Consider the following 72,089-nt stretch of genomic DNA (forward strand, 5'->3'; position numbering starts at 1 on the left):
ATAGATAGACAGACAGACAGACAGACAGACAGACAGACAGACAGACAGACAGACAGACAGATACTTTATTTATCCCAAGGATCTGGGAATTCCTACATCCCCATGTCTGAGATTTGCTCAGTTCATCGTGTACACATGTGCCCTATTGTTCTTCTTGAAGTAATTACATGTACAAGTACCCCAATTTGTTTTTGGCTAAGTAGGTTTCCATGCCTTGTTTATTCTCATCCACCCAGCGTTACACAAGGACATGAAACATTTGGACATTACATCTAAAGGTTAAATGCTAAAATAGTGCATACAGTCTGTAGAACAGTCCTGAAGTCCTCACTTACTGTTTTTGATTTGTTTGTACTGTTTATTTTTTTGCACTTTAAACATGTTCTGTGTTAAACTGAATAATTATCCTGGTTCCTGTGTTGCATAAATGATGTGTGTTTTTGCACTGTGTTAGCAGTTATATATAGCACTTATATAAGGAGCACTCGTGTTTATTTTCAACTGCCTGAATGTGTGAATCGCTGCTTTGTGTTGGCTAATAATACGTTTTTAATCATTTTGATGTTGATTTACTTGTGTTTTGAGTTGTTTTGTGGCATTATTTAAATTCTATTAAGGTTTAGATGATATACTACAGCTCCTCTGTAAAATCTCTTGATGCAGTTGTGAAGTAATGTTCTTGATTGCTTGATCGAAAGCTTTACAGGCTTCAGGGCAGCAAACCAGCCCCAAACTATCATGCTCCCACTACCATGTTTTAATAGGGTTCTATTTCCAAGGTTCTCAGACGTATACGGTATTTTTATAAGCATGTTTAAAAAAATAGATGGGATAAGCTCCAGCACCCATACAGTCCAGTGAAAAGCACTGCCAGTGGTCTGTAATTTAAAATGAGTTCACCAGAGGGACAATATGAAACAAATTAGAAATGTTAACATTTATATTAATTAAAATATTAAAGCTGATGAAATGTGGGAAGTGAATGTCTGAGAATATAGGAACTCATTGATTCAGCTCTGAGAATCATTGAATGATAAAAATGAATCGATTAATTACTTTCAACACACGCGAGACAGATGGTTTTAGTTCAGTTGTATGGTACTATTAAATATCAGTAATGGAGTAAAGCAGGTTTCATATAAAATTAACGTTAATAATATTACAGCTCTGTGCGAGTGCTGTATGTTAATGTGATTAAGGCCTCAGCATTGCAAAGAAATCGAAAAACCACGGACGTCGCGCAGATGCTTCGCTTGCCTTTTCACGCACATGGATGCTGGGCGAACTCCGCGACAACTGCCTCTAAGCATTGCTGTGTCTGGTCCACTCATACCAGCACAACACACACTAACACACCACCACCATGTCAGTGTCACTGCAGTGCTGAGAATGATCCACCACCTAAATAATACCTGCTCTGTGGGGGTCCTGTGGGGGTCCTGACCATTGAAGAACAGCATGAAAGGGGGCTAAGGAGGTAGTTTTAATGTTATGGTTGATCGGTGTTCATGATATACATGTCCCCCCCCCCCCCTACTATTTATAAACATATTCCACTTAATGGCTTTGCATAATGTCAGGATCCCTCATTGTTTCCATCAGTTGTTGATATGGCAGTTAGGAACCCCCCGTAGATTTGCCCCCGTTCAACTCATAGCTATGACCTTGTACTGATAGGTAGTGTGGTGTGGGTAAAATAATTGAAAGATGCAAGGGTTCGTCTGAGAACACATCTACTACATGATTACAATAAGAAGGGGTCGGTGGACTGCACACACGTCAGAAGCACATATACCCTCATCGGATGCAAACAGGGTCCCCAGCAGCAGAAAACTAATTGACTGTGTTAAATTGGGAGATAAATGGAGAGAATCCATGAATAAAATAGTAAAAATACTGCATTTTAATCATGTATTCACAGAATAAACACAGTACGTACGAGATCAGAGTGAAACGCTCTGTATAAAATGAAGAGCGTGGGTGTTTTGATCGTGACCTTTTGTTCTTGTGTGGATGTGATGGTGTGCGCAATATGCTGTGATGTCTGCGGTACGAGGTGTTAGAGGATTAGTGCAGTAGACGACGCGTCCACGATCTCACGTCGCCGTCGTTGCCAACAGATGGAGCCGAGCTCTCCACGCCAGCAGCGGGACGCGCGGTGAAACATGATCATGCTGTTCACATTACTCACTGTTTCTCTGTGTCGCTGGCAGAGCCGAATCACAGCGTGTCACTAAGCGAGGAAGATTACAGCGCAAATTGCTGATTCCATTTTTCCTGCTCCATCTTTGCAATTTTTCTGTCTCTATCCGTCTCCTTCTCTTTGTCTCGTTCTTAACAAGACACTGCTCTTTTGTCTGCCTGTTGCTTTTGATAATGAGGCTGGTGGCTGCTGATGCCCTTGACTTGTGGCCTTTCGGCAAGAGTCATTTTTATAGGATGGGAGAATTATTTTAGAACTACGTGTGTGTGTGTATGTGTGTGTGTGTGTGTGTGTGGTGGGTCTTAATACGGATGAGAGAAACAATACTGGGTCTTGTGGGAACAGACCCAAATTACCACACCGTATGCTCTTATTAACACACAGGCAGACCAGCACTGTTATAATTGAATAATAATAATTATTATAATATCTTATAGTAATCAGCCCTCCTTTTTACACTGACCCAATTTATTCGGCTGTTCCCGTATTTAGGGGTCGCCGCAGCAGATCTGGTCTGTTTTTACAGTGGCGCAGTGGGATATTCCGCTAGCACACCAGCGCTCGGTGTTGCCACCGGTTGGCTGGGCGCCATCTAGCGGGCATAATTGGCAGTGCCTGCAGAGAAGGATGATTGGAATATGTGGGCGGGGTTCTCAAATGCTGTGTCAGGCAGAGATGTTCACAAGTCACAAAATACGAGTCCGAGTCAAGTCACGAGTCTTTAGGCTAGAGTCCGAGTCAAGTCACGAGTCTTTAGGCTAGAGTCCGAGTCAAGTCACGAGTCTTTAGGCTAGAGTCCGAGTCAAGTCACCAGTCTTTAGGCTAGAGTCCGAGTCAAGTCACCAGTCTTTAGGCTAGAGTCCGAGTCAAGTCACCAGTCTTTAGGCTAGAGTCCGAGTCAAGTCACGAGTCTTTAGGCTAGAGTCCGAGTCAAGTCTCAAGTCAGTATAATATATCAAGTCTGAAGTCGCCGTGTGTGCGACTTACGTGCAGCCTCGAGTCCCCATCTCTGGTGTAAGAACCCTGTTTAGCGGATAGTGCCGCCTGTGCAGAGTGCATTGGTGGAAAAGAGTTCCGTTAAGGGCTGCACTTGGGTTCGGAGGAGGCGTGAGCAGCAATATACCCACCTCGACTGCAAAAAATCTTGGATCCCCCAGCAGAGGAAGACAAAATGACTACGCTAAATTGGGAGAAAATGGGACAAAATCCATAATATATACAGTGTATCACAAAAGTGAGTACACCCCTCACATTTCTGCAGATATTTAAGTATATCTTTTCATGGGACAACACTGACAAAATGACACTTTGACACAATGAAAAGTAGTCTGTGTGCAGCTTATATAACAGTGTAAATTTATTCTTCCCTCAAAATAACTCAATATACAGCCATTAATGTCTAAACCACTGGCAACAAAAGTGAGTACACCCCTAAGAGACTACACCCCTAAATGTCCAAATTGAGCACTGCTTGTCATTTTCCCTCCAAAATGTCATGTGATTTGTTAGTGTTACTAGGTCTCAGGTGTGCATAGGGAGCAGGTGTGTTCAATTTAGTAGTACAGCTCTCACACTCTCTCATACTGGTCACTGAAAGTTCCAACATGGCACCTCATGGCAAAGAACTCTCTGAGGATCTTAAAAGACGAATTGTTGCGCTACATGAAGATGGCCAAGGCTACAAGAAGATTGCCAACACCCTGAAACTGAGCTGCAGCACAGTGGCCAAGATCATCCAGCGTTTTAAAAGAGCAGGGTCCACTCAGAACAGACCTCGCGTTGGTCGTCCAAAGAAGCTGAGTGCACGTGCTCAGCGTCACATCCAACTGCTGTCTTTGAAAGATAGGCGCAGGAGTGCTGTCAGCATTGCTGCAGAGATTGAAAAGGTGGGGGGTCAGCCTGTCAGTGCTCAGACCATACGCCGCACACTACATCAAATTGGTCTGCATGGCTGTCACCCCAGAAGGAAGCCTCTTCTGAAGTCTCTACACAAGAAAGCCCGCAAACAGTTTGCTGAAGACATGTCAACAAAGGACATGGATTACTGGAACCATGTCCTATGGTCTGATGAGACCAAGATTAATTTGTTTGGTTCAGATGGTCTCAAGCATGTGTGGCGGCAATCAGGTGAGGAGTACAAAGATAAGTGTGTCATGCCTACAGTCAAGCATGGTGGTGGGAATGCCATGGTCTGGGGCTGCATGAGTGCAGCAGGTGTTGGGGAGTTACATTTCATTGAGGGACACATGAACTCCAATATGTACTGTGAAATACTGAAGCAGAGCATGATCCCCTCCCTCCGGAAACTGGGTCGCAGGGCAGTGTTCCAGCATGATAATGACCCCAAACACACCTCTGAGACGACCACTGCTTTATTGAAGAGGCTGAGGGTAAAGGTGATGGACTGGCCAAGCATGTCTTTAGACCTAAACCCAATAGAACATCTTTGGGGCATCCTCAAGCGGAAGGTGGAGGAGCGCAAAGTCTCGAATATCCGCCAGCTCCGTGATGTCGTCATGGAGGAGTGGAAAAGCATTCCAGTGGCAACCTGTGAAGCTCTGGTAAACTCCATGCCCAGGAGAGTTAAGGCAGTTCTGGGAAATAATGGTGGCCACACAAAATATTGACACTTCAGGAACTTTCACTAAGGGGTGTACTCACTTTTGTTGCCGGTGGTTTAGACATTAATGGCTGTATATTGAGTTATTTTAAGGGAAGAATAAATTTACACTGTTATATAAGCTGCACACAGACTACTTTTCATTGTGTCAAAGTGTCATTTTGTCAGTGTTGTCCCATGAAAAGATATACTTAAATATCTGCAGAAATGTGAGGGGTGTACTCACTTTTGTGATACATTGTATATATATATATATAAACCCAATATTTCTATCTGGGCTTGGGAGCAGCATTGACAAGTGCACCTCTCAATGGCTAGGCTATTTTGGCCATCCCCCTGGAAACCATCCAATCACATCCATGCAGACGCCAGACCTGCCATATATTAACAGTAGTGGGCTAGCACACTTTACCGCTGTGCCATCGAGCACCACCCTCCTCAGCCTGACTGTGTGGCACGGTGGCTAACTGGGTAGCACTGTCGCCTCACAGCGAGAAGGTCCTGGGTTCGATCCCCAGGTGGGACGGTCCGGTCCGGGTCCTTTCTGTGTGGAGTTTGCATGTTCTCCCCGTGTCCGCGTGGGTTTCCTCCCACAGTCCAAATACGTGCAAGTGAGGTGAATTGGAGATGAACTGATGAATCTTATGTAATGAGTAAGTACCGTTTCTGTCATGAACGTAACCAAGAGTGTAAAACATGACGTTAAAATCATAATAAATAAATAAATCTATAAACTCTCTCAGAAATGAGCTAAATCAAACGGTTATTTTTTTAGAAGAAACATCTAAATAAGGGCTGAACTTGGTTGTTAAGACCCAAAGATCAGAGACGTTACCTTTAAATGAACACGAACACAAATCATACTGATAAAATATCTGGCAGGGGTATCAATCAGACATTCTCTGTGTCTCATTGCCCAGTTGGGGCGCAACATCTGAGCGATGGAGAAATGATGCTGATGAAGTTCAGTCGGTACTCTATCACACAGCACAGTCAGTTTTCTCATTAGCCGAGCAGAACTGTAATTTCATTTATGAGACGCAACACCAGTCATTCTCCACCGCGGGAGACAAATGAGATAAATATCTCCTCACAGACACACATATATTTACAAAATGAAAATAGGCGCGACAGGACATTTGCATTATCCATCAGTCTGAGCGCTGCCAGTGCATGCGAATGTGTTTAAAAACAGGGCTTGAATGTGAGCTGGGTAATTATGAAGCATTTAGACGTTACAATTCTGAAAACGTTCCACATTCGACAGTAAGTTGTTGCTTTGGACGTGTAATCATGTTAGATTTGAAATAAAGGAATTAATATGGAATTGTAGAGCAGACAAAAATAATAAGGGCAGATATTGGTCATGGATTATTTATATGAATAAATAAATAAATAAATAATATATTAAGATTTGCTTGTTTGTATTTAATTATTGATTTAAAGTCCAGTTAGTTCAGCTGTTTTTGGATCATTTTTCTGACCCCCCTTCCTACTGTAAAAAGTCGTGATCAACAAGAACCTTAAGAAGCGTGAACATCGTCATAACAGTCAACATTGCACATGGTTCTGTTTTATTTGCACAGCTTATAATTGCACACATAATGTCTATAAACTGCACCTTTTCGGGTTACCCCTTTTTAGTTTTATGTTCTGTTAGATGTTCTTATATTCTTATTTTTGTATTATTATATTTTTAAGATTTTTATATGTTATTGTTGCACTTTTAAACTTGTCTTACAGCTCGAGGTTCTGAGAAATTGTGAGAATCAGAATGTACTAAAGTTTCCCTAGGTGTGTGTGTGTGTGAGTGTGTGTGTGTGTGTGTGTGTGTGTGTGTGTGTGTGTTTGCCCTGTGATGGATTGGTGACCTATCCAGAGTGTTTCCCGCTTTTTGCTCAGTAAATCTGACCCAGATAAAGCAGAGGTAAAACAGACAATAAATAAGTGAACAGAAGCGGCGCACCAGGTTGAGGGTTGATAAATAAACGATGTGTTCCATCTTTTGTTCTGTCTTTTGTTTCTTAAGAATGAAGGAGCTGAACGCTGTTCTAGGACTCAAGGTATGTTTGTCTAGTCCAGGGGTGTCAAACTCATTCTTACTGAAGGCCACATCTGCATTATGGTGGTCCTCAAAAGGCTGATTGTAACGTATCCTGCTGTGATTGCAGTCTGCCTTTTAAGTGTTGGACAATCTGTTGTTTTTCTTGGAGGCTAAATTCTGTTTTTGGTGCCAAAATGCCAAATTTATACTGTATATTTATAATCTATATCTATTTCCTCGGCTTAGGGGTCGTGATCCGCATTATTGAAATGGCACAGTTTTTTTTACGCCGGATGCGCTTCCTGACACCAGCCTCCCTATTTATCCGGGCTTGGGACTGGCACTACAATGCACTGGTTTATTCATCCTAGTTTATAATCTATATCTACATTCACCTACATTATTCTATATTCTATATCTGATACACAGTCTATAGTCATATTCTATTATATATATACTGTATATATATATATATATATATATACAGTATATATATATATATATATATATATATATATATATATATATATATTGTATATATTTATAACTATAGCAATATCCTTATTTCTATATTTATTCTTATATATCTGTATATATTGTTTATAAGAATAGATACACTACTGCTTCTATTACATGTACCAGATTTACAATTTGCACATACTGTTTTTCTGTTGCATACCATATGCTGTATATATGCACCTTATTTACTTACTTACTTACTTTATTTGTATTTGTATTAGTTTCTCTTTTTTTGCTTGTTAAACTACTGGAGACCAATAATTTCCTTCGGGATAAATAAAGTATCTATCTATCTATCTATCTATCTATCTATCTATCTATCTATCTATCTATCTATCTATCTATCTATCTATCTATCTATATTGTTCTCCTTTACCACAGACACGGCCTCATAACACAAGAGACGCACCAGTTTCTCTTCTTAAAGCACAAACTTGTTTTCACTTTCTCATCTTTCATTAAATTTCCTCCTTCTGCTTCAATTGTCTCTTCTTGTACATTTTGGGATTATTTGTAAATATTTCTCAGCATCAGTTGTTGGAAAACCGCCTCAGTTAAACACTGATGTAGAAACACTGCCATCTAGTGGCGGGATGTGGTCACTTTGCGGGTCACAAAGTCAGCATGCAATGTGGGGGATGCAGTTTATGTGTGATTTTACAGTGTATTTTAAGACGATCATACGTCTTTTAAGCTCCTGAGTGTGACACACGTGGTTTAAATGAATTTATGATGTTTTAAACTGCTATTTTCTGTAACCATTTTAATAAAGAAGGGTTAAACTTCTCATCCCAAAAGTTTTTATTTATTTTTCTTGCTGTTATTCATGTGTACGATGTTTTAAGAGTCTTTAAATCCTCACATATCAAAGTATTAAAGAGAGCCGGAGCACTAAATAAACTTTAATCAAATTCTCCTCTTTCTCACACATGACTGCATAAATCCATTCAATGCACAGCACTCATGATCTCTATTAACAGAACACCTTCCTAACCAATTTAATAACGTCCGCTCTCTTCATTCATGCATCTATTCATTCCTCTTATCCAGCACATTTTATTTCAGCGCTCAGTGAGGGAGCAGTCAGGCTGACATTAAACCCACATGCGAAGAGGTCTGAGCTCTCCGCCACATCACTTATCTTTTAATTAACACCCACATATCCAAAATTCATTACGCTCCATTTTTAACATTAATTTAAGGCAAATAAGTGGGAAATGATTACAATGCTGTGGCATGTTGCAATTTTAATCAACGTAATGAAGCTAATAAAGCTTCTATTAAATATAGTAAGTGCTCAGGATTAGTGCTGAGGGAGACGCCGTATTTCCCACTGACTGAAAAGCAAAGCATCTGATAAAAGACACAACGACCCACTTGTAAGAAACATACACTGATCAGCCATAACATTAAAACCACCTCCTTGTTTCTACACTGACTGTCCATTTTATCAGCTCCACTTACCATATAGAAGCACTTTGTAGTTCTACAATTACTGACTGTAGTCCATCTGTTTCTCTGCATGCTTTGTCAGCCCCCTTTCACCCTGTTCTTCAATGGTCAGGACCCCCACAGGACCACTACAGAGCAGGTGTTATTTAGGTGGTGGATGATTCTCAGCACTGCAGTGACACTGACATGGTGGTGGTGTGTTAGTGTGTGTTGTGCTGGTATGAGTGGATCAGACACAGCAGCGCTGCTGGAGTTTTTAAACACCTCACTGTCACTGCTGGACTGAGAATAGTCCACCAACCAAAAATATCCAGCCAACAGCGCCCCGTGGGCAGCATCCTGTGACCTTTGATGAAGGTCTAGAAGATGACCGAATCAAACAGCAGCAATAGATGAGCGATCGTCTCTGACGTTACATCTACAAGGTGGACCAACTAGGTAGGAGTGTCTAATAGAGTGGACAGTGAGTGGACACAGTATTTAAAAACTCCAGCAGTACTGCTGTGTCTGACCCACTCATACCAGCACAACACACACTAACACATCACCACCATGTCAGTGTCACTGCAGTGCTGAGAATGATCCACCACCTAAATAATACCTGTTCTGTGGTGGTCCTGTGGGGGTCCTGACCATTGAAGAACAGGGTGAAAGGAAAGGAGGCTAACAAAGCATGCAGAAAAACAGATGGACTACAGTCAGTAATTGTAGAACTACAAAGTGCTTCTCTATGGTAAGTGGAGCTGATAAAATGGACAGTGAGTGTAGAAACAAGGAGTTGGTTTTAATGTTATGCCTGATCAGTGCACGGGGCACAGACTGGGAGTGGCCATTGGGTTCAGTGCCACTAATGCCAGGCCATAGAAGCAGGACATGTCAAAGTTTATCTGGGTGTGTAAGGTTACATTTGTGACCAAAGTCATGAGGTGCTCTTGTGTTTCTGGCTGGCACCCATGCCGCTCGTGGCATACTGCCATTGTTTTATTAATTGTATTTATAATTGGTAGGATGCACGAACCAAAAACGTGGAATTACACCTCCATCTGTTTTAAGGCGACAGGTATTTAGAAAATGTGTCCATGGACCAAAGATGGCAATGCCCGGGATGCCCTTTAGTTGTTCTGTGTGCCACTGAACAAACTTAATTAAAATAAATACATGCAAATGCCAGCCACATTCCTATGTTTTTACAATACCTTAATAACAATAAATCGCAATTTGAATGTCTGTATTATCTGTAAATCCTTGGTGAAATTAAATTGCACACATTGCCGTTCTGCTGTCACCCGCAAAAATTCCTCATCTTCATTTAAATTCCACATTTTACTCAGACAAGCAAATCCATGCTCTTACCCTTGAGGAACTCAACCTGACTGATCATTATTCACAAGCCTTAGTTGCAGAAAATCATTACTTAGACAGCGGGACTGTGGGATTTTAATTTATACCTCAGACAGGGCGGCGTTTTTACTTTATTTGTCTTTATATTAAATGTGCTGCTCTGTCTGTGCTGTAAATGAACTGCATTTCTATTCCTTGGTTGATTAAGGATTAGTGGAATAATGGAGTTAAATTATAAGTTTTTAGTTTTACATTAGGGCGGCATGGTGGGTAATGCCACGTTCACACTACACGACTTTCCAAGTGGTCAGGTCGCTGTACAGTTCACACTACACGACTGGATCTCTTGTAATCGGGAGTCTTTCAAATTGGTGTGGCTTTCACACTACACGACTGACCGGCGATCCTACAGACCTGTTTTTGGTGGTTCTTGGCGAAGAAGGTAAAGAAGGTCTAACATATCTGAGAATTCAACCTGCAGTTTAGCTACCTCTGCCCTTTGAGATGGACAAAAGATGGTCCTTAAAGGGAATATAAGCGGTATTGGCAGTGTTTGGGCACTCCTCTGACCACCTCTGTCGTCTTTGTCCGCTCCGTCTCTAAATGCACCACCTCACAGTGGTACGTCTTCATGTTACTGTGTTATCTCTGCTGTTTGGCATAGATTTTTGAGGTAGATGTGGGAAGTAATAGGGCGGCACGGGGACTAAGTGAGTAGCACTGTCGCCTCACAGCAAGAAGGTCCTGGGTTCGATCCCCAGGTGATTTCCCAGGGGGTTTCACACTACACCATCTATCACCAACTGAAATCGCAGGCGAGCTTCTCTGGTCTCCCAAACTACGTTCTGTCACGAAAACAAACGTGAGAAGTGACGAGGGGTTTAATGATACCACGTCCAAAAATGCACGTCAACAAGTAGCGAGCGAGCAAAGTTTGTGTGCTGATGTGCAGCGTAAAAGTGAAGAGAAAAATAAATGGCAACACGACCAATGGCAACACGACCAACAGGGATTGTTCTATTCTGTAGCAAGTCGAAGGTTAATAAATATTTTATTTATAAATATATATTTTATAAAAATGTTTTTTGTAATGCAGTGTGGGTATTATGGTTTGGCGCGGACGATAAGTTCACAAATATTGTACAGCTTGTGTGTGCCGATGTATTCTGATAGAAACTATATTATCCCCCTCACCGCACTCATTGCCAGTCGCAACCGACTCAGATCCAGATATTCAACATGCTAGATATCTCCCTTCAGTCGCCGAGTGCTTGGCGAGCCGCTCGGATCGAGTTGTTGAACAGTTCACACGTAGCGATTGAGAGCCGGGTTTAGATCGCAGAGTGAACGCTGAGTTGCTCCTGAGCTGCCACATCTAGTGGCGACCAGTCGGCGAGCGAAAATCAGGGCAAAAATCAGGTAGTGTGAACTAGGCATAAGTGGGTAGCACTGTCGCCTCACAACAAGAAGGTCCTGGGTTCAATCCTCAGGTCGGCATGGGTTTCCTCTGGGAGCTCCGGTTTCCTCCCACAGTCCAAAAACAATCAGTCAGGTTAATTGGAGACACTGAATTACCTTAGAGGTGAATGGTGTGTATGTGTGTCTGCCCTGCAATGGACTTGTGCCCCGTTCAGGGTGTTACTGTGTGCCTTGCGCCCATTGAAAAGCTGGGATAGGCTCCAGCACTAGTCTTGCTCGACTTGATCCTGCACCCAGGACTCCAGGAAGACAAGCATCAAGACTCTTCTCTATAATGGCACCCATGTGGTGGAACGAGCTTCCTCTGTCTGTCCGAACATCTGAGTCTCTTGCTGTCTTTAGAAGACAATTAAAAACCTTCATCACCTCTTTACTAAGCACTAAGCTGACATGTACTTACATTACTAACACTCATTTTCTGCAAAAAAAACAAAACAAAAAAAAAGTAATGTAAATGCAAAAGGGGGACCAACACAATATTAGAAAGGGGGTCATAATGTTATGCCTGATCGGTGTATGTTTTGCATAGCTGTAAACTGATTCTGACCCACTTGTCTACACAGAATCGCTTTAATTAAGCCACGTTAAAGGGCATCCAGAATAAACTGTCTTCCGAGACACTGCGGCAAACAACCAGGCCTCTTCTGAAGCTGTTTTCTGGGTTGTTTAAAGGTGCCTCACACCACCACAGTTCCACCACAATGCTCGAGTGTTGACTGTGCAATGCTTTTAGCTTCACGCGAAATGTAGCGGGACCCATTATCCTAAAAGCCTTGTGTGTCATCACTGTGTTTTTAGCAAATTCCAGGTCAGCCTTTATGCTCCTTTTGGTGGGCAGAGCTTTCAACCCTGCAATTTTCCCATGGAGACCATTTTTACCCAGGTTCTTTCTAATGGTATATTTATGTACGCCGACCGTAGAAGAGTAAAGCTTCCTGGAGAAGTCTTTAATGTTCTGGTAAAGGAAGTGTAGTAGGTTAAACACTTGTGGGATAATTTACTACAGATCCAAGTTCTCTCAGTTTGGAGATAATGACTCTCACTCTGGTTCAATGGAGTTTCAGTGGATTAGAAATGGCTTTGTAACCATTTACAGATTCACGCATTCATACATCGTCTGTTTCACCACCGCTTTATCCTATTCAGGGTCGTGGTGGGTCCATGAACACCCTGGACAGGTCACCAGTCCATCACACACACACACACACACACACACACACACAGGGCAATTTGGTATCTTCAATTAACCTGAATGCACGTCTTTGGACTGTGGAAGGAAACCAGAGCTCCCACACAGACACAAAGAGAACATGCAAACTCCCCACAGAAATTCCCAGTCCACTCCACCTGGGAATCAAACCCAGGGGTTTTTAAACACCTCACTGTCACTGCTGGACTGAGAATAGTCCACCAACCAAAAATATCCAGCCAACAGCGCCCCGTGGGCAGCGTCCTGTGACCACTGATGAAGGTCTAGAAGATGACCAACTCAAACAGCAGCAATAGATGAGCGATCGTCTCGTAGACTTTAGACTTTACATCTACAAGGTGGACCAACTAGGTAAGAGTGTCTAATAGAGTGGACAGTGAGTGGACACAGCAGAACACACACTAACACACCACCACCATGTCAGTGTCACTGCAGTACTGAGAATGATCCACCACCCAAATAATACCTGAACTGTGGTGGTCTTGTGGGGTCCTTTGGATTACTAGTCCAGTACCTTAACCGCTAGGCTACATCTGTCCCTTAAATGCAGCAAATAAATTCAACACACCGCTGCTCAGATTTTAAACATCTTAAAAGCAATCAGCAAAGTTAAAGACACCATTTTCTCAAATACGGTGAATTAAACCTCACTTCTTTTTCTTCACACGATTCCGTTTTGTTTGAGATAATGAATAAAGCAGAAGTGCAGATGAAAGTAGCTGACTCCTGACAAAACTCAGTGTGCTGTTAATGGAGCATGAAGCTAATCGGAGAGTGCTCTCCATTCCCTATTAAGCAGGATGCGGTGGGGGCATAATGCATTTAAATGACAATGTGGGATGAAAGCTTTTAAACTTGTATGGTCGCCCGTTCTCAGAGTAAAGAGGTGATTACTCTTAGTGGGTGTATTTTTTTTTAAAGCGGGGAAATTAATCTAGATGGCTCGGCTCCTTTTTATTGTCTAAAAACGCACATTATGTATCGATGTTCAGTCAAGCGAAATGTTCTTTGTGAAGCATCATAGTTTAAATAAACTTTATGTAGTCGTGTAGGGAAATGTGTTGACTTAATCGTAGGGAGACATGGCTTATAGAGATAACACTGGGGCTAAACACTTAAAAAAGCATCCAAATGTAACCTGTCAGCACTGCGGACGTATTGATTTAAACACAGTCGGATATAAAATGATTTCATGCACTACAAAAGTCTCAGAGCTCTGCTAAACCAAATAAATACACAAAAATGACTGGCCTGTATATAAAACAGCATACTTTCACATCCGTACATTATGACTATATCGACTAGAATTTTAATGACCAATTAGGAACAATTAGAGAGAAATGAAGACACGACCGGAGGAGAATAAAATGAGTTAGTCGGTTAAGTCTGAGCTCAAGCTTCATCAGCGATTCCCATAATCAGGCCGAACGGGAGTCCAATCAGCCTTTTCAAAAGCTCTTGATTTCACCCAATGCTTCAGCTCTGATTAACGTTAATCTCTAACCGAGACATAGTCATGCACTTAATCAAATCTAACATTCACTTACTGCCAGTCCACAGATCAGTGCTTTAGCCTCCTGACTTTGTTCAGGTCATTTTGAGGCAGAATTGGACGATTCGCTTAAACCGCTATTAGGAATTTAGTGAAGGATACCAGCACATGGGAGAGTAATAGAAACTGAATAATAGAGACAGACAGACATACAGACAATCAAATAGATAAACAGACAGGTAGATAGATAGACCGACAGATGTACAGACAGACAGATAGATAGATTAACAGACAGACTGATAGATAATCAGATAGATTAACAGACAGACAGATATAGATAGATAGATAGACAGACGGACAGACGGACAGACAGACAGGCAGACAGAGAGACAGACAGACAGATAGATAGACAGATAGGCAGACAGACAGACAGATATATATAGATATTCAGACAGATATATAGATAGACAAACAGACGGATAGAGCAGACAGACAGACAGACAGACAGACAGATAGATAGAGATAGACAGACTGATAGACTGATAGATAGATAGATAGATAGATAGATAGATAGATAGATAGATAGATAGATAGATAGACAGACAGACAGACAGACAGACAGACAGACAGACAGACAGACAGACAGACAGACAGGCAGGCAGGCAGGCAGGCAGGCAGACAGAGAGAGAGACAGACAGACAGATAGATAGACAGATAGGCAGACAGACAGACAGATATACAGTGTATCACAAAAGTGAGTACACCCCTCACATTTCTGCAAATATTTCATTATATCTTTTCATGGGACAACACTATAGACATGAAACTTGGATATAACTTAGAGTAGTCAGTGTACAGCTTGTATAGCAGTGTAGATTTACTGTCTTCTGAAAATAACTCAACACACAGCCATTAATGTCTAAATAGCTGGCAACATAAGTGAGTACACCCCACAGTGAACATGTCCAAATTGTGCCCAAATGTGTCGTTGTCCCTCCCTGGTGTCATGTGTCAAGGTCCCAGGTGTAAATGGGGAGCAGGGCTGTTAAATTTGGTGTTTTGGGTACAATTCTCTCATACTGGCCACTGGATATTCAACATGGCACCTCATGGCAAAGAACTCTCTGAGGATGTGAGAAATAGAATTGTTGCTCTCCACAAAGATGGCCTGGGCTATAAGAAGATTGCTAACACCCTGAAACTGAGCTACAGCACGGTGGCCAAGGTCATACAGCGGTTTTCCAGGACAGGTTCCACTCGGAACAGGCTTCGCCAGGGTCGACCAAAGAAGTTGAGTCCACGTGTTCGGCATCATATCCAGAGGTTGGCTTTAAAAAATAGACACATGAGTGCTGCCAGCATTGCTGCAGAGGTTGAAGACGTGGGAGGTCAGGCTGTCAGTTCTCAGACCATACGCCGCACACTGCATCAACTCAGTCTGCATGGTCGTCATCCCAGAAGGAAGCTGACGCACAAGAAAGCCAGCAAACAGTTTGCTGAAGACAAGCAGTCCAAGAACATGGATTACTGGAATGCCCTGTGGTCTGACGAGACCAAGATAAACTTGTTTGGCTCAGATGGTGTCCAGCATGTGTGGCGGCGCCCTGGTGAGAAGTACCAAGACAACTGTATCTTGCCTACAGTCAAGCATGGTGGTGGTAGCATCATGGTCTTGGGCTGCATGAGTGTTGCTGGCACTGGGGAGCTGCAGTTCATTGAGGGAAACATGAATTCCAACATGTACTGTGACATTCTGAAACAGAGCATGATCCCCTCCCTTCGAAAACTGGGCCTCATGGCAGTTTTCCAACAGGATAACGACCCCAAACACAACCTCCAAGATGACAACTGCCTTGCTGAGGAAGCTGAAGGTAAAGGTGATGGACCAAACCCAATTGAGCACCTGTGGCAAATCCTCAAGTGGAAGGTGGAGGAGTTCAAGGTGTCTAACATCCACCAGCTCCGTGATGTCATCATGGAGGAGTGGAAGAGGATTCCAGTAGCAACCTGTGCAGCTCTGGTGAATTCCATGCCCAGGAGGGTTAAGGCAGTGCTGGATAATAATGGTGGTCACACAAAATATTGACACTTTGGGCACAATTTGGACATGTTCACTGTGGGGTGTACTCACTTATGTTGCCAGCTATTTAGATATTAATGGCTGTGTGTTGAGTTATTTTCAGAAGACAGTAAATCTACACTGCTATACAAGTTGTACACTGACTACTCTAAGTTATATCCAAGTTTCATGTCTATAGTGTTGTCCCATGAAAAGATATAATGAAATATTTGCAGAAATTTGAGGGGTGTACTCACTTTTGTGATACACTGTATATAGATATTCAGACAGATATATAGATAGACAAACAGACAGATAGGCAGACAGACAGATCTTTATTCAATACAAACTTTCACATCATCTCTCTGACAGCCAATCATCTCTGTTCACCCTCTCCTCTGTCTCCGCCTCTCCATACACCCGTCTGTCTCTTTTTGGCCCCGATCTGGGGGGTTCAGTCATGCACCCCCTGTCATGGTGCAGGTCCCTTTGAGAGAAGTCTTAGGCCCTGTCTGTCAGCGCTCTGACCACCGGGGAGAGAAAAAGAGACAGAATTACGTCTTATGTGTGAGTATAAGGGAGCCATAGACATCTGAACACACACACACACACCACACACACACACCACACACACACACACACACAGATAAAAAAGATAAGCCGAGGACAGCTATATCATCAGGAGACACCCGTCTGCAGCACACAATGGCTCTCCGAGTGTAACTTAGAGACATACTGATGCTGTTAGAGAGATTGTGCTGCATCATGGGAAATCTGGCCGAGCTCAGAAGTGGAAAGCGTGCAGTATAAAGAGGAGCGGAGGAGTGCACGTTTGGGGAGGAGTGTTGTGCAGTACCACTTTAACCCTTTCATACATGATTTATGATTTTTAATACAATACATTACGAGTTATTGATGGTTACTCAGGTATCAGCACAACCTCGAGCTTTCAGCTACAAGTGAAACTGCATTAATAGCAAAATAATTAAATGAAGGTTAAGGGCCTTGCTAAAGGGCCCAACAGTGGCAACCTGGCAGTGATGGGGCTTGAACCAGTGACCTTTCGATTACTAGTCCTGCACCTTAACCACTAGGCTACACCTGCCCTATTATTCTATAGTGTTTTAACATGTACTGGTGGCTCGGTGGGTAGCACTGTCACCTTACAACAAGAAGGTCCTGTGTTTGATTCCCATGTGGAGCGGTCCGGGTCCTTTCTGTGTGGAATTAGCATATTCTCCCTGAGTCTGCATGGGTTTCTTTTGGGTGTTCCGGTTGCCAGGTCCTCCCACAGTCCAAAAACTTTACTACAAATATTATTTACATTTTCAGTATTAAGCAGACGCTTTAATCCAAAGCGACGAACAGTACTACGACAGTATATTGTCCAAGCAATTGAGGGTTAAGGGCCTAACAGTGGCAACCTGGCAGTGGTGGGGCTTGAACTAGTGACCTTTCGATTACTAGTCCAGTACCTTAATCACTAGGCTACTACTGCCCTATTATTCTATAGTGTTTTAACATGTACTGAAAAAAACCATGACATGGTGGCTTGATGGGTAGCACTGTTACTCACAGCACGAAGGTTCTAGGTTCAGGTCCCTGGTGGAGTGGTCTGGGTCCTTTCTGTGTGGAATTAGTATGTTCTCCCTGATTTAATTAGGATAAAGCAATGATAAAAACAGACAATGAATGAATAGAAATGAATAATTAAACCACTGCAGCACGGCTCGGTGGGTAGCACTGTCACCTCACAGCAAGAAGGTCCTGGGTTTGATTCCCATGTGTAGTGGTCTGCTTATTTACTTAGATAGATAGATAGATAGATAGATAGATAGATAGATAGATAGATAAATAGATAGATAGATAGATAGATAGATAGATAGATAGATAGATAGATAGATAGATAGATAGATAGATAGATAGATAGAAATACAGTCAGTCAAATAGATGAATAGATACATTGATAGACAGACAGACAGGCAAATAGACAGACGGACGGACAGACAGACAGACAGACAGACAGACAGACAGACAGACAGACAGACAGAGCCAGTCAAATAGATGAATAGATACATTGATAGACAGACAGGCGATAACATAGATTAGACAGACAGGCAGACAGACAGACAGACAGACAGACACAGTCAGACAGAAATACAGACAGTCGAATAGATGAATAAATACATTGATAGAAAGACAGACAGGTGATAACATAGACAGACAGACAGACAGACAGACAGACAGACAGACAGACAGACAGACAGACAGACAGACAGACAGATAGATAGATAGATAGATAGACAGTCAGACAGAAATACAGTCAAATAGATAAATAAATACATTGATAGACAGGTGACAGATTCCAGTGTTCTTGTGCTCACGGTATTTTTAGCTTTTCAGCATACCCCCCCCCCCCCCCCCCCCTCTCCTCCCACCAACACCTTTCGCCCTCCATGCTTCGATACTCATTTTCACTCTCACTAATGACGTTGTAAGACGGATTTGTTTCAGGCTCTCACACCTCCATCACAGACGCAGAGCTTTTCCAGGTTCGAGTCGCTGTCACAAACGGCAAGCTGCAATTTCCCCCCCAGTCATCATTAGATTAGCGCTGGTGGTATGTTGGCACCTTTCCCGATGAACATCAGCAGCGGTGAGGCACTAATGCTCATTTTATTTTCGTTGGGCTGGCAAAGAGTTTAGGAAAGGCAGTGAACACAGTCCTCAAGTCATCACCGGCCACTTAACATGAGTGTCATGGGGGTCAAACTGATGACTGTGGGAGGAAACCGGAGCTCCCAGAGGAAACCCACACAGACACGGGGAGAACATGCAAACTCCCCACAGAAAGGACCCGGACCGCCCCACCTGGGAATCGAACCCAGGACCTTCTTGCTGTGAGGCAACAGTGCTACCCACCGAGTTTGAACCCCTGCTCTTAGAACACTTGTACTTTGTGGCACCTACACAACCTGCTACACGATTCATTATTACTCGGTTTTGAAATGCCACATGTCCAGACGTTAACCTGAAACCATCCAATAGAAATCTTACACCCGCCCACAGAAATCCCAGTAAATAAGTCAGTCTATAAATAGCTACAGGGAGGACACACTATCATAGACGTCATTGTGCTATTGATCAGTATGAACCAGCAGCGATGGCTGATGGGTAAATGTGTAGGGTGTTCCACTCACGTGCTGGCTGAAAGATTGCTATGACACCTCCTTGTTTCTACCCCCACTGTCCATGTTATCAGCTCCACTTACCATATAGAAGCACTTTGTAGTTCTACAATTACTGACTGTAGTCAGTACATCTGTTTCTCTGCATGCTTTGTTAGCCCCCTTTCATGCTGTTCTTCAATGGTCAGGACCACCACAGGACCACCACAGAGCAGGTGTTATTTAGGTGGTGGATGATTCTCAGCACTGCAGTGACACTGACATGGTGGTGGTGTGTTAGTGTGTGTTGTGCTGGTATGAGTGGATCAGACACAGCAGCACTGATGGAGTTTTTAAACACCTCACTGTCACTGCTGGACTGAGAATAGTCCACCAACCAAAAATATCCAGCCAACAGCGCCTCGTGGGCAGCGTCCTGTGACCACTGATGAAGGTCTAGAAGATGAACAACTCAAACAGCAGCAACAGATGAGCGATCGTCTCTGACTTTACATCTACAAGGTGGACCAACTAGGTAAGAGTGTCTAATAGAGTGGACAGTGAGTGGACACTCCAGCAGCGCTGCTGTGTCTGATCCACTCATACCAGCACAACACACACTAACACACCACCACCATGTCAGTGTCACTGCAGTGCTGAGAATCATCCACCACCTAAATAATACCTGCTCTGTGGTGGTCCTGGAAGAGTCCTGACCATTGAGGAACAGCATGAAAGAATAATTGTAGTAATTGTAGAACTACAAAGTGCTTCTATATGGTAAGTGGAGCTGATAAAATGGACAGTGAGTGTAGAAACAAGGAGGTGGTTTTAATGTTATGGCTGATCAGTGTACATAATCACCCAGGATAGTTTTAGCATCTAAAAATGACCTATTAAGGTTTTTTTATGTCATCTTAACACAAAATGCCAGTATTAGTCAACCACAAGTCAGCAGACGATTATGAGATTCCTCCCCGACTTTGTACCACTTACACGGCTCTTTAAAATAAGCCTCTGAGAGCTTTGTTCTTCTAAATGCCCATTGTAAAGCCACACATAATTAATGGTGAGTCTTACTTAAATGCTTCCTCTTCAATTTGAATGACCACCAGTCGCTGTCTGATTGACTTTATCTGTGAAGGGTAATTGATTGGTGGGGATTATGTGTAAAGTCTGGCCCTTGATAGAGACAGACAGGCTGTGGCAGGGCAGCCAAGCAAAGCAGCCAGTCCACTCACACACACACACATTCCTTATTTAGCCTCTAAAAGGGCAGCCTAACACAACGCCGGGCTATTGGTGTGTTTACAAGCTACCGCTCTCACTGTTTCTACCCTGATTAAAACGACCCACTTCATTTCTCACTTTAGATTATTTGCTTTCTTTTGCATTGCATGAGAAGCGGCGCTGAAAAACAGGGCTGCTGTACAAGGAAATGTCAAATATTTATAAGCGCACGGCCAACAAATGAGCAGCTAATTTTCCAGACAAATTAAAATTTGATTGGAGTTAGCATTGTAGCCATCAGAGTAAAACCAGTGGTGTGAAATAAAAAATGTAATTTATAATAATCACTTCCAGAACCTGACCATGTGTAGGGGACTATGTGTACTGCAAGACAATAAAATCAGGTAGTATTCCAAATGGATGGATGGATTGATTTGTTGGATTTATTGGATGGATGAATAGATGGATGGATTTGTTGGATGGATGAATGGATGGATGGTTGGATGGATGGTTGGATAGATTTGTTGGATGGATGTATGGATTTGTTGGATGGATGGATGAATGATAGATGGATATATGGATGGATGAATTTATGAATGGATGGATGGATGAATTTATGGATGGATGGATGGATGAATTTATGGATGGATGAATTTATGCATGGTTGGATTTGTTGGATAGATGGCTAGATGGATGGCTGAATATATTTGTTGGATGGATGGATGGATGGATGGATGGATGAATGGATGGGTGGGAGATTTGTTGGATGGATGGATGGATGGCTGAATGGATGGGTGGGAGATTTCAGAGTCAGAGTCAGAGTCAGAGAGGTTTTATTGTCATTTCAGCTACATACAAGTACATATTGAAACGAAACAGCGTTCCTCTAGGATCACGGTGTAACACGGTACAAAAAGTGCAAGACAAAACAGTGCAAATACAACAATAATACAAAAAATCCTATAATAAATAACTACAAAAGATATTCCTAATTATCCCTAATCTAAACAAGTAATTAGAAGACAGGACTAAAGACAAGTGTTAGTACATGATGGTGAATAGATGGTACAATGGTTCATGAGGTAGTGACATGTTGTACATTAGCAGCGTAAAATTGGCAATGCAGATAAGGTGCCTAAAAAGTAGATATGGTGCAAAATACAAGTAAGGTGCAGAAATTATTGTGCATTTCCAGGAGGTGTGCAAAAATACAAGTAACATAGTCAAAAATGCAAGTAACAGTCAATACAGATCAGTGTGTGGCAGCAGAAAATTTCCGGAGGAAATTGTTATAGCACTGAGTTGAGGAGTCTGATTGCTTGTGGGATAAAACTGTTACACAGTCTGGTTGTGTTAGTCCGGATGCTGCGGTATCGTCTCCCAGACGGGAGCAGAGTAAAAAGTCCATGTGATGGATGGGTTGGATCGTCCACAATGCTGAGAGCTTTGCGGATGCAGCGGGTGTTAAAAATGTCCGTGAGAGATGGAAGAGCGACCCCGATGATCTTTTCAGCTGTCCTCACTACTCGCTGGAGAGTCTTACGGTCCGACGCAGTACAATTTCCGAACCAGACAGTGATGCAGCCGCTCAGGATGCTCTCGATTGTTCCTCTGTAGAACGTGGTGAGAATGGGGGGTGGCAGATGAGCTTTCCTCAGTCTTCTCAAAAAGTAGAGACGCTGCTGGGCTTTCTTGGTGATGGAACTGGTGTTAAGGGTCCAGGTGAGATTCTCCTCCAGATGAACACCGAGAAATTTGGTGCTCTTGACGATCTCAACAGATGAGCCGTCGATGTGCAGTGGGGAGTGGTCCCTTAGTGTCTTTCTAAAGTCAATGACCATCTCTTTGGTTTTATCCACATTCAGAGACAGGTTGTTGACTTGGCACCAGTTCGTTAGATGTTGTACCTCCTCTCTGTACGCTGACTCATCGTTGTTGCTGATGAGTCCCACCACAGTTGTGTCGTCTGCAAACTTAACGATGGAATTCGAGCTGTGCATTGCTGTACAGTCGTGTGTAAGCAGAGTAAACAGCAGTGGACTGAGCACACAGCCTTGGGGAGCGCCGGTGCTCAGTGTGGTGGTGCTGGAGGTGTTCTTACCGATCCGGACGGACTGAGGTCTCTCAGTCAAGAAATCCAGGATCCAGTTGCAGAGAGAGGTGTTCAGGCCCAGCGTGCTCAGCTTTCCAATTAGATGCTGAGGAATGATGGTGTTGAATGCTGAGCTAAAGTCTATGAACAGCATCCTGACGTAAGTATTCTTTCTGTCCAGGTGTGTAGAAGCCAGGTGAAGTGTAGTGGATATGGCGTCGTCCGTTGAGCGGTTAGGACGGTATGCAAACTGCAGTGGGTCCATGGTGGGAGGCAGTAGGGTCTTAATATGCCTCATGACTAGTTTCTCGAAGCACTTCATGATGATAGGCGTGAGTGCTATGGGACGATAGTCGTTGAAGCATGACACAGATGACTTCTTTGGCACGGGTACGATGGTGGTCGTCTTGAGGCACGTTGGAACGATGGCGCTGCTCAGGGAGATGTTGAAGATGTCAGTGAATACATCTGCCAGCTGGTCTGCACATCCCTTGAGCACTCGGCCAGGAATGTTGTCTGGTCCAGAAGCCTTCCGTGGGTTGACTCTGTGCAGAGTTCTCCTCACGTCCGCTGTGGAGAGACGAAGCACCTGGTCGTCACAAGGTGGGATCATCTTCCTCGCCAACATGTTGTTCTGCGCCTCGAACCGAGCGTAGAAGTCATTCAGCGCATCTGGAAGGGAGGCATCACTGTCACAGACGGGTGGAGTCGTCCTGTAGTTGGTGATGGCCTGGATGCCCTGCCACAAGCGCCGTGTGTTTGGATGGATGGATGGATGGATGGTTGGATGGCTAAATGGATGGGTAGGAGATTTGTTGGATGGATGGATGGATGGATGGATGGTTGGATGGCTAGATGGATGGGTGGGAGATTTGTTGGATGAATGGATGGATGGATGACTGGATGGATGGGTGGGAGATTTGTTGGATGGATGGATGGATGGATGGATGGCTGAATGGATGGGTGGGAGATTTGTTGGATGGATGGATGGATGGATGGATGGTTGGATGGCTGGATGGATGGGTGGGAGATTTGTTGGATGGATGGATGGATGGCTGAATGGATGGGTGGGAGATTTGTTGGATGGATGGATGGATGGATGGATGGTTGGATGGCTGAATGGATGGGTGGGAGATTTGTTGGATGAATGGATGGATGGATGACTGGATGGATGGGTGGGAGATTTGTTGGATGGATGGATGGGTGGGAGGATGGTTGGATGGATTTATGGATACATGAATGGATGGTTAGATGGGTGAATTTATGGATGGAAGAATGGATAGATGCATGGTTGGATTTGTTGGATAGATGGCTAGATGGATGGATGGATAGATTTGTTGGATGGATTTATGGATGGATGGATGGATGGATGGATGGATGGATTTATGGATGCATGGATGGATGGATAGATTTGTTGGATGGATTTATGGATGGATGGATGGATGGATAGATCCTCTATATGCCTTATATGAAGGACACTTTGTGCTGTAAAGACAGATTGTTTAATAATAAATTGATGTTTGTGCTTTTCTGAGCTTTAAAACTCATTCTAGCTGCAGCAGGTGGGTTGCTATTGGACCGAAGCACCTCAACCTTTGTTAATCGACAGTTGTGCAAATGCTGCGGTGTCAAGTTATCGACAAGTGCCATTGATTACATTCATGACTCATTATTGTCAAGCGTTTTGAACAGCAGGGTTGCTTCCTTTGCTTTGTTATAATCATTTATTTAAGACTGCTGATGGCATTTACTGAAGGCCAGAAAAAAACTACATTGATTGATTGTGTCTTTTGTTTGGGTCTTTTATAAGATAAATAATGAGACCAAATTAGAGACCAAAACAAGACTATTAATAAAGCATCGTGAAGGAGCTGGACGTGTCTCACTACTGAAGCATAATTTGAATCCACACACCTGCTGGAATGAAACAGAACCCAAGTGCTTAAGTGTTTAATAAAGGTAGAATAAAACCCTTAATGCATTTTTTATCTTGTTTGTACCTTATTTATTGTCTAGTACTTTTGCTAGCACTAGATATCTAATGGGGACAACAGGTCTAAGTTAAGGAGAACAAAGTATAGGGCATAACAAAGCCAAAATGTAATGTCCTCATACGTGACCGCAGGGTCTCAAATAGATACTGTGGCAAAAATCAAACTAACAAAATAAGGGACGATCGCAAACCAGAATCAGAATCTTTATTATTCACCAAGGAATTTCTCTTGGTGCAGGTGTCAGGATACACTGATCAGGCATAACATTATGACCACCTTCCTTATACTGTGTTGGTCTCCTTTTGCTGCCCCATACGCAACCAACTGTGATGCTCTGTGTATTCTGACATCTTTCTGTCAGAACCAGCATTAATTTCTTTAGCAGTTTGAGCTACAATAGCTCGTCTGTTGGATCGGACCACACGGGCCAGCCTTCGCTCCCCACATGCATCAATGAGCCTTGGCCGGCCATCACCCTGTCGCTGGTTTACCACTGTTCCTTCCTTGGAGCACTTTTGATAGATACTGTCGTCTAGCCATCACAATTTGGCCCTTGTCATTTTTTGTCTAGCCATCACAATTTGGCCCCTGTTAATTTTCCTGCTTCTAACATCAACTTTGAGGATAAAATGTTCACTTGCTGCCTAATATATCCCCCCCACTAACAGGTGCCGTGATGAAGAGATAATCAGTGTTATTTACTTCACCTGTCGTTGGTCATAATGTTATGCCCGGTTGCTGTATATACATCTAATTAAATAATAGAAAAAGGAACACTATATATAAACATAGAATAAACAATACAACTCTTTTTCAACAGCTTATCCAATTCGGGTCACTGGGGGTTCTGCTGGAGCCTATCCCAGCTTTTCAATGGGCGCAAGGCATACAGTAACACTCTGGATGGGGTGCCAGTCCATTTGTATTTGTATAGCGCTCTTTACAATACATTGTCTTAAAGCAACTTTACAGAATCCAGGACCGACAGACCAAAAAACCCCTGTTGAGCTCCCCAAGAAACCTTGAGAGGAACCAGACTCAGCAGGGACCTCAGTCCTCCTTGGGTGGCCTGGAGAATAATTTGAATGCTGTTAACCTTGATCAAGCATCCTGCACTTGTTCGTTTTCAATTTTCAGTTCATTTGTGGTGAGAAATACCACATTTCTGTGTTGCACAGATGACTTTACACCACTGCATCCGACGCTTTGCATTGCGCTTGGTGATGTAAGGCTTGGATGCAGCTGCTCGGCCATGGAAACCCGTTACACACGCGAGACAGATTGTTCTTGAGCTAATCTGAAGGCCACATGAAGTTTGCAGGTCTGTAGCGATTGACTCTGCAGATAGTTGGCGACCTCTGCGCACTATGTGCCTCAGCATCCGCTGATACGCTCTGTCATTTTACGTGGCTAACACTTCAGTGGCTGATTTGCTGTCGTTCCCAATCACTTCCACTTTGTTATAATAGCACTGACGGTCGACTGTGGAATATTTAGTAGCGAGGAAATTTCACGACTGGACTTGAACAGGTGGCATCACGGTACCACGCTGGAATTCACTGAGCTCCTGAGAGCGACCCATTCTTTCACTAATGTTTGTAGAAGCAGTCTGCATGCCGAGGTGCTTGGTTTTATACACCTGTGGCCATGGAAGTGATTGGAACACCTGAATTTAATGATTTGGATGGGTGAGTGAATACTTTGGTAATATAGTGTATCACATGATATATGTGTTACCCAGTGTTCATTAAACTAAAAGCCTGTGAGAGACTTTGTAGATAGTTGTTGTTTGTTTGCTTGTTTGCCTTTAATGCATCGTATCTGTGCGGTGTAATTTTACTCCAGATAACTTGACAGGCAGCCAGTGAGCCATCAAAGATTTATTTCCCAAAGCAACAGGCCTTATCTATTCAGCGCCAAATAGATTGCGCAGGCCTGTAAATGCTTTACCATAGTTTATTGTGCAAACATTGTACAGATTAATGGCATCGATTCTAATTGGACGCCGCTCCAGAAAGCCGCGGTGGCGCGAGGAAGATGTCGATACGAGCAAAAGGAAGTAATTAAAAAAGGTAATCCCTGATGAGTCAGGGTAATGATGGCGGCCCGCGGCCTGTATCTAAGCCGTGACTTTTCAGTCAGCTAGATTTAGCGCTGGGAGAAAAGCTGTTCTTATGCATTGTGATTAAGTCTGTTGTTTATACGCTGAGTAATTTCATGTTTTACAGAAAAAAACATTCCAGATAAATTAATGCATCTGGAGGTTCCTTCAGTGTGAGATTTATACTAATATACTAACTTTATCATTAGGAACTAGCAATATACACTGATCAGCTATAACATTAAAACCACCTCCTTGTTTCTACACTCACTGTCCATTTTATCAGCTCCACTTACCATATAGAAGCACTTTGTAGTTCTACAATTACTGACTGTAGTCCATCTGTTTCTCTACATGCTTCGTTAGCCCCCTTTCATGCTGTTCTTCAATGGTCATGACCCCCACAGGACCACCACAGAGCAGGTATTATTTGGGTGTCAGATCATTCTCAGCACTGCAGTGACACTGACATGGTGGTGGTGTGTTAGTGTGTGTGGTGCTGGAATGAGTGGATCAGACACAGCAGCGCTGCTGGAGTTTTTAAACACCTCACTGTCACTGCTGGACTGAGAATAGTCCACCAACCTAAAATATCCAGCCAACAGCGCCCCATGGGCAGCGTCCTGTTTCCACTGATGAAGGTCTAGATGATGACCAACTCAAACAGCAGCAATAGATGAGCGATCGTCTCTGACTTTACATCTACAAGGTGGACCAACTACAGTAGGTAGGAGTGTCTAATAGAGTGGACACTGAGTGGAGATTTAAAACTCCAGCAGCGCTGCTGTGTCTGATCCACTCATACCAGCACAACACACACTAACACACCACCACCATGTCAGAGTCACTGCAGTGCTGAGAATGATCCACCACCTAAATAATACCTGTTCTGTGATGGTCCTTCAGTGCTGAAGAAGAATCGGATGCTCCCTCGTTAATCAGTCAGATTATCACTCAGAATTAAGGCGCCTCAGTAGGAGCATTTTAAGGAATGTAAGAATTTAGACATGCCCTCTTCTCAGGAGCGTAGGATGATGTAAAATGCGTCTATGTAGAGAGATCACTGGGTTTTCAGACAGACCTGAAGTTTTCTTTTCAGTTAGCTAACAGTTTGTGAGGATGAGGGCTAACATGTGCTTCCTCCAAGCCATATAGAGCAAACTATCACGTTTTAGATCTGCAGCTCAGCAACATCATTGATAAACTTGCCTGGAGGACAGAACTAACCTCTCCATTCTGCAGACAAGCTTAAAAACCAGTAGTTATCAGGCTAGTAAAAATGAATCTCTGGATTGGCACCTTGTGTCTAGATTCTGGAATAGATTCGTCCTACTTAACAAATAACTGAATAAAGATACATTTATTTATTATAAGAACCCGTGTAGCATAGATAATCTAAATAACCGCTTTTGTACATTTACATCCACAGTGTCTGTAGCAATATCAGTTGAGAGAAACCATTCAGAGACGCTACGCCTGCTGCTTCTTATTGCCTTGAAGGAACAATTCCTCCTATACAGCTGCGCCATTAAAATCGTCTGGCATAAAGTGACTCTCAGCCTGTGATGCTGGTCTTGAGTCATTGACCTTGATGAGAAAACTGTCTGCTTTATGATCCTTATGATTTTAACATTTCTACACATTTCCATTCGCCTGCTGGCACTGAAAACTTTCCAATAGAGAGAAAAAAGAGAAGAGGAAATGACTTTCTGTGAGATAATCATGCCTAGAGCTACAGCGTCGACTCCCTGAACGAATATTGTCTGTGCACGGCTGCTGTATCAGCACTACAGTAGCTCGGCTTCATTATGGGCGCTGATGGGACGCGGCGTTCGTGTGAAAAACGAGGAGCAGCCATTTTGGTTTAAACGTAGTATCTTGTGAGTCTATAGAGTGCTGAAGCATGTCAGAAAAGGATGACCAAGAGTGACCAAGTCCATCAAAAACAGCTTTACATAATAGAATTCATTCATTCATTTTCTGTTTTACCACTGTATTATCTTATTTAGGGACACGGTTTGTCTGATTTACTGGACGAGAGGTAGGAAACACCCTGGACAGGTCACCAGTCCATCACAGACTCTCTCCTACTCAGGGCAATTTAGGACAAGTGTTCTTCAAAAAGTTTCCGCACTTTTTTAACTCTGTTTATGAGGGCTGGCACTGATCCGATACTCGGTATCAGTATCGGTCCGATATTGGCCCAGATCACTGAATCGGATATCGGAAGGAAAAAAACGTGTAATCCGATCTGATACTGTTGCTTAATGTAAATAACACTTAATATAAATAACACTTGATTTAAATAACACTTGATGTAAATAACACTTGATGTAAATAACACTTAATGTAAATAACACTTAATATAAATAACACTTGATTGAAATAACACTTAATGTAAATAACACTTAATGTAAATAACACTTAATGTAAATAACACTTGATTTAAATAACACTTAATGTAAATAACACTTAATGTAAATAACACTTGATTTAAATAACACTTGATGTAAATAACACTTAATGTAAATAACACTTAATGTAAATAACACTTGATTTAAATAACACTTGATGTAAATAACACTTAATGTAAATAACACTTAATGTAAATAACATTTGATTTAAATAACACTTAATGTAAATAACACTTAATGTAAATAACACTTGATGTAAATAACACTTAATGTAAATAACACTTAATGTAAATAACACTTGATGTAAATAACACTTAATGTAAATAACACTTAATGTAAATAACACTTGATTTAAATAACACTTGATGTAAATAACACTTAATGTAAATAACACTTGATGTAAATAACACTTAATGTAAATAACACTTAATGTAAATAACATGATGTAAATAACACTTGATGTAAATAACACTTAATGTAAATAACACTTGATGTAAATAACACTTAATGTAAATAACACTTAATGTAAATAACACTTAATGTAAATAACATTTGATTTAAATAACAGTTGATGTAAATAACACTTAATGTAAATAACACTTAATGTAAATAAGGCCATTGTTGTTTGTGTGTAAAGCAAATAACACATGAAGATACGTTCCATCAGAGTGCCGTTTAATGCAGCTCACTCAGCAACTGCCGTAACAAGGTGCATCTTGATGACATCATTAACATGTGCCACTGATCTACAACTCATCCACAACAGCCATTCAGAAATTAAAACACACTGATCTAATTAAACTTTTAGCATTTAAAAAAATCATCTACTACTGCCACATCTAAACACACTGTTTAAACACTATAAAAATCACTTTATAAATGATAAATCGCTTACCTGAGATAAAGAATCTATCTTGGCTGCCCAGGTGGCGCAGCGGTAAAGTACGCTAGCGCACCAGTTTGGGTTTTGAATACATCGTATTGAATCTTAGCTCTGCCTTCCGACTGGGCTGGGCGGCTGCATGAACAATGATTGGCTGTTGTTCAGGGTTAGAGGGTAAGAAAGTTGGATCATGGGTCCTCATAACTGGTGCAACTGCGGCCCCTGCTGGCTGACTGATGGCGCCTGCGCAGGGCTGAGGAATAATGCTGATGGGGGTGTGGCCCTCCGTACACAGTGCTCGTCGGTGTATGAACTCGATTCGTGCAGGTGAAAAATGCAGTCTGTACTGACTGTACGTGCCGGAGGGGGCGTATGTCAGTTGAGAGGCGTCCTCAGTCAGCGGTGAAGGGTCGAATCAGTATAGAGGATGCAATCAGGGTAACTGGACACAACTAGATTAGGGGGGAAAAGTGGGAAAAATAGAAGAAAAAAAAAAAGAATCTATCTTGTCCTGGCTTGGAGATCTCTCACATCCTCAACGATTAATCCATTAATGTTATGAAATAAAACAAACGACACCGTTTCCCGTTTAGCTACAAAGGTCCTCTTTAAAATCCAGCAGGGTTTAATCATCTAAAAAAGTGACAGAACTTTAACGGAAAATCTAGACTCTGCATCAATTCTAATTGGTCAATCGCGTTTGATTGACACGCCGTAAATGTGTCACGTGAACAACAGCTTAAACGTAAGTGAAACCAAAAATGCTGCTGAATGTTCTGTGTGTAAAAGTGAAAATAAAAACAGCAGTTGTGTATAAGTGTGATGTTGTAGCTTCTGTATTTATTCCTTTAGAATATTTGTTTCACAGTCTGAGCATCGTTATTTAGATAGCTAGTTTAACCATGGTGCATTGAGACGTGTATTATTACTGCTTAGTTGTTTGAGAGGAGAAATGACAGTATCGGGGAAAAGTGGGATCGAGCTAGCGCTACTATTTATTAAGAATTTCAAAAACAAACTACATCACTTTTCTACATAATCACCTTCTGCATTTTTCCAGCGTCGTACCAACTTTTTAATGCCATCAGCAAAAATGTTTTTGGTTGAGCTCGTAGCCTCTGATGCAGCGCTGCTCTCACATCATCATCACATGAAAATCTTCTTCCCCTTAAAGCTTCCAAAAAGGTGGAAATCAGATGGAGCTAAACTATAAGCATCTCTCAGTCACGACCGATTACTACTCCTCCTACTACACCCTCACCACTTATAACCAAAATATACGATATAAGTGTGGAAACTTTTTGAATATCCCTCGTATCTTCAACTAATCTGATTGCATGTCTTTGGATTGTGGGAGGAAACCTACACGGACATGGGGAGAACATGCAAACCCCACACAGAAAGGACCAAGACCACTCCACCTGGGAATTGAATGCAGGACCATCTTGCTGTGAGGTGACAGTGCAAACGAATGAATGATTTAGGGATATTGTAGTGATTTAAGTGGTACCATCTATATATGTTATCTCAAACACATCTGTACACAACACACTGTTTTGTCTGTTTTGGATTATAGGAAGCTTCAAGACCAGTTAAAGTGGATATAATTAGGACAAGAACAACCACGTGTGTGTGTGTGTGTGTGTGTGTGTGTGTAACAGTGTATTTAGCTACATTTTCCGTCCCATCATTTATCAATAGCTGTTGTGCATTAGTTACTGCCTCGTTATTTCATTGAATATTTAAAACATAATGCAGTTGTACGAAACCACCGGGTGCTCGCGGGTCCCTCATTAAATAGGGATATAAAGTAGCTATTCCTCACACACTTCCCATGCTAGGCAGTAAAGAATGTGGCTTGCTTACTTTTTAATATCTATTGTCTTTTAAAATACTTGTATATATTTATGAAATCTTATTTTTTCATTCATTGTCTGTTCTACCACTGCTTATCCGATTCAGGGTCACGATGGGTACAATTTACCGGGTGAATGGTAGGAAACACCCTGGACAGGTTGCCAGGTCATGACAAAGCAAATACACCCACACCCACACACCTACAGGCAATTTTGTATCTCCAATTAACCTGACCGCATGTCTTCATACTGTGGGAGCTCAGTGGTTAAGGTACTGGACTAGTAATCAGAAGGTTGCAGGTTTAAGCCCCATCATCATAGGACGCCACTGTTGGGCCCCTGAGCAATACACTTAACCCTCAGTTGCTCAAATTGCGTTAAGTCATAACTGTAAGTCGCTTTGGATAAAAGCGTCCACTAAATACAGCATATGTAAATGTAATGAGGGAGGAAACCGGACCACCTGGAGGAAATCTTGGCATATTTATTGTCTTTAAAGGATTATTATTATTATTATTATTGTTATTATTATTATTATTATTATTATTATTATTAATAATAATATTATTATTTATTTATTTATTATTATTATTATTATTTATTATTATTATTATTTATTATTATTATTATTATTTATTATTATTATAATTATCATTATTATTATTATTAGTTATTATTATTATTATTTAGGTCTTGTTTTACACTTTTGTTCCATTTATGACAGGACAGGTAGTTACAGGTTACCCATGATTCATCAGTTCAAGTTCAATGTGTGTATCTCCAGTTCACCTCACTTAATGTGTTTGGACTGTAGGAGGAAACCCATACAGACATGGGGAGAACATGCAAACTCCACACAGAAAGAACCCAGCTAGCTTAACCTGGGAATCAAACCCAGGACTTTCTTTCTGTGAAGTGACAGCTTTATCCACCGAGCCACCGTGACGCCCTTAACTTCTTAATTACTGTTTATAATTGTAGGCATTTTAAATGAAGCAATTAATGTAGTGAAGAACTCATTCGACAGCGTTTACGCTCCATAAACTTGAAGAATGAACTCGATGTGTTTGATTGCCATGTCCTGCTATAGCAGTTTGAAAGCCGAACAGGAAGCAGCCGCGCCGCAGACTCGCGAGCTGCCGCCGTTGAAGTATCGTCTCAGACAAGATGTTGAATTTATGTGCCAATTCCTTTCCATTATAGGCTTAAATGACTTTCCTGGATGAGACGGATGCTCCTCCGTCGCCGTGGTCCGTCAGCGCATGTTCAGACTTATTTGGGGGAAATTTGCTTTACCCGCTCGCTCACCCGTGACTGGCACTTGAAATGGCAATATTTATTAGTCCTCTCTGCCCGTAGGATTGCAATTCACTTTCACGAGTTCATTACCAGCAGAGCAGAAACTCATATTCACACTTTCTCTCACTTTCTCTTTCTCTCATTCTCAACACCACAGAATGTAATATTTCAGAGTGGAGCGTTATATGAAAATATTGGATGAAAATAAAGCATTGCTGTGATTTTCTACAATTGGCTAGTTGCACAAATAGCTAAAAATAATGTCCAGTACAAACAGTGTCCAAAACAACACTTTTTATCACATGATCTTCACAGGATCTGCAAAAAATCACATCATGATCTACAGCAGGGATTCTCAACTGTTTCAGGCCACTTATAGTGCTCGAATAGCGATTTTCAACCAAAAGAACTCTGGTGCTTTAAACAGTTAGTTTTAGATAACCGACCCATGTTTCTAGCAGTTTTTGGGAGCCAGGCATAGGCCTTGGTCAAGGGCCCAACAACAACCTGGCAGTGGTGGGGCTTGAACCAGCGACCTTTCAATTCTAGTACATTTACATTTTAGTCATTTAGCAGATGCTTTTATCCAAAGCAACTTACAACAGTGGCAACCTGGCAGTGGTGGGGTTTGAACCAGGCACCTTCTGCTCACTAGTCCAGTACTTTAACCGCTAGGCTACAACTGCCCAACCTGCTCGACCAGTTGCCCCAGTACTCCATCACCAATAAGGTCATGTTTTGGTTTTATGGATTTTGTGGCATGGTGGCTTGGTGGGTAGCCCTGTCACCTCCCAGCAATAAGGTCCTGTGTTCGATTCCCAGCTGGAGTGTCCCAGGTCCTTTCTGTGTGGTTTGCATGTTCTTCCAGTGTCTGTGTGGGTTTCCTCTGGGAGCTCCGGTTTCCTCCCACAATCCAAAGACATGCAGTCAGGTTAACTGGAGATAGTAAATTGCCCTGTGATGGACTGGTAACCTGTCCAGGATATTTTGTTATTTTTGCCTGGTGAATTGTACCCGGTGTGACCCTGAATCAGCTAAACAGAAGGTGGTAAAACAGACAATGAATGAATGAATGATTCTATGGATTCGATCCTCTGGACCAGTCACTTGTTACTGGAAGTTTTTACTTGTTCTTTTTAAAGTCTCCCACCTCCCAAAATCATACAAGACGAACTGCCAACTCTAAAGTGCCCCAAGGTGTTTCTACATCAATAAAATCAGAAGTGTGTGACGCCGTGTGATGGATTGGTGCAGGCTGTATTTCTGTCGTGCGACTGCTGTTTTCAGGTAGAGTCAGACCCACCGACCCTGATGAGGTGGTGCTGTTAGTGGAATCAATCAATAAAAGATTTAAAGTTAAAAGGAAAATACATTTGTACTGACTTTAATTTCCAGAATAGTCTTTAGGGAACACAATAATAATTATGAATTCTATTTTTAATGATATTAGGTGTGGTCACTGGCCAGGTAAAGCACTGGCTTCTCCTGAATAAAGTAGTTTAAAATGGTACATGCACAACTAGGTAGATATAATGATATTAAAGTATGGTTATAAGTAGGGATGCATCGATACAATTTTTTCCCAAAAGTACAAGTACATGTATTTTTGTACTTGCCGATACCGATACCAATACCTATTTAGAATACCGTTTTTTTTTTAAACAAAAACACACGTGAGAAGTGACGAGAAGTTTAATGATACCACGTCCAAAAATGCAAGTAGCGAGTGATCAAAGTGTTTGTGCGCTGATGTGATGAAATCAAGGAGGAAAAATAAATGAATCTGAGTGGATTTGGCAACACGAATAGCATGGATTGTTCTGTAGTGAGTTGGAGGTTAATAAATATTTTTGCAATGTTGGTGTTTTGTTGTTATGTTTTGTAGAGAACGATCAGGTCAGAAATACTGTAAAACGTGTGTGTGCCGATGTATTCTGATATAAACTATATTATCCCCTGTCCCACCTGTTTACACTCCTCTCCTGCGTTTCCCCTCACACCGTATCCTGCGTTCTCATTGGCTGTTCGACATGTCACTCATTCCCAGTCGCACATCTGAGATCAGATATCTGACGTGCTAGAAAACTCGAGCGCCCGGTGAGCCGGTCGGATCGAGTTGTTGGATAGTTCACACTTAGCGATCGAGAGCCGAGTTTTGATCGCCGAGCGAACACCGAGTTGCTCCCGAGCCGGCAAATCTAGCGCCGACCAGCCGCCGAGCGAAAATCAGGGCAAAAATCGTGTAGTGTGAACCGGGCATAACGCAGCAACGTGCACTAGGCTCACGGTATCGGATGTTTAGTATCGGAGCCTCGTTTGTGAGTATGAGTACAAGTTAATGAGCGCGGTATCGGGCAAATACCCGATACCAGTATCGGTACTCATGCATCTCTAGTTATAAGTGTTCATAACAGCTGAAACTTTATATACAAAAGGTGGGATATGCAGATAAAGAATTTTATTGTATTGTACACATGCAAATGAATACAGTATATGACAAATAAAGGCATTTAATCTGCCCTAGATTATTATTATTATTTAATTAATTAATTAATTCATTCATTCATTCATTTACTTTAACACCACTTTATCCTGTTCAGGTTTATGATGAGTACAATTCACTGGTAAGAAACACCCCAAACAGGTCGCCAGTCCATTAAAGGGCATATTATTGTTATTAATATTATTATTATTATTGTTGTTATTATTATTATTATTATTATTATTATTATTATTATTATTATTGTTATTATTATTGTTATTATATTATCATTATTTTATTGTTATTATTATTATTATTATTATTATTATTATAATTATTATTATTGTTATTATTATTATTATTGTTGTTGTTATTATTATTATCATTCTTATCATCATTATCATTATTATTATAATTATTATTATTGTTATTGTTATTGTTGTTGTTGTTGTTATTAATATTATCATTATTACTATTACTATTATTATTGTTATTATTATTATTGTTATTATTATTATCATTATTATTATTGTTGTTATTATTATTATTGTTATTATTATTATCAATATTATTATTGTTATTATTATTATTATTATTATTGTTGTTGTTGTTGTTGTTATTATTATCATTCTTATCATCATCATTATTATTATTATTTATATCAGTGTCATGTGACCACTGAGTAATTGGTGTCATATCATGTGATGTCATTATGGCTTACAGTATGTTACATGTTAAGAAGCTTCCTTGGTATGACATGTCACTGACCCTGCGCTCTGACCCCGGCTTTCAAACAAGCTGGGATACACGGAAAAAGGATTTCATTGTACTGTACCCATGTAGATGTACACCGATCAGGCATAACATTATGACCACCTTCCTTATATTGTGTTGGTCCCCCTTTTGCTGCCCCATACACACTAAACTGATGCACTGTGTATTCTGACACCTTTCTATCAGAACCAGCATGAACTTGCAGCAATTCCAGCGTTCGCTCCCCACGTGCATCAATGAGCCTTGGCCACCCATGAACCTGTCCCCGGTTTACCACTGTTCCTTCCTTGGACCACTTTTGATAGATACTGACCACTGCGGAACACCCCACAAGAGCTGCGGATTTGGAGATGCTCTGACCCGGTAGTCTAGCCATCACAATTTGGCCCTCGTCAAACTCACTCAAATGCTCACGCTTGTTCATTTTGAGGATAAAATGTTCACCCACTAACAGGTGCCGTGATAAAGAGATAATCAGTGTTATTAATTTTACCTGTCAGAGGTCATAATGTTATGCCTGGTCGGTGTAAATATCCAAAAAAAGGCATTTCTCACTTTTATTTTAACATCTTATCTTCCGTTACATTTTCATTCATTTTATCTTCAGATTTTTATTCTTTAACAGCTGTAAAGCAAAATCAAGCCGATCAGGCTGACGGTAACCTGTCATTTGCATTGCTAAGCATCTCTGCACTGGTGGTGTCATCTAGTCTCTTTGTGAGCGCGAGCGCCGGGCGTCGAGCCTCCTGCAGCTGTCGCTTCGTCTCTTCCCGAACGCGTCACGTCCGCTGACAATCCGTGGCTATTTTCTAGCCCGCTGTCGATGCAGTCAATTATCAATCAGTTATCTGAGCTCGCTGCCTGTAGGGTTTGGACTCTGTAAGTCTGCAAAACTTAGTGTTCATTCGGAGGAGCTATTTAAAGTGCTGAGTGCTGGAGTATTTCTGATCTCCCAGCACAGTAAACACTGTCAGTAAATAACGCTGCCAACGCGGGCACACGGCCCAGGCCCAGAACCCTACAGAAAGTGTGATGTGTTGAAGGAATGTGCAATGTGCTGCTACTAAATATAACACCTCCTCATTTACTTCCCAAATACCTGTTTTTACTCTGCTGTCCATTTCAGACACACAAAGTACAGTTTGTGACATATATTTATTAATAATTATACGCTTGTGAATATAATGGCATGGTGGCACAGCTGGTAGAGTGGGTGCCACACAACATGAGTTCTAAAGACCTGAGTTTGATCCTTCTGGTGTCCACATGGGTTCTGTGTCCTCACTTTCCGCTAAGCAGATTGGCTGCTCTAAAATGCCCCAAGTGTCATTATGCGTCAGTAAGCGATGGCTTACCATACTGTCCAGGATGCGTTCTTGCCTTGTGCTTTATGTTTCCGGGTGACTTTGAACTGCAGCCCTGACCAGTTTAGTGCTTAGTAAAAATGAATAGGAAAATAAATAAATGTTATGATTAATTACATCTGCATCATAACAATTGTAGCCTAGTTGTTAAGGTACTGGACTAGTAATCATAAGGTTGCTGGTTAAAACCTCACCATTACCAGGTTGCCACTGTTGGGCCCCTAAACAAGGCCCTTAACCCTCAATTGCTTATATTGTATACTGTAAGTCGTAAAGATCAAAAATGCAAATGTAAACAATTAAATTAAAAGCAAAAAAATTTATATTTCATTAAACAGGGCGGCACTGTGAGGAGCACTGTAGCCTCACATTCACCAAGAAGGTCCTGGGTTTGATTCCCAGGTGGAGCGATCCTTATTGTTTCTGCATCATAGAGTTTGCATGTTCTCCCCGTGTCTGTGTGGCTTTCATCCCACAGTACAAAAGCATGCAGTCAGGTAAACTGGGGGTTGCTGGAGCCTATCCGAGCTTTTTAATGGGCGCAAGGCACACAGTAACACCCTGGACGGGACGCCAGTCCATCGCAGGGCAGACACACATACACCCACACACCCATTCACCTATAGGGCAATTCAGTGTCTCCTTAACCTGACTGCATGTTTTTGGACTGTGGGAGGAAACCGGAGCTCCCGGAGGAAACCCACACAGACAAGGGAAGAACATGATAACTCCACACAGAAAGGACCCGGACCGCCCTGCCTGGGGATTAAACCCAGGACTTTTTTGCTGTGAGGTGACAGTGCCACCGTCTCACCCACTGTAGGTAGGTAGGCAGGCAGGCAGGCAGGCAGGCAGGCAGGCAGGCAGGCAGGCAGGCAGGCAGATAGATAGCATATTCTGCAAAGCATATTCCCAAGTCATGCTCCCTCCACCATTCTTCACAAGGTCCGGGTCCTTTCTGTGTGGAGTTTGCATGTTCTTCCCGTGTCTGTGTGGGTTCCCTCCGGAGCTCCAGTTTCTTCCCACAGTCCAAAAACATGCAGTCAGGATAACTGGAGACACTGAATTGCCCTATAGGTGAAAGTGTGTGTGTGTGTGTGCCCTGCGATGGACTGGTGTCCCGTCCAGGGTGTTACTGTGTGCCTTGCGCTCGGATAGGCTCCAGCAACCCCCAGTTTACCTGACTGCATGCTTTTGTAACATTTATGTTTATCAGTACCTTGTTTTTCTAAGAATATGATTGTGCATTTCTAAAGAGATGAATGTGTCTTATTTTTTCAAGATTACTGTTCTAAAAAGTTGTGAAGCATGTGTGTGGTATTATAAAAGCATGACATTTAATAATCTGCATTGTTTTATTTATTCATTCACACCTTGGCGCTGGAGGGATCAGCAGCCTGTTGGAGCAGCTCTTACCTACTTTGCTTTTTTGTGCTCTTTTGCTTTTTGCTCTATTTTTGTATAATTTTTTTATTTTTATTTTATTTACTCTATTTACTGTACTTACACTGTACTGGAGCTGCTGTAACACTCGAATTTCCCCCCATGGGGATCAATAAAGAAATTTTATTTATTTATTTATGTGTCACCCATCCATTAACAAAATCTTCTTCAGTGTTTTATTACATTTACATTTAATTTACGGCATTTAGCAGACGCTCTTATCCAAAGTGACTTACATTACTGTGACAGTATACAGTGTAAGCAATTAGGGCCAACAGTAGCAACCTAAAATTAGTGGGGCTTGAACCAGCGACATTTCGATTACTAGTCCAGTACCTTAAACTTCTTTATAATAATGAACATCAGCAGACAATCCCATCTCATTAATTATATACAGTATAATACCTAAAAGTGGAAAACATTTAATACATGAGAAGCACAATTATATAACAATATGTCTTTTATAATATTAATTAGGGTCAGACTACATTTATAAGTACTTAATGCAGAAATCAATGCAATTTTAAAAGGTTTAAATTGTCTTGCAACCATATCTTTCTTCAAATATAAATGTAAAGATGGAAAGTCCTCCACAGCTGTAAATCCTCTGGTTAGTATTCAGTATAGCTGCTCTGCTGTCTGATGAAATGTCGAGTCTCTGTATTCGTAAATATAATAAAACGCTGTTAAACCTGTCTCGCTATAACAGCAGGAATGTACGATCACCAGAGACGTATAGCGGCAGCCTCTAGAGGACGGAGACGCTGAGAATATACTGTAGATGATTAATGCACTTCAGACTGGACGCTTTGATGCCTGGAAGACAAATAAATGTGTTTTAGCTCTGATTAAAATACAAAATACCCCACATGTACTATTACAGAATAGATTAAATGGGCTGCTTGTTTGTGTGTTTGTTAGATTGTTGTGGTGGGCATGTCCATGTTAAGGAGTCTGATAGACTGGAGGAAGAAGCTTCAGCTAGGCAGGCAAACAGACAGACAGTTAGACAGACATTTAGATAGATAGATAGATAGATAGATAGATAGATAGATAGATAGATAGATAGATAGATAGATAGATAGATAGATAGATAGATAGATAGATAGATAGATAGATAGATAGATAGATAGACAGACAGACAGACAGACAGACAGACAGACAGATAGATAGACTATATTGCCAAAAGTATTCACTCACCCATCCAAATCATTAAATTCAGGTGTTCCAATCACTTCCATGGCCACATGTGTATAAAACCAAGCACCTCAGCATGCAGACTGCTTCTACACACATTAGTGAAAGAATGGGTCGCTCTCAGGAGCTCAGTGAATTCCAGCGTGGTACCATGATGCCACCTGTGCAACAAGTCCAGTTGTGAAATTTCCTCACTACTAAAAATTCCACAGTCGACCGTCAGTGGTATTATAACAAAGTGGAAGTGATTGGGAACGACAGCAAATCAGCCACGAAGTGTTAGCCATGTAAAATGACAGAGCGGGTCAGCGGATGCTGAGGCACATAGTGCGCAGAGGTCGCCAACTTTCTGCAGAGTCAATCACTACAGACCTCCAAACTTCATGTGGCCTTTAGATTAGCTCAGGAACAGCGTGTAGAGCTTTATAGAATGGGTTTCCATGGCCAAACAGCTGCATCCAAGCCTTACATCACCAAGCGCAATGCAAAGCGTCGGATGCAGTGGTGTAAAGCACACTGCCACTGGACTCTAGAGCAGTAGAGACGTGTTCTCTGGAGTGACGAATCACGCTTCTCCGTCTGGCGATCCGATAGACGAGTCTGGGTTTGGCGGTTGCCAGGAGAACGATACTTGTCTGACTGCATTGTGCCGAGTGTAAAGTTTGGTGGAGGGGGGATTATGGTGTGGGGTTGTTTTTCAGGAGTTGGGCTCAACCCCTTAGTTCCAGTGAAAGGAACTCTTAATGCTTCAGCATACCAAGAGATTTTAGACAATTTTATGCTCCCAACTTTGTGGAAACAGTTTGGGGATGGCCCCTTCCTGTTCCAACGTGACTGCGCACCAGTGCACAAAGCACAAGGTCCATAAAGACACGGATGAGCGAGTTTGGTGTGGAAGAACTTGACTGGCCTGCACAGAGTCCTGACCTCAACCTGATAGAACACCTTTGGGATGAATTAGAGCGGAGACTGTGAGCCAGGCCTTCTCGTCCAACATCAGTGTCTGACCTCACAAATGTGCTTCTGGAAGAATGGTCTAAAATTCCCATAAACACACTCCTAAACCTTGTGGAAAGCCTTCCCAGAAGAGTTGAAGCTGTTATAGCTGTAAAGGGTGGGCCAACATCATATTAAACCCTATGGATTAAGAATGGGACGTCACTCAAGTTCATATGCGTGTGAAGGCAGACGAGCGAATACTTTTGGCAGGCAGGCAGGCAGACAGACAGACAGACAGACAGACAGACAGACAGACAGACAGACAGACAGACAGACAGACAGATAAAGGTATCGGCCTAAATGCATCAAGCAAACCTTGTAGAGTTCATGTAAATGTGAATAGCTCTGGTGCTACATGTCGTGCAGAGAGAGAATAGATGTGGTACAGATGCCCTGCACCACTCTTCACGTAAGTCTTATCGTAAATACAGACCTCAGTGGGACTATAAAGCAGTAATCTAGTTAAACTAGTGTCTAGGCTAAATGCTTTATTTATTACCGAATCTCCAGTCCAGGCACCACGTACGTTACAGAAAGACCTCCTGAGAAGGAACCGGAGGCTTCTGTGATGAACGTGGTAAAAAACCGAGCAGATTAACCAGATTAACAAGCTGCTGTGAAAAAGACGACATTAATGAGCAGGACAGGAAAACAAAGACGTAGCTGAGATGTAAAAGATACGACAAAACTCAGTAACACTCAGCGATATTGCAGTCATGCGTGAGAGTCACGGAGAGTCACGCACTGATCCCCATCATCCCCCGTCTCAGTGCAGGCACCATCAACCAGCCAGCAGTGGTCGTAACTGCATCAATTATGAAGAATTTCATCCAACATCTAACACAACGGACAAGCCAATCATTGTCCAGAAAGATAGATAGATAGATAGACAGACAGACAGATAGATAGATAGATAGGCAGACAAATAGATTGACAGACAGACAGATAGATAGACACAGGTAGACAGACAGAGAGATAGATAGACAGACAGACAGATAGATAAATAGACAGACAGATAGACAGACAGACCGTCAGACAGACAGACGGATAGAGAGATAGACAGACAGATAAATAGACAGACAGATAGATAGACAGACAGATAGATAAATAGACAGACAGATAGATAAATAGACAGACAGACAAAGAGACAGACAGATACTGTAGATAGATGGATGGATAGACAGACAGACAGATAGACACAGTAGATGAATCGACAGACAGACAGACAGACAGACAGACAGACAGACAGACAGACAGACACAGCAAATGGATGGACAGACAGAAAGATAGACAAACAGACAGATGGATGGATAAATAGACAGATAAATGGATAGATAGGCAGACAGATGGACTGATGGATAGACAGACAGACAGATAGATAGACAGACAGATAGACACAGTAGCTGGATGGATAGACAGACGGACAGACAGACAGACAGACAGACAGACAGACAGACAGACAGACAGACAGACAGATAAACAGACAGATAGACAAACAGAGCTACAGACAGAGACAGATAGATAGACAAACAGAAAGAGTGTCTGTATTTCTGACAGACAGATAGATAGATGGATGAATAAATAGACAGACAGACAGACAGACAGATAGACAGACAGATAGATAGATAGACAGACAGATAGACACTTCATTGATCCTGAAGGAAATTAAAGAATAATCCTGCCATGTGTTTTTAAGATGCCAGTCTGTACTTTGGCACCACATATTTACTAAATTTAGAAAAATGACAAATTTACAAACAAGACAAACAGCAACATTCATCACACGAGACTTATGATCATGATTATCATGATTATTACTGTGCATAGACAACAATGAGATTAGCCGTTATTGTATTAAGTTTGTTTTTTTATTAATAAAGAGGAATGAAGAAAGAAAAACAGCCATAAAGTTGTCTATGGAGACAAAATGAACATCGTTTCTACATATCTCTGTCATATACAGCAGCTGTTAACGATCATTTCTTCATTTAAAAATTCATCTCCATTAGTTTTAAATGTGCCGTGTTACTGAAGGTCTCCTGTGACGTTCTCGTGTTCTCAGATCCTCTCAGATCGTCTCATTTAGAATGAAGCAGTTTCACAGTTCTGTAAAAGCCTTGCACACTTTCCTCCAGTCATTTAATATTTATAACGCTTTAAAAAATCTCTTTCTCTGTCACCGGCTGGATTTAAAGCCTGTCTCACTGAAACGTAAAAGACCAAAAACGTCGTCAATGTCAAAAATCATGGAGAACGTTTTCCAGCGTGTGTATCAGCATCCCAGAATAAGCTCAGAAGTCTCTATATTTGTGTTGAGCATTTTGAATTTTCTGAACTGTTTTGACATATTTGTTTAATATTCATGGGGACACTGCTTTGCTTCCAATTTAGTCATATCCAATTACCCAATGTGTATTTCCACCTCTACTGTACTGCTGTGGACCTTCACTCCTGACTAAAAAAAAAATCAGCGACTAACTCACACACACAAGGTGGGTTACTCCTTGTTTCTACACTCACTGTCCATTTTATCAGCTTCACTTACCATATAGAAGCACTTTGTAGATCTACAATTACTGACTGTAGTCCATCTATTTCTCTGCATGCTTTGTTATCCCTCTTTCATGCTGTTCTTCAATGGTCAGGACCCTCACAGGACCACCACAGAGCAGGTATTATTTAGGTGGTGGATCATTCTCAGCACTGCAGTGACATTGACATGGTGGTGGTGTGTTAGTGTGTGTTGTGCTGGTATGAGTTTTTGAATACCGTGTCCACTCACTGTCCACTCTATAAGACACTCCCACCTAGTTGGTCCACCTTGTAGATGTAAAGTCAGAGACGATCGCTCATCTATTGCTGCTGTTTGAGATGCCCACGGGGTGCTGTTGGCTGCATGTTTTTGGTTGGTGGACTATTCTCAGTCCAGCAGTGACAGTGAGGTGTTTAAAAACTCCAGCAGTGCTGCTGTGTCTGATCCACTCATACCAGCCCAACACACACTAACACACCACCACCATGTCAGTGTCACTGCAGTGCTGAGAATGACCCACCACCTAAATAATACCTGCTCTGTGGTGGTCCTGTGAGGGTCCTGACCATTGAAGAACAGCATGAAAGGGGTCATGTAGAGAAACAGATGTACAGATGTACTACAGTCAGTAATTGTAGAACTACAAAGTGCTTCTATATGGTAAGTGCAGGCAAAAATACACACTGATTTCTATTATTCCTTGTCTTTGTGCAGGTGCCATCAAACAGCCAGCAGAGGTCGTAATAGCAGCAGTTATAATAAATCCCCTCCACCAATCATTGTTCATTTAGACGCCCCGCCTATAGCGTGCAGAGCTGAGATTCGAACTTGCGAGTTTGACATGTCAGCCCTGGTTGTAAGATTTCAGTGTAACAGCTTCCAGGTATATAGACGTTACCATCCATATAATGTCACCACAGAGCTGTATAAAAGTCTTAAACAGTCGTATTATCCGTGCTGTATTTCTGATTTCTGATGAAATAAGAACACAATTCCCTCGTAATATCCTGAAAATTGCATTCAGTAACACACGAAGCACAAAACCATTTAATCCTGTGATACATATCTGCTGGACCTCTGATAAAACTTCCACCAGCTTTAACCCTAATAGAAGGATAAGATAAATCATATAAAAACCCCGGGGAAATGGCAACAGATTATAAAATTGTTTTAGCTGAACAAATCAAGCAGCAGAACAATTGTATTTCCGAGGACGATCAGATAAGAGACGCGGAATGACATTTGCTGCTAAAGTGAATTATGGCTCAGGCTGGATGAAGCCTCGTGAAGAAAATTCATCTATGTTTTTTACAAGAGTGACCTGAGAGAAGGTCAGTGTTTAATCACAATTCATTCAGACTTCATGATACTGTGTATTCATTTAGCATATACACATATACTCAATGTCCATTTTATTAGCTCCACTTACCATATAAAAGCACTTTGTAGTTCTACAATTACTGACTGTAGTCCATCTGTTTCTCTGCATACTTTATTAGCCTTCTTTCATGCTGTTCACAGGACCACCACAGAGCAGGTATTATTTAGGTGGTGGATCATTCTCAGCACTGCAGTGACACTGACATGGTGGTGGTGTGTTAGTGTGTGTTGTGCTGGTATGAGTGGATCAGTCACAGCAGCACTGCTGGAGTTTTTAAACACCTCACTGTCACTGCTGGATTGAAAATAGTCCACCAACCAAAAATATCCAGCCAACAGCGCCCCGTGGGCAGCGTCCTGTGACCACTGATGAAGGTCTAGAAGATAACAGCAATAGATGAGCGATCGTCTCTGACTTTACATCTACAAGGTGGACCATCTAGGTAGGAGTGGACAGTGAGTGGACACGGTATTTAAAAACTCCAGCAGTGCTGCTGTGTCTGATCCACTCATACCAGCACAACACACACTAACACAACACCACCATGTCAGTGTCACTGCAGTGCTGAGAATGATCCACCACCTAAATAACACCTGCTCTGTGGTGGTCCTGTGGGGGTCCTGACCATTGAAGAACAGCATGAAAGGGGGCTAACAAAGCATGCAGAGAAACAGATGGACTACAGCCAGTAATTGTAGAACTACAAAGTGCTTTTATATGGTAAGAGAAGCTGATAAAATGGACAGTGAGTGTAGAAACAAAGAGGTGGTTTTAATGTTATGGCTGATCGGTGTAAATGCACATGTGCTGTTTTGCCACGTGGGTAAAATACTGGATTAGTAACTGGATTATTTCATGTGCCATTTAATACTTCGTCTAGTATATTTAATATTTAATTTCACAGCAATCTTATGTATAATATTAGTAGTGGTGTAGTGTGCAGTGGTGTGCAGTGGTGTCTATGTAGGTAAAGTACCAGATTAGTAACTGGAAGTCGCTAGTTAGATTAGATTAGATTCAACTTTATTGTCATTGTGCAGAGTAAGCAAGTACAGAGCCAACGAAATGCAGTCGCATCTAACCAGAAGTGCAAGATAGAGATAATACAGTTAAAGTGCAGAAGTGACCAGATAAGTGAAATGAGGAGACATATAAGAATATTAAACAGATGATGTTGATTTTAAAGATAATGATGATTGTACAGTGTACAGACTAATATGTATTTACAGAGTAATGGAAGGTGACTAAAGTGGCTACATGAATTGGTAATAAATGAGAATAAATAAAGTGAAGTATATAAGTATAGCAGATATATACAGTACATACATTATTGTTGTGCTGGTGTAAACAGTACAATAGTGCCATGTGCAAATTTGCAAAATACTGATGGTATATACAGTTGAGAGTACAGAGTTCAATGTTCCACCACCACCTTGTTTCCACTGTCGTGCCCCTAAACAAGGTGTTTACCCTGGATTTAATGCACTGACTGGGTAAAATCGCAAGCTGTTTCAGTGAAGGCATCTGCTTAATGCTTTAAATGTGGACAACATATAGAAAAAAATTTGAAACACTCATGGTGGATTAAATATTCCTGATTTATTTTTTTTGAGCACTGAAATTTGCTAAAAGTGAAACATTAAGATTTGTTTCATTATTCAGGCTTAGAAAATCAACAAAACATGGAATCTGTAAAACAGATGTGTCCTGGCTTCTCTATAAGACTATACAGGGGCGCTGTCAGGGATTTCGGACCTAATAAAAGGATATTACACCGGGCCCCTCCACCCCAAACCTCGCCAACTCTGGAACTATAACACTGTCCAGACATGCACGCAACACTGTACATACACTGAAATTCACTATATATGATACATGATACTTTCTATAAAAAAACATGATAAAAGCCAGAGTTTAGAGTTTAAATTGAATTTTAATGATCAAACTTGAACGTAAAATCCTCCTCCCTTTCTTTTTTCCTCTTCTGTCTTAATTTACTGTCTTTCCATTTTAAAATAAGACATGATGGTGCACTGTTCACTCTCAAGTCACTGCTAGCAAGTACGTAAACGTGACCCCACTGCTTATTAAATAAAACTAGTGTACGCTGGCCACTAGGCTGATGTTAAAGTGCGTGGTCATGGGGGTCAAGAAGAGAAACCAGGAAATACCCAGGACGATGAGGTAAGTGCCAAAGTGCAAGGTGTGTTTATTGAGTCCAATACTTCCTCCAACAAGGTAAAAACTATTTACAAAACTGTACAAAAGTAATAAATGGCGCATAGCGGCCTATTCCACGTTCCGAATATGGCAATTAAGTCCATATGCTAGGACTGAGTCGGAACTGAATAAAATGAATCTGATTCCCACAGGCTGTCCACTCAACTCATGAATCAGTCTCTCGCTTTCTCGCTGGCGTACGTGCGCGGCAAACTCTAATTGAGTGCTCCATTACGCTCGACTCAGTCTACACATTAATACATCAGCGCTCATTACATAGGTACTCATCCAGTAATACTGTCAGCACTCAATCGCGATATACCACCATCATCAACACAACAAATCAATCAAATCAAATCACTTTATTGTCACGTCACATTAACACAGGTGTGAAAGGTGAGTGAAAATCTTAGGTGCACAGTCCCTCACAGCTGCAATACACATTAATTACAAAAAATATACACATTACCTTACATAAACTTACATATACCTAGCACCATTTCTTCAGTATATACAGGTATTGATTAAAGACTCTTTATGTAGATGTGCAAAAATATGAAATGTGAATGAATATAAATATATAACATTTGGAATAATAAGTCCGAGATGTACAGTTATTGTACAAGATATGAATTATACATGGTATGTGTGCAGGTGTGGTGAATATAGTTCGAGCAAGTAAAGTGCGGAGTGCAGAATGGGTTGTATGGGGTGTGTATGGTGGGGGTTCCAGTGGAGATCACTGTGTTGATATAAATATTAAGCCTGATCGCTGTGATAAAAGGTCTCTGGGTGTGTTCGAAAATCTAGTGAGCTGCCTTGCTGTCTTACTGCCTACACAGGCAGCTGCCTAAGTAGAGAGGATTCTAATAAGTCATCGACTTATAAGGCAGGTTATTCAAACGCACTACTTAGACAGCGATTTCGCTTACTTTCGCTCTACATTCAAACCAATGGGATGAGGCTGCACAATGCGCTAGCGTGTCAACTAACATCTCCCTCCATGTACCGAAAACGGTTACATTCGCTGACGAGCCCAAATTTGCTAATAAAAAACAATTGCGCAAGTTTATACAAATTAAAAATCAATAATAGTTCATTTACATTTGAAAATAACTCGTTTCTCTGCACCGTCCGCCGTATTTTTAATTTTTTTTTTGAGAAAAGTTGTGCCACACTGAATGCTGGGATTCCCTTTACTGCTAAGGCAGCACCGGATGCTCCCTCAATCTTCTGTCAAAATAGTGTTGAAATTTTAAGATGCCTAACTAGGCAGCATTTTAGGGCATCTAGGAATTCGAACAGCCTACTTCTCGGGGCGAGCATAGGATGACGTAAAATGCTGTCTATGTACAGTAGATGCACAGCACAAATGCAGCACAAATGCACAGCACCGATGCACAGCACAAATGCAGGTAACCCCCCCCCCCCCTTCCCTTCTCTGAGAGAGTGAGCTCGCCTGCTACCCCATAGGATGGAATTTTACCTGTCCTCAATCCTTTCGTGGGACATTGATGACGAGTATGTACACTTTACCTTTTACCAGTTCGCTTCAGTCCGTTCATTACATCCGCTGTTATACCTGTTTAAAGTGCTCCCTTCAGATGTGCGCATCATCTGTAGGAAAAAAAGAGTCATTTTCACTTTAGCAGTGTGTGTGTACAGCGTGTACAGTCTGTTAAGAGGAGAAGGGGATGACGGCTTGATCGGGGTCGTCATCACAAAGTACGTTTACATTTTATCCAAAGCGACTAACAATTACGGCTGAATACGATTTGAGCAATTGAGGGTTACGTGCCTTGCTCAGGAGCCCAACAGTGGCAGCTTGCAGCAGTGGGGCTTGAACCAGCAACCTTCTGATTACTAGTGCAGAACCTTTCAACGGACCGAACCATTCAATGTAAATAGAAGGGGGCCAGTACAGGTGGAAAGACAATGTACGTTTTCGCTTTGCTATTGAAGCGCGAGGTGAAGCCTTGCACATGCAAGAATAAAAAAGAACCCTGGGTTAGATTCCCAGGTGGAGCGGTCCGGGTCCTTTCTGTGTGCAGTTTGCATGTTCTCCCCATGTCTGTGTGGATTTCCTCCGGGAGCTTCGTTTTCCTCCCACAGTCCAAAGTGTGGTAGTAATGGCAATGTGTGGTCTATAGCACTATACACATACCAGGTGACCACATCACACACACACACACACACACACACACATAATAGTAGTAAACGGCCGTGTCTGTGAGACTACGACACGCTTGAAGTCGGGATAAGCTTTGGCAATGTGAATGTCCTTATTTGTCATGCCAATAAAACTACCTTAAAATTAAATTGAATTGTGTGTGAGTGTGTGTGTGTGCGTGTGTGTGTGTGTGTTTACCCTGTGATGAACTGACAACCTTTTAGGTGTGTTTCCTACCTTTCGCACAGTGAATCGTACCCACTGCGACCAGTGCAGTACCTTAACCACTGCGCTATGTTGCCCTGTTTACATTTAGCTGTACCAAACGCAGACGGACAAAACCATTTCTTGTGAATAGAAGGGGGCCAGTACAGGTGGAGGGAAAATGTACGTTTTCTGTAAGGGTGCATGTTTTGCTTTGCTATTGAAGCGCAAGGTGAAGCCTTGCACATGCAAGAATAAAAAAGAACCCTGGGTTTGATTCCCAGGTGGAGCAGTCGGGGTCCTTTCTGTGTGGAGTTTGCATGTTCTCCCCATGTCTGGCTGGGTTTCCTCCAGAAGCTCCGGTTTCCTCCCACGGTCCAAGGACGTGCAGTCAGGTTAACTGGAGATGCAAAACTGGCCCTATGTGTTTCTTCCTTTAATTCAACCCCATCATCCCCAGCTTAAACTTCTTTATAGACCCTGACAAACTGCCCCACCTACTGGGGGAGTACAGAGAGAGCTGCACACTAGCAGCACTACACACACCAGGTGACCACATCACACACACACACACACACACACACACACACACACACACATAATAGTAGTAACCTCCCGTGTCTGAGACTACGAGACGCTTAAAGTCGGGATAAGCTTTGGCAATGTGAATGTCCTTATTTGTCATGCCAATAAAGCTACCTTTGAATTAAATAGAATTGTGTGCATGAGTGTGTGTGTGTGTGTGTGTGTGTGTGTGTGGGTGTGTGTTTGCCTTGTGATGGACTGAACCTTTTTGGTGTGTTTCCTACCTTTCGCACAGTGAATCGTACCCACTGCGACCCTGAACTAGATAAAGCGGTGGTTAAACAGATAATGAATGAATGAATGAACGAATGATTGGCGGCCCTGTGATACTTTTCATTGACAGTATTAAACACGTTTAAATCACACACATGCGCTCCAGTGCAGACCGTGAAGACTCTTTGAGTGAAGTGCCTGTGCTCAGCGCTGGCTCCCTACACAAAGACCTGATTCATCCCTCTCTCCCATTATACTTCACTAACAATCTCTCTCCTGCCCCTGCGGCGGTGTCTCGTTTGCCCCGCGTCCCCGCTTCTGTGTCCCGGTGATTCATGGCTAACTGATGGACGATGCCACACGCCTACTGATGCGGTTAGATAGCGGGGACCGAGCCAGTGAAAGCCTCCTCTCTGTTCGTTCCATCCTTCACTCCTCTTCTGCTTGGCAGCTCCAGCTGGGCGGCTGCTTTGGCACGTTTGTTTAGTGATGGCTTTTGTCTCTCCGGCTCGTAAAATGGAGACAGACAGCCTGTAGCTCTGCCTAATCTCTGCTCGTCACACAGCGCTGCCCATGACAGGCTTCTGTACGGCAGCCTCGGGTTGATATGTCGCTAAATGAGGATGGAGCGTCGCAGTGCCATCGCCGGTTCATGGGTCTGATATTTTCACTTCGTGTGGCATCATGGAGTTCAGATTACACGCCTGTGTAGGATGCCTACTCTCATTTCATGTCTGTCCCTATAATAAAAATAAAAACAATTTTTTTCAAACAAAAATTGTATAACAGGTGTAGTGTCACGTTTAAGTTAACCTCTCACCGGCTAAAACGTTCGATAGCGAAAGAGATATCGCATTTAATGGATTTATTTTTGAAGGATCAGACCATCAGCAGACAGCGTTTAGCCATTAGGTTTAATTGGTGGTGGGCGGTTGGTGATAGATGTGATTCCAGCATAAAGAGAACACATTAAAAGCAATTAAAGCTGATCCTGAGCCGCCCCATGGCTCGCCGGCCTGACTTTAAATGAGTCCGTGTTATCCGTCCGGTTGCATTTCAAAATGCGCTGCATTGAAAACATATTTAACCACTAAAGCTGTTTTATATTTGATCATCTCAAAGTCTCTTATCAACTGTTACTTTACGTTCAGAAAGGGCAAACTGATCGGCTGTCGTTCATTTACAGTTACAGCGATTTCCGCCAACAAGAGGCGGAGCAAACGTTAGCTATGTGAAGTGGGCGGAGTCTGTGATTTTGCAAAAACGTCGAGCAAAGCAGTGTGGTGATTACCAAGAGGAATTGAGCACTGAGTAGAGCGGTATGCGCATTATCACTGCCGCCGTAAAGTTATTTATTATTTACTTATTAGGATTTTAACGTCATGTTTTTACACACTTAGCGCTTTTCCACCAAAAGAACTCTGGTTCTTGAACCGGTTCTGTGGTGTTTTGTAGAGAACCGACCAGCGTTTTCACCAGTTTTTGGGAACCAAGCCTGCGTCATCAACAGTGGGCGTTACACAACGAAAGTAAAGAGAAGTAACATGATGGTGGAGTGTGAAGATGCAAGCATTTGTGTGTGCATTTAATTTTATGGCTGATCGGTGTATATTTGCATATAAGATTAAATAAAAATACATTTCAGATTCATCCCATCAGTCGAACTAATTTATCAGGAATTAAACCTAACACAAGAAATGAAACCTTTTTAAGGCTCTGGATGACATAAATCTGGTAAGAACTGAACCCCCCTTCAAACAGTCACACATTCTTGGTCCAATCAATGTGTCAAAGCTAAGGTCACGGCCACATCTTCGCTAATGTCATTGTCTTCCTCCTCTGTGCCATTTTCATCCTCTCTAATATTTTTTCCTCTTCATCTGCTCTATATTGTCTTTTTCTCACCCAACCTGTCATCCGTAATTCACCCTGTCACTCTCACTTCTTCCTCCACTCCTTTTTTCTTAGAGTCGTCCTATTAATCTCTAGCTTTCCGCTCAGGCGTTTTTTCCAGTTGTTTTTCCTCACCACAGTCACTGGGCCTTCGTCCTCATCTCGTCTCCTGACGTGGCGCGTGATGCATTCTGTCCTGTACTTTACTCGGGTTAAATATGCACGCTTTATTAACTCCTTTATTTTTAAACTCAGATGACAGCAGGCTGAATTTAAGCAATTTGTCTGTCAACTTTACACCGTAAGAAAGGATTTCACCTTTATCGTGCACCAACCTCTTACAAATGAAAAGAGCTTCCGCTTCACTTAGTTCTTTCATCAGAAGCCGTCGATGGAATTTCTTTAATAAAAAGCTAGAACTGTGGCAAAGCAGGTACTGGAGAGATTACATGTGCACACATAAAGCATCTCATTGTACTCTGGGGTTCTTTCATCTCCCAAAAAACATGGCAGTGGATAGTTAAGAATGAGCCAGTGTGCAGTAGGGTAGGTATACCCCCCCCAAAAAATACTAATGACACACATGACCACACGCATAACCAACACAGTCTTGTTCCTGACAACTTCAAAACATACAACTACACAATATTGCAATTCGCACAATACCTTACATTTATATCTCTGCTGTACACTGATCAGCCATAACATTAAAACCACTTACCAGCTCTACTTACCATATAGAAGCACTTTGTAGTTCTACAATTACTGACTGTAGTCCATCTGTTTCTCTGCATGCTTTGTTAATAATAATAATAATAATACATTTTATTTATATAGCGCTTTTCAAGATACTCAAAGACGCTTTACATAAGACAAATAATCAAAACAAATACGTACATACACCATACAAATCATAGTACAAAATCAAAATAGTACATCAACATCAAGAATAATTAAGATAAAAACAAAGAGAGCAGCATAAGACAGTTCATTAAAAATTAGCTAAATTATGAGAGAGAACAACAAATATAGAACAATTTCTTAAAATTAGACAGAAACAGGACAGATTTACATGCAATCAGGAAACTGAAAACTTTACAAGTTTTAGGATCTAGGACTTCACATTTCTGTCGTGATCTAAGTATAAAAACTATTAAAAAGAATAGCAAAAATAAAAGCATTTATTTCGTGTTGTTACAAGTTAAGTGCCATATTGAATAGATGAGTTTTGAGAAGTGACTTGAATTTGGACAGGTCAGGACAATCTCGTAGGTGTTTGGGGAGAGCATTCCATAAAGATGGAGCAGCTATGGAAAAGGCCCTGTCACCCCAGGTCCGGTGCTTGGTCCTAGAGGGTATGGACAGTAGGTTAGCCTCAGAAGAGCGAAGGCTACGGGAGGGAATGTGCTGATGGAGCAGGTCGGTGAGGTAGGATGGGGCCTGATTATGGAGAGCTTTGTGAGTGAATAGAAGAATTTTGAATTGAATGCGTTGAGCAACGGGAAGCCAATGAAGTTTTTGTAGAACAGGTGTAATATGATCACGTCTTGTTACCCCCTTTCATGCTGTGCTTCAATGGTCAGGACCCCCACTGGACCTTATTTAGGTGGTGGATCATTCTCAGTACTGCAGTGACACTGACATGGTGGTGGTGTGTTAGTGTGTGTTGTGCTGGTATGAGTGTTTTTAAACACCTCACTGTCACTGCTGAACTGAGAATAGTCCACCAACCAAGAATATCCAGCAAACAGTGCCCCATGGGCCACTGATGAAGGTCTAGAAGATGACCGACTCAAACAGCAGCAATAGATAAGCGATTGTCTCTGACTTTACATCTACAAGGTGGACCAACTAGGTAGGAGTGTCTAATAGAGTGGACACGGTATTTAAAAACTGTGTCAGATCCACTCATACCAGCACAACACACACTAACACACCACCACCATGTCAGTGTTACTGCAGTGCTGAGAATGACCCACCATCTAAATAATACCTGCTCTGTGGTGGTCCTGTGGGGGTCCTGACCATTGAAGAACAGCATGAAAGGGGGCTAACAAAGCATGAAGAGAAACAGATGGACTACAGTCAGTAATTGTAGAACTACAAAGTGCTTGTATATGGTAAGTGGAGTTGATAAAATGGACAGTGAGTGTAGAAACCAGGAGGTGGTTTTAATGTTATGGTGGCTCTGTGGGTAGCACTGTCAAATCACAGCAAGAAGGTCCTGGGTCCGGGTCCTTTCGGTGGGGAATTTGCATGTTCTCCCTGTGTCTGCGTGGATTTCCCTACACAGTCCAAAGACGTGCAGTCAGATGAACTGGAGCTACTAAAGTGTGTGTGAATGTGTCTTAGAATCCTCGAATCAGACCCTCTGCGACCCTGAATAGGATAAATTGGTGGTAAAACAGACAGTGAATGAATAAATGAATGTATGTAACCCTTTTTTATTCAGGTCATTTTACAAATTGCTTCTTTATTTGTGTACTATATAATTGATTCAGTAAACAGGTTCTGCTCTAAGCATTTAAATCAAAATCTGTTTATGATATTTAGCTCTCAGGTTTCTTGGCATAAACCTGAGAAATACATGTTTATAAGGAGATGATTGACGAGAAGCTCTGTAAATAAGACTTAGCGCTACTCTTTTAGTCAAAGACTTTGACAGATCTGATGATCTCCTGCATGTTTGTAAGCCGTAACAGATGCAGCCACTCTCGGCTCTCAGTTTTGTCTGATGAAGCTGCAGAAATTCTACAGGCAGTCTTTGTGTTCTGTGACTGATGAATTCTGTTACAGGGGAGACACTTATTTATATCATATTTCAGCATAACTGTGCTCTAGTGCAGCTTCCATAAAGACTTGGTTTGAGTTTATGACTTCTTGTTTACATTTATTGCACTCTGTATTAATGCAATTTCTCCCTTTATCTCACAATTTATCATAGCCAATTGGTCTTTTGCCTCTTGGGGACCCTGATCGCATCTGAGGAGGGTATATTTGCCTGGCACACACCCCCTCTGATGCATGCACAGTCCACTGACCACTTCATTTTCGCCCATAATTTGGTGGTTTCATGTGTGTGGTCAGTCTCACACACGGAGAGTTACACACTGATGTCCACGTTCATCCACTTCTGTACAGGTGCACCAGGCTACTAACCAGGGTCCTTACACAGTGTGGAAGTCTGGTCTTTTCCCACCCAGCAGACTAGTGGTTAATTTAGTCTAATTTTGTGTATGGATCGCCCACCCAACCCCCGTAGCAGAGCTGAGATTTGAATATCCCTCTACCATTAATATTCTGTATTTTTTATATAGTCTTGAATCTATTGTTTGCCCAACAATTAATGAATCCTCCACCATAATTCAGGGTTAGAATATGGTTTGAGCATGTGCGTAGATTCTAAAATGAATTAAAAGCTCATGTCCCTGGCAGTTTTAAGAGGGTACCCTATTTCTTTGCTAGGTTTGAGAATTTTGGATGTTGTTACTCAAACGTAAGGATGTACTTTTAATAATTCTCACATCTTTAAAAAAGTAAGAAATGAACCCATTTGCATAAGCAGTCCAGCTACAACACTGACCTGGCCATTTAAAACACCAACTAAAAAAAGTGACCCTTACCACTGTGGACTGCTGCACTGACATCGATCTGTTTCTAATTTCTAAATTTCTAAATGTCATTTTGGGCAATACTTTGGAATATTGGGTTGTTTTTTAGTGGTTCCTCTAGAGCCCTTAGTTCCAGTAAAGGAAAAACATACCATGGCATTTTGGACAGTCATTTGCTTCTAACTTTTTTTGGAACAGTTTGGGGAAGGCTCCTTACTGCTACAGCATGATTGTGCCCCAGTGCACAAAGCAAGGTCCATAAATGCATGGTAGGGTGAGTCTGGTGCAGAAGAACTTGACTGGCCTGCACAGAGCTCTGACCTAAATCCCATTGAACACATTTGGGATGAACTGGAAGCCAAGCCCTCTCGTCCAACATCAGTGTCTGACCTCACACAAGCTCTTCTACATGAATGAGCAATAAACCCCATAGCTATGGCTGCAAAAAAGGGACCAACTTACCATATTAATGCCCATGGATTTAAAATGGAACGTCATAAAATCTCCTGTAGGTGTCCCAGTACATTTGTCCATATAGTGTATGTATGGTTCACCACTGTTTCAGGTTGTCTCCATTTGTAGGTAATGGCTCTCACTGTGGTTCACTGGAGTCTAGAACCTTAGCAATGGCTTTGTAACCATTTAAAAAATATTTTTTAAAAGCTTTGTATTGGCCGGCAGGTTCTGTGTAAGTGATGTTTAGATTTAACAGATCTGGCAGGAGTGATGAAGGTGTGGCTAGTAAAATTGACTACCTGTGACTGACTATCTTACCTAAGGTAGTCATGATCCTTACTGTGATAATGAGCATGGGGTGTTTAGTGGAAGTGTACTGGTGGAAGTGGTATTCACAGGTTGACCCATTAGATTCGTCCAGTGCAGCAGTCATTTTTATACAGTATTTTGTTTTCCTCAACCGTTAATACTCTGGAAGCTGTTGGTGTGTCCATGACATACCTGGAAGCCCCTGTTTTCCTTTTGCAAATGCAGTCTGTTCATGAATCTTTATCAGCTCTCACAATAGCGTCTGATTGGGTATGCATAGAACCCAGGCAGAGGGGTGATGGAGCTACAGGAAGGCCACCGGAGCAGACATGGCCAGGGGAATTTGATTAAGCTGTCAGGCCACCTAGAGACTGAATACACACACACACACACACACATACACACACAGACTATATGATGAACAACCGTGTCTGCATCGACATATGCTGCAATCTGTCTATTGACTTGGTGTCTGTAATGCTATGCTTATGAAGTTCAGATACAATCATCTGTTAGGTACTATGTAAAGATTAACTGCTCAGTTTAATTTAAAGTTTTAGATAATTAATTACACTGTTTTAAATAAAAGAAGTTTGTGAACCTCATGAGATAACCGGATCTCTGCATTTAAACCTCTGTGGTCTGGTCTTTATTCATTCATTTTTTCAGTGGGTAGCACTGTCGCCTCACAGCAAGAAGGTCCTGGGTCCTTTCTGTGTGGAGTGTCTGTGTCTATGTTCTCCCCGTGTCTGTGTGGGTTTCCTCCAGGTGTTCTGGTTTCCTCCCACAGTCCGATGACGTGCAGTCAGGTTAACTGGAGATGCAAAATTGTGTGTGTGTGCCCTGTGTTGGAGTGGCGACCTGTCCAGGGTGTTTCCTACTTTTTGCCCAGTAAATTGCACCCACTGCTACCCTGACCAGGAACAGACAATGAATGAATGAATAATTGCTTTATACTGTTTAGGGCTGCAAGGAATAGATTTGGGCAAAAACAAGATACACCCAGGGTAAAGGATGTAGTTCATTGCAGGGTGTGGCACACTTACACACTTACTTGATACTATGAACTTCTGAACATTAGAAAATTATTATTATAAATGCTGTAGTGTAAATAAGTGTGTTTATTCATGTGATGCTCCTTTAATTTGTATTTAAATTTAAATGTGGGAAGTAAAAGGTCGCCAAGGGTGGTGTGCCATGTGACAGAGGCACCAGAAGGAACCTGCGATGTTAACAGTGATAAAACCCAATTGTAACTTGTGCCGGCTACTCGATCCACCAGTCATGAAAAAACAACAAGAAAGGGGGACTGAAAACACCAAAATTTATACACACACTTACATCTTCAAAAAGTTTCCACACTTTGGACATATTTTGGTAGGAAGCGGTGAGGGTGGGAGGAGTAGTAATCAGTCGTGTCTGAGAGACGCTTATAGTCCGGGTTTAGCTCCATTTGATTTCCACCTTTTTGGACGCTCAAAAAAGCTTTAAGGGGAAGAAGATTTTCAAGTGATGATGATGTGAAAGCAGCACTGCATCAGTGGCTACGTGCTTAATCAAAAATATTTGTACTTTGACTGTAGAAAAGTGATGTTATTTGTTTTTGAAAATCTTAATAAATACTGTAGAGTTAATACAGTGCAGAAACTTTTGGAAGATCCCTCGTTATACACATAATAATATAATATATTCACACTTTTAATTTATGAATAAACCACTAATGTGTTTTGTATTGTTAAATTTTACTATTTGACTGTTCTTCACATTCTGACAGTCTATTTCCTCGGCTGCAGATCCGCATTATTGATTTGGCACAGTTTTTACGCCAGATGCCCTTCCTGACACGACCGTCCCTATTTATCCGGGCTTGAGACCGGCACTTCAATGCAGTGGTTTATGCATCCTAGCGACTGGGTACCTATAGGACAATTCAGTGTCTCCAATTAAACTGACTGCATGTTTTTGGACTGTGGGATGAAACCAGAGCACCCGGAGTAAAAAAGGAAGGACCCAGACCACCCCACCTGGAGATGGAACCCAGGACCTTCTTGCTGTAAGGCGAATGAGTGTGATTTAATGACTACAGTGAAATGTGGCTCTTTTCTTTAAAAATCCGTGAGGTCTGTAAAATTAAGCACATTTTCCTGTGAATTTAGCAAGACCCTAAATATGAGAGTCTGAAACCTTTCTTCTGTTGTCACCAGCTCTGTGTTCTTGCCTTTAAAGTGAGAACTAAAACAAAAAGCATGTGCAGTAGTTCCAGCTGAGTAAGCCGTTTATTTTCTATCATCTCAGGTCCTTTTTGAGCATCGCTTATGTTTGTCAGCTCCAGATGGTGCATCAACTTCCTCCGTCTCCTCTCTGAACCCAAACCACAGGACGCCTCTCACCCTCACATATACCGTATTCATCTTTTAGATGCTACGATTTCCAAACCAGTATGAATTTAATATGCAGATTGACTTTAGTGTTTACAGTATTTTCTCTTTTTGTGCTGTGGTAGTAGCTTTTTGGGAAAATCAAAGGCAAGCTGTGAATCCGGTGGAGCACGCTGCATTTCTGCTGACTCCACAAGCACTTCAAAATCCCTTTATATCTGCTGGATAAGTTTTATATCACAAACACTGTTTCTGCATTCAGAGTGTTGAGGATTTTATTCATCACGGTAAGATGAGAAGACGGCGCTCTCGTGCATATGTATGCTAAAATAAATAAAATGTACAGGGGTGTGAAAAAGTCAGTGCTGTCGCTGCATTTTTGTGGAGCGGGCCCAGCCCTGGTTCTCCCCCTGTTTAGGATGCTATGCTGCGTTTTAAACTGTGCTCCTCTCTCTTTTATCTCTATTTTCTAGAAACATGAGGTATCACACACTGGTGGACTAAGTAGCTGGTGCTTTTATAACTTATTTTTATCCCTGTCATTTTTTATATAATGGTTTCATTTATCTGTGGTTCTGTGGGGTGAATTGTACAAGTCCAGCAGTGACAGTGAGGTGTTTAAAAACTCCAGCAGCGCTGCTGTGTCTGATCCACTCATACCAGCACAACACACACTAACACCACCATGTCAGTGTCACTGCAGTGCTGAGAATGATCCACCACCTAGTGGTCCTGTGGGGGTCCTGACCATTGAAGAACAGCATAAAAGGGAGCTAACAAAGAATGCAGAGAAACAGATGGACTACAGTCAGTAATTGTAGAACTACAAAGTGCTTCTGTATGTCACTGTGGAGCAGACGTCTCTGTTCTTTTCTGTGTAAGCATGTGGAGAGTGAAATCCCCTACTCCACTTATACGCTTGTCTGTCTATCACCTTTTTGTTGGTTTAATTAATTCCTGTAATTTTGCCCACCCTTATTTTGTGGTTTTATTTTTGTTTGTGCCTCATTAACACCTGCTGCCTCAGCGGCGTGGCGCAAGAGCTTTCAGAAAAATAAATGAACAAGCAGAAGCCGTTAGCCTCCACGGAGTTCAGTGTTTGACTACAATAAAAAAGGGAAAAGGCAAAACATCGACTTCAGAGGAAAGTAAAAAGGAAAAATCTATTGCTAAGAGAAGTACCTGAGCCTGCCTGACATTTACAAAAAAGAAACAAGTCGATTACGCTAGCCCGTCACGGCTCAGATCCACGTTTGAATCCACCCGAGCGTTTACATAGATACGTTTAGATATCCTATTGTCACAGATTCAGCCCCTCTGTGCTCTCGAAGCAGGTTCTATGTGTACCTGCCACGCCCCTTTTGTTATTGGTCTCCAGCTAATTAGACACAGCTGTACCTCGTCTGAGCTTTAATTTTATAAAAAGAGAAAAGACCATAGAGCGGCCATATGGAGAGGCCATAGAGCATTACTAGTGGACACTGGCACCCGGACCACATCGGCAGTGGGCACTGGGGGAACCCGAACATCCTCAGCAGGCACTGGATGCCGGGCATATGCTTTGCTCTGTGGAGCATCTCCAATGGGTCTGGTACGGTCTTTTTCCTTTTCTTATTAAAATAATAAAAATTAAAGCTCAGACGAGGTACAGCTGTGTCTAATTAGCTGGAGACCAATCACAAAAGGGGCATGGCAGGTGCACATAGAACCTGCTCCGGGAGCACAGAGGGGTTGAATCTGTGACACCTATGTCTAAACCCGGATGGTCAAAGCTTTAAAATCAAAGCTAACAAATCTAAAGAAAAGTCATCTGTCCATGAAATGAAGCTGAGGTCTAATTGATTCATGCAGCACGTCTGAACGTCTGAAGGAAAACAGAATCACATACACATACAGAAGTATATGTACAGTATATTACAGTATTATGCTCTGTTTAATAAAATGAATCATACAGTTGGACTAATTAGCATTAACAGAAGCAATCGGAACACTACTGCAGATCATATGACAGGATCACTGTGTCTTTGAGAGATCTATTAAAACATATGGTGCTCTGCCAGCCTCTGTAAAAAGTAACTGACCGTGTAAAGCTTGCGTGACAAAACATTTCGGGTCTTTCCATTCGACTCTACCTCAGAAATAATAAGAAACAGTTGTGTAAAAGAGCAGCCTGGATGAGGAAGCGGATATGTCCTGCTATAGTGCTATAGTGGTGCTGGTGGTGGGGGGGATTTTTCTTAGAAAAGCCTTTAGTTGCTTTGTGCAGAATGGTTTTCTGGTTCCATTGTAAGTAATAATATAAGAACATTGTTAGACAGACAGACAGATAGACATATAGACAGGCAGACAGATATACAGACAGATAGATGGACAGAAAGAAAGACAGATAGACAGACCGACAGATATATAGAAAGACAGACAGACAAATAGATAGATAGACAGACAGACAAATAGATAGACAGACAGACAGATACGTAGATGAATAGATAGATAGATGAAAGATGGACATACAGACAGAGAGATAGACAGACAGATAGATAGACAGACAGATATATAGACAGACAAATAGACAGAAATATAGATATATAGATGAAAGCTAAACAGACAGACAGATAGGTTAGTAGTATACAAATTGATTGATAGACAGAAAGAGAGACAGACAAGCAGTTAGACAAATATATAGACAGATAGATAGATAGACAGCCAGCCAGCCAGGAGGACAGATAGACAGATAATAGATAGATAGATAGATAGATAGATAGATAGATAGATAGATAGATAGATAGATAGATAGATAGATAGATAGATAGATGTATATTGTACATCTGTATACTGTATATTCAGACATACATATAAACAGACAGATAGATATTCAGACAAATAGACAGACATAAATAAACAGACAGACAGACAGACAGACAGACAGACAGACAGACAGACAGACAGACAGATAGATATAGACAGATAGATGATAGACAGACAGACAGACAGACATACAGACAGGTAGGTAGACATATAGATAAGATATATATTCAGACATACATACAAACAGACAGATAGATATTCAGACAGATAGACAGACATAAATAAACAGACAGACAGACAGACAGACAGACAGATAGATAGGACAGAAATATAGATTTATAGATGAAAGATAGACAGACAGATGGGGTAGTAGTAGTAAGATGGGGTAGTAGTAGTAAGATGGGGTAGTAGTACACTGTTGTAACGTATTATTTACATGTAGAGAATGACGTTTCTGAATTGCCCTCCTCACCTGTTCAGAAGAAAGCTAAACTAATCAGTATTACATCACTGTGTTCATCTCTGCAGAACTACTGAGCTCAACACTTTTATTGTTTATTCTAAAATATTACAGGTCAAAGTGATAATTAACTTAGATGTGTTTTCTGCACTCCTAAACAGAAGCAGGACTTTTTTTTGTTTATGAAGCAAAAGCAAAAGAATGAAGCTTCTTGATGTGTCAGCTTTATGTGGGGTAAAATTTGATTGCTGTCTGCCTCGGAGTCACACCGCGCTGATTTATTTTGCCCGGCAGAGACGCACCTGACGCGGTAAAGGACGCTAGCAGCGGCGGATCAGGCAAATCAGACTGAGATAATGCACAGACGATGACAGGAGCGTTAATTATTGAGAAAACAGCATGTAAACAAATACTCAAAGAATCAACAGAATGCATTAAAGAGCAGCTGAGGCCCGGGAGAATAGAAATGTCTCAACACATCAATAAAATACCACAATCTATTGTTAATATTCATGAGTTTGTCCTCTGGGCTTTTAGCCATCACATTAGAGCTGGCAGGTTCGCTATCTGTCAGTAAACCAGATGAGTATTTCTTACAGACAGATGTTATGTTAAAAACTGTGGGAATTCAGATTCAATCACAATTTCTATTGTAACTCTGACTGATTTATGTAAGAGGATCCAACAGAGCAACATGTACAAGTGTCCAGACCACCAACTGCTGACTAGGGGTCTGTCCAAAAACCTGCTGAGCTACCTGATCAGCACCTCAGTAGAGAGGATTCTAGTAAGACATTGAACTCATAAGGCAGATTATTTAGTTGCTCTAATAAAAGCTAACACAGTTAGCCTCGGACCATTCAAACTGACGGGCTGAGGAGACACAACCCACTAGCACGCCAGCTAACGTCTCCCTCCGTGTACCAAAAACAATTAAACTGTCCCTGACGAGCCCAAATTTACAAATAAATGTCACTTGTGCACCTTTATACAAATAAAAAAATGAGAATTTATTTACATTTGAAAAGAACTCTTTTCTTTGTAATTTTTTGTGAGAAAAGTTGTGCCGCACTGAATTATGGGATTACCTTCAGTGCTGAGGAAGCATCGGACGGTCCCTCATTATTCAGTCAGATTATCACTTGGAATTAAGGCACCTCAGTAGGCGCATTTTAAGGAATCTAAGAGAGCTAGGTTTTTGGACAGACCCCATTTGTCAAAAAGTAGTTGATAGAGCAGTTGTAGCCTAGCAGTTAGAGTACTGGATTAGTAAGCAGAAGGTCACTGGTTCAAACCCCACCACTGCCAGGTTGCCACTGTTGGGCTCTTGAGCAAGGCCCTTAACCTTCAATTGCTTAGACTGTATGGATAAAAGTGTCTGCTAAACGCTGAAAATGTAAAAAGTACACAACCAGTGGGCCGTGGCCCACCAGGGGGCCTCAGTGAGCATATGATGGAGGGTCCCATAGTATTTCATTGAGAAGAGTAAAAATAATTACAGAGAGATCTCTTGTGAAGCTACCTATAACCTATGTTGGGTCTTTGAGAATAGACACATTTGATTGGCTTATTACAAAATGTCAACAGACGACGACTAATGATACCAATTCACTAGTTGATGTCTGGCTGCCTGTCCGTAGTTCGGTGCAATGCCTGGACTGACACGTTTTCCTGCTTTGAAAGCTAACCAGACGCTTGTAATGATTCATAATTAATTTGCCTGTCATTGGTTTACGAACATGTCAAAAGAATTGACTTGTATTTTATTGGTTTAAAGCCTCCACTTTCCGTAAAGATGTCCACCACTTTATTAAAATATTTCACAAATGCATCAATAACCTTGCAACTATATTACTAAACTTTAATGAATAAACAGCAACTCTTTAACAAGACAACTAACAAATGCCTTTATGGTCAGATAATCTTATTACTTTCAGTTCAGCATTTGGCCCTAAACAATTAAATCTACAAATAAAATAGTTTACCAGTAAAGCTATTTCGCCAAAATGTGGCACTATCACGGCGTAAACAATAACCTCTTAGTATGCACATTTGGAAATGTTTACACTGTAGCTGTTGTGATGCTTCGTGGTGTGAATGCAACAACTCCCTCTGCAGCAATAACAGCATCTTCTGCTTTACCCAGTCTCACAAAATGTGTAATTTTTTGTGAGAAAAGTCGTGCTGCACGGAATGCTGGGATTGCCTTCAGCGCTGAGGAAGTATCGGACGGTACCTGACGAACTCTCTCTCCTTTAGATGCAGTTTTGTGTTTTGCTGAATTAGCACCTTTATGGGACACTTTGCATTGCAGGTCATGCATCCTGCTTCACAAGGATCCCGGCCCAGATGAAAACACCGAAATTTGTCTGTAAGTCGTCTGTGAATTTTCATTTTGCGCTTGGGAATCGTTTAAGAGAAGTGGCAGGACACGCAAATATTAGTGCACGCAGACACTTTTGGTAATTTAGAAATCCCGGCAGGACGCATTTTTAAAAAGAGGATGTATGGTCACCCCAAGTATCATCCATGTGCGGCATTGTAAGTCTAGTGCTGGTTCAGGCAGGTCAGACAAGGAGAACAGCATGTTTAGGTAATTATAGCTAAATGTCCAACCAGACAGCATTAAAAATACAGATTAGCCAGGTCTTCAGTTCTAAGAAACTGCACATAGTAGCTGGAAGACTGGAAAACAGGTCATTAGCAGACAGCAAGCTAATTGCTAATACATTATTGTTAGTCACAGATGGAGGGATGTTGAACCATTCTTCAAGATCACTGATCCCTAATCTTGCTGTCAGCTGGTTCGCCTCAGTGGGTAACAGTCTGGTGGGCCACACAGATGTGATAATATATAAGAGGTTTTGGCCTGAAGCACAGAAGTGAGAGTTGCACCTCCACGTGTCTCAGGCCGAGGACAAGAAGGAATTAAGAACTCATTTAACAAGAAGTGAGTAGGATTTCAGTATTATTGTCTCTCCTGTCAAAATACATTTATTGATTCATTTGTTAACATGTGGAACATAAAAACAATGTGTTGATATTTTTTTGTTGTGCCAGGAGTGATCTTTGTGAATGTGTCCTGTTAATTATAGTCATTATTTAATCCTTTAGGTGCTGTTGTGTTGCAGCACATAGTGTTGGCATCATGAAGCTTCAGACACCAAGGTTAGGGTTAGGGTTAGGGTTAGGGTTGGGGGTTTTTCTCCAGGTACTTTATAGTTCTTGCACTAGGTGTGAATGAGTGCATAATATTTTGTAATTTGACCCTTGTATGGGTAATATCTATTTATTTACACCCACCAATGGGCTCTAAACCAGTCTTACTGACATTATTTTACAACCCCAAATCAGAAAAAGTTGGTACAGTATGGAAAATGCAGTGTTTCTTACATTTATTTTGACTTTTATTTGATTGCAGACAGGATGAACCTGAGATATTTCAATTTTTATCTGCTCAACTTCATTTCATTTATAAATAAACATCCATTCCTGCATTTCAGGAAATTCACATTCCAAAAAAAGTTGGGATAGGGGCAATTTAGGGCTAGTAATGAGGTGAAAAGACTAAATAATGATGTGATTTTAAACAGGTCGCTGAGCAAATCGGCTATTTGCACTGAGGGTCGTAATACGCTTCTCATGTCAACAAACTAAAGAAAAGAACAACTGTGACAAACACGTCTACGTCTTCTTATCAGCGATAGCTGATCGATGCTTTTTGCATAAAAAACGAACATCTGTAACAACAGCACAGATGCTCGCAGGTAATCTACACGCTCCGCCATCATGTTACTCTTTACTTTCTATATGTAACGCCCACCGTTGATGACGCAGCTTGGTTCCCAAAAACTGGTGGAGAAGCGGGTCGGTTCTCTACAAAACACCAAGGTTTGAAGAAACCTGGACAGAACCGGTTCAAGAACCAGAGTTCTTTTGGTGGAAAAGCGCTATCAGTCTCTCAGACACGACCAATTTCTACTCCTCCCACCCTCACCGCTTATAACCAAAATATAAAAGTGCGGAGACTTTTTGAAGATCCCTCATATATATTTCTACACAGGTAAAATAGCTATTTTACTTCCTTTCTTTCCTTAATTTTTTCTCTTTAAAAACAGATTGAATTGCTACCCTCTGCCCTTCCTCACACCCGGATGGGGGTTATTAACCAGACCAGCTTTGCTGCCCACAGCAGGACCAGGGATATTATTGGACACAGCAAAATCAAGCAAAGAGGCTTAGAGAGGATATTGATTTTTTTAGGGGCAGGAAGTGAGAAAATGTGCTTACAGCTTACAGAATAAGCAATGACCAGTTGTTTGACATGAAGAATATATTGTGTTTAATATATTGTATTTAGTTTTGGAGAAAAGCTCAGTAGGTGTTGGTTACTGATGAGGGCAAAGGCATGTGAATTAGAGCCCCGGCTAATAGTATTGCACTCACACACATTCATTGATTATCTTTCCATCACTCACTTTCTTTTTTTTCTGTAAGTAGCTGACAAGGACACTGATGATATATGCCACTCAATCTGACTTAACGTACACAGTGGTCAGATGATACACTGATGTCATGCAGTCTGTGGTCAAGCTTCTAATGCCACCCACAGTTTGCCCTGTTCCTCCTTCTATTAGGACACCACCATCCAATTAAATCATGATAATCTAGCACCCAATTTATCAAGGGCACTTCAGATTCCTAAAGCACACCCCATTACGTTACATTACATCCCTTGTGGATTCTCATAAACATCAGCCTATTCCTTCCTTTACCATCACTTTATTCCGTTTAGAGTCGTGGTAGGTATTTTTGGACCGTGAGAGGAAACCTGAGCTCACACCGAGAGGACCCGGACCGCTCCACCTGGGAATCGAACACAGGACCTTCCTACTGTGAGGCGACAGTGCTACCCACCGAACCACCCTAACATCTTACTTCCAAATACTAGAGTCTGGTAGCTTACTGGGTAGAACTTTGGACTTTCAATTAGAATATTGTCATTGATAAACATGACGAATGTGGAGCAACCAACGGAGTTCTCTTCAAATGTAAATAAATTCTCATTGATTTTAAATTTGTAAAATGGTGTAATTATACAAGTGTCGTTTATTTGTAAATTCGGGCTCGTCAGGGACAGTTTAACCGTTTTCGGTACACTGAGGGAGACGTTAGCTGGCGGGCTAGCGGGTTGTGTCACCTCAGCCTGTTGATTTGAATGGCCTGAAGCTAACTTTGTTAGCTTAGTAAGCAAAAACTAATTGCTGTCTAAGTAGTGCGTCTAAAAAATCTGCCTCTCGAAAATAAGACGATGTCTTATTAGAATCCTCTCTACTGAGGCAGCTGATCAGGTAGGCAGTAGTCAGCAAGGCAGCTCACCAGGTTTTCAGACAGACCCTAAGTTCTTTTGGTGGAAAAGTGCTATCATTCTCTCAGACACGACCAATTCCTACTCCTCCCACACTCACTAATTCCTTACAATGCTTCTACTGAGGCGCCTTAATTCTGAGTGATAATCTGACTGAATAACGAGGGAGCATCTGATGCTTCCTCAGCACTGAAGGGAATCCCAGCATTCAGTGCTGCACAACTTTTCGCACAAAAAATGACAAACATGATGAATGACAAATGCGGAGCAACCAACGGAGTTCTTTTTAAATGTAAATAAATTCTCATTCCTTTTTAATTTGTATAAAGGTGTATGAGTGTCGTTTATTTGTAAATTCGGGCTCGTCAGGGACAGTTTAACCATTTTCAGTACACGGAGGGAGCGGGTTGTGTTGCCTCAGCCTGTTGGTTTGAATGGCCCGACACTAACTGTGTTAGCTTGGTAAGCGAAACTTTGGTGACATGATCGTCGTAAGTAGTGCGTCTAAATAATCTGCCTTATGAGTTCGATGTCTTATTAGAATCCTCTCTACTTAGGCAGCTGATCAGGTAGGCAGCAAGGCAGCTCACTAGGTTTTCAGACAGATCCATCACAGACGAGTCCGACTGCGTACAGGAAGGATCTGGTGTAAGAAAACTGTTGTCACCTGCCACCTGATCTTTTGTGGTTTGGTGAGCATCGCTGAAAGAACGACCTCCTGCCACGCCGTGAAACAATATCCACGCCGAGCTGCGTGAGGACACGATCCAGCAAAGCGTCACAGATGTCAGTCTGCGTTTGTTGGCTGCTCGTCCCGCTGTGCGCTTCGTCTCCGCGCTGACAGAGCGGCTGAGAGATACAGCGAGATGTCAGCGTACCTGTCACCTCCGGGAGCACGGCTGCTTTCTCCCCGCTTTAATTGCAGTCTTTTCAGCAGCAGGTGAAAAAGCCTGTTCCTCATGACAGTCCAATTAGCTTTATTTAGAGCAGCTCAGGGACGTAAACACCACGAGAGCGTAAGAAACGGCTTTAAAAGAGGAGGCTGCTGAAAAGCTTGCATGTAAGATGCTGATCCTTGTTGCTCATACAGTCCTCATAGTCGTACATCTGTTTCAGCCTTTTGCTTCCACTAATAAACACTTGTTCATGCTTTATCTCCTCTCACTCTGACCTCTAGTGCACTTTTTCAGCTTTAACAGGCTCCACTTTTCTGGGAAGCCTTTTCCAATTCAGACAGAAAAAGCATGTTTGATGTTGGACCATCAGTATTTGCAAATTTGCACACGGCACTATTGCACTATTTACACCATCACAAACTGATGTATTTACAGCGGTACCTTGAAACTCACTTTACAACCTTACTGGTGACCTCAATCCTGTGCCAAAGAGAACAGGCTAATGCAGACCTTGTTTTTTTTTTTGTGTCCTCCACGTGCCAACATGTGTGAAGCTACCAACCCCTTATTTTACAGAGATCTTACACATTCACTGAGAAGCACACTATGCTCTCTGTATTTCTCCCTTAGACATAGCCAGTTGTGTCAGTAAAGTTGTGTCAGTCACTTTACAGACATAACTGTCTGTATCAACATTTGACTGCTGTACCACTTGTTTCCTGGTCATCTTGAGAACAGATTAAATGTTGTAGTATGTGCTTATGCCTATGCTAAGCTCTGTTAGTACATGATAAATAATTAAAGGCCCAGTTACTGTTTATTCGCTGAATTTAACATAGTGAAACAAACACAATAAAATGTGGCGTGTGTAAAGGCTACAGCTCATTTACTCATCATTTATTTATGAGCCATTATTTTCCACTGTGTTAAATGTAGCAATTAAATAAAAATATTAAATGAAACAATAGATTCTGCAGAAAGATCCTATATACTTACTGTGGCTTATTTTTACACAAAAATGAACAAAACATGGAATAATTATAATTAACCCGACCCTAATGTTGCTCATGCTTTGTAATTTGATATGTGGACGTTCACTAAGTGAAGTCGTTATGCTTCTTCACTTCATATATTAGTCACACAGTGTCAGTAAGTTATATTGTCCTGTTAGGAGGGCAGCATAGAATGATCTGAAAACATGGGGTCATACATTTAATTTGGCAGTAATTCTTTTTTTACGATTATTTTACATTTGTGATAAGTTTGGTATTTGGTTTCTAATCTAGTTTTGGTTTACAAAAGTTTGCAGACATAGTAAAAGTGAATAGGATTAGTAAAAAAAATTTTAAGTTATTTTACGTAATTCAATAATTTACCTTTTTAATGAGCAATGAACATGAATAAAATTAAACAAATTTTAAAACTTACAGCTATACTTTAAGTTAAAAGACTTACCACTGAGGACGGAGTGAAGAACTTTTGCTTTCTTAAGGGTTTTAAACTGTATTAGATGAAGGTACTTGCTGGGTTTCCAAAAAAAATATGGGGAAAATCTATCTGCCTGCCTGCCTGCCTATCTATCTGTCTGTCTGTCTATCTATCTATCTATCTATCTATCTATCTATCTATCTATCTATCTATCTATCTATCTATCTATCTGTCTGTCTATCTATCTGCCTAGCTCTCTATCTGTCTGTCTGTCTGTCTGTCTGTCTGTCTGTCTATCTATCTATCTATCTATCTATCTATCTATCTATCTATCTATCTGCCTAGCTCTCTATCTATCTATCTATCTATCTATCTATCTATCTATCTATCTGCCTAGCTCTCTATCTATCTATCTATCTATCTATCTATCTATCTATCTATCTATCTGTCTGTCTGTCTGTCTATCTATCTATCTGTCTGTCTGTCTGTCTGTCTGTCTGTCTGTCTGTCTGTCTATCTATCTATCTATCTATCTATCTATCTATCTATCTGTCTGTCTATCTATCTGCCTAGCTCTCTATCTGTCTGTCTGTCTGTCTATCTATCTATCTATCTATCTATCTATCTATCTATCTATCTATCTATCTATCTATCTATCTATCTATCTATCTGCCTAGCTCTCTATCTATCTATCTATCTATCTATCTATCTGTCTGTCTGTCTGTCTGTCTGTCTGTCTGTCTGTCTGTCTGTCTGTCTGTCTGTCTGTCTGTCTGTCTGTCTGTCTATCTATCTATCTATCTATCTATATATCTATCTATCTATCTATCTATCTGTCTGTCTATCTGTCTGTCTTTCTGTCTGTCTGTCTGTCTGTCTGTCTGTCTGTCTATCTATCTATCTATCTATCTATCTATCTATCTATCTATCTATCTATCTATCTATCTATCTATCTATCTATTAATTACATCCATCCATCCAATAACTATTAAATATAAAGTGTTATAGGAACCGTAAAGTAATCAAAGAGTATATATACACATACACGTGTACCGTACAATAACATTTTATTCCACATATCCCAGTTTGGTCAGCCATTGTACGGCACCCCTGAAGCAGACAGAGTTAAGGGCCTTGCTCAAGGGCCCAACAGTGGCTGCATAGCAGAGCCTGGATTTGAACCGACAATCTTCCGATTGATAGCCCAAAGCTCCACTCACTAGGTTACCTCATCACTGTGTGTGATTTGTTCATTCTCTTGAACCCAGTAAACCGTACACACACCATGCAGTAGTGCAGAGGTTATAATTATAATATCAACAAAATATAATAAAATCTAATGAACTGCTTTAACTCTCAGAGGTAACCATGAGAACAAACACCACCTTTCTCTGGTAAAAGCGAGTGACTTTGCTCTAAAACAACGAGCTCTCTGTTTCGGTTCATATAATCCCGACACACACTT

This window comes from Trichomycterus rosablanca, chromosome 3 (assembly GCF_030014385.1).
Source record: "Trichomycterus rosablanca isolate fTriRos1 chromosome 3, fTriRos1.hap1, whole genome shotgun sequence".
Taxonomy (NCBI): domain Eukaryota; kingdom Metazoa; phylum Chordata; class Actinopteri; order Siluriformes; family Trichomycteridae; genus Trichomycterus; species Trichomycterus rosablanca.